The sequence below is a fragment of the Gossypium raimondii genome, chromosome 2, assembly GCF_025698545.1.
Source record: "Gossypium raimondii isolate GPD5lz chromosome 2, ASM2569854v1, whole genome shotgun sequence".
Lineage (NCBI taxonomy): Eukaryota > Viridiplantae > Streptophyta > Magnoliopsida > Malvales > Malvaceae > Gossypium > Gossypium raimondii.
In genome coordinates, this window is record NC_068566.1 from 4,071,252 (window position 1) to 4,133,195 (window position 61,944).

Sequence of the window (61,944 nt, forward strand, 5' to 3'; positions counted from 1 at the left end):
GTTCTAAGTTTGAGTATCAAATTTTAAATTTAGGTATAATAAAGGGACTCAAACAAGAATTAAACCAATTCATAATAAGGAATTGGATTATATAAAAAAGAAATCAGTTTTTTTTTAAACATTAAAAAAAAAGGAATTCCACGTTCGATGGAAATTTGAATTTGGAATAAATAAAAAAAACACCATATAAATAACTTGCGCCAAGCTAAAATCATGATTTCGATCATTTGTGAGGCTTTCTTCACCAGCATTCAATTCTCCCAGTTAAAAAACTTGAAAACTCGAGATGAATTTTGTTATGAATATCTGAAGGAAAAAAAATGGTGGAAATTTCAGTTACAGAGTAATGGAGAGAGGTTGCAAAGATTAATGGAGTTTCTAGTTTTGTTGTTTTGATGCGTTGCCGTTTAAGAACTTTCTGCCTCTGCTCAAGTATGCTAAAAAGCACTTTCTAGTTTGAATTTTTTTTAGACTTTCTCAATGGATTTCAGTGTTCTCAAGGTGCTAGAATTATTATATTGCTTGAGTTGCAAGGCGCAAATCACAATATGTATATATATGTATGTGTGATTGTGTATGTCTATCTAGTTTACCTTATAAAACATGCAGTTTTGTTTTGTTGTTCAATATGCATCATTCATTATGGTCCTATTATATATGATCTTTTATATGGTAGTTGTCACTGCTTTCTTTTCCCTTTAAGTTTATGCAAAATACTCCTTTTTAGTTTTTGATATGCTGACGTTGCTTAGTTGATTTATTAAACAGATGTGCCTGGTTAGTTGGTGAGCAGCAATATTACAAGGCATATTCACTGCTTAGAAGCTTTCACGCTAAGACAAATTGAAGTATGCGCTCTTGCCAACATATCTTGTCGATGGAGTGCGGTTAACACTATTGGCTTTTGAATTGGAATCGTGAGAGCTCGGTTTGGAGAATCTTCTTATGTTTCTTATAACGTGAATTTGTTACATTGGTCTTTCCTTCTACAGAGCAATGAGCATTAGTTTAGCTACTGATTGCATGTTATCTTTCCCTCGTTCTTTGTATCCTATTGGTCGTCATGTATAACAAATCATATCATAGGTGTTTAGATACCATCTTACTTAAAAATAGAGATTTTATTTGCATTTCTAGTGTAGAATTTTTTCTTAAGCATAGGAAGTAATTAGTGCTATGTTCCCCTCTTTCTTTAATCATTATAATCTGGCAATTGTTGTTAATGCATTCCAGATTCTTCCCTCCTAACTTGGTAGCTAATCTTTGATACTGTGCAGGGGTCCACCTTCAGCAATGCCATCTCTTCAACTGTTGCAGTTAACCGAGCATGGCCAAAATCTTCTGGCCTCTAGGAGGTATTGATGTATTTTATTGGTGATAATAAATTCGTATACCAATAATAGTGGTTAATATATTAACTGTTGCAGTTAATAGAGGTTTCTATTGATAAATCAAGTAGAGCCATTTTGTAAGCCTCCCTTCACTTGAATAATGAGCAGCACAACTGAAGGGAGTGGCCCTATGGATAAACAGCTCTATGCTTTGCACAGATTAGAATCTTTAAAATGTTTAAAGAATGATGCAACACATGATCCTTTCATGAAAGCTTTCTTGCATTGTAGGTTTAGTTCATGAATACCCTGGCATGTTTTCTACACTCGCTCTGCATGCATCAACTGCAATTTTGGGAGCAATATTATCAAGACATCCACTCTAAAAGAGTTTTTCCCTAATGCACAAGGCTCCCAACTTATGAAGATTTATCATGCGCAGCATCCCCCCTCTGGTTACACGGGCAACGTTACTGTTGCTACTGAGGCTCTCCCTCGAACGGCATCCATTCTATCTATCAGGAAAACCTTGAAAGTTGCTCCTTTGATTATTATAAAAGTATTTTAAAATTTCATAAGGAGAGCAATGTAGAGAAAGAAAATCATGATGTTTTTTTAATTTACTTCAGACAAGCAGAGAGGACATTGAGACACTCATTGTTCTGTGGAGTGAGTGAATCCATATAAAACTGGTTTTGAGTAATGCCTTTGTGATCAGGTTGTTCATAACTAACCTTGGGGCTTTTCCACCCTTGGTTAAGCCAGTCCTGTTTTGTCTTCCTATAGTTGTACTAAATGACAGTATAAAAGATTGGACCTTTTAGATAAAATACCATCTTATCAATCATCTTTCTTCTAAGTTTTGGTACTCTTCAACATAATTGCAGTTTTTTATCTCTGTTACCACACTATCAAGGTAAATATGTTATATGACAAGATACCATTCTTCACCCCACTGATCCAGTGGGCCTCCGTTGGATGTCCATGCTATGACTTATAATACTCTTATTGTATTACAATTCTTCATTCCACTGTCCAGTGTTTTATTACTTTTATGGTTTTACAGGAAGACACTACTGCTTGGTTCTGGTATTGTGGCTGCTGGTGGAGCTGTTGCTTATTTACAATCACGGTTTAGTAGTAAAAAGCCTGATTCACCTGGTCATTACAATGGGACCCGAGATAAAAGAGAAAATTCAGATAAGGTCCTTAAAAAGAATAATAATGTAAATAGAACTAGAAAAAAGAAAGGTGGATTAAATTCCCTTCAGGTTTTAGTAGCATTTCTTTTATCCAAGATGGGCAAAGTTGGTGCAAGAGATCTTTTGGCTTTGGTGGGCACTGTGGTAAGCCTTTCTATTTGTGTTGCAACATACTGTGGTTTAATACTGTGTTTGATTCCCGAGTTTTTGTTATCTTTTATCTTTTATTAGTTTCACATCAAACTTTTTAACTGCAATTGCAAACATTATTAAGAAAATAGACCAGATTAAAAAAAGGTTGGAGATTATTTGAGGTTTACCCTTCAAAAACGGGGCTGTATAGTTTTTCCCTGATGTTGAATCTTTGGGGTAGAGGTGCTGCTTGACCTGGTGCTAAGTGGCATATAACAGAAGGCTTTGGTTCAAATCCACTTTTATGCTAGACAATGATAATTTGTTACGACAATAAAACATCAGCCAACGGCTTTACTGATATTGTAATGATTTTTTAGGATCTTTTGATCTAGAATAGGAAAAATACAAGAAACTAAGGTCAGTTACCATGGTCTAGTTGCTTGATTTCTTCCTTCAGTTCTTTTTGTATTTAGTTAGTGTATTTGGTGATATAAGAAACATGAGAAGGAACTGGGTATCTATCTGCTTTTGTTATACATGCACCTGTGCAGAGAGGTATATAAACACCTGTGATTTTAGCTTGCACTTCTCATGTCAAATACATCAAATATAACAACTAGGATAGAGAAAACTTAAAAATGGTGAATGGAAATGTAATTCCCTTCCAAGGGGATGTGTCATAGGAGACTTTTGTAGCTTGAACTATAGGGGATTTTCTGTTCTTGTTAAGAAAAGCATCTATCTTATACTTTTTGCAGGTGCTGAGAACGGCTTTGAGCAATAGATTAGCAAAAGTTCAGGGATTTCTATTCCGTACTGTTTTTCTCCAGAATGTACCATCATTCTTCCGGCTAATCTCTGAAAATATTCTTTTGAGCTTTCTTCTGTCAACCATTCATTCTACTTCAAAGTACATAACTGGTATCCTAAGTCTGAGGTTCAGGAAAATACTGACGAAACTCATCCATGCACATTACTTTGAGGTAGTTGTCTGCTTTTGCTATTGGAGTAATCTATATATACTATATTTTTCTAATTTCTGTCCTATGTTATGCTCATTTTTAATCTGGTTAGATCAGGTATCCTTTCATAATTCATGAACCATACTCTGTTATTCAAATTTTCTCCTGCATGTGAACTTATCTTCTTTGCACATCTTTATCAGTGGCAGGAGGAATACATGTTTGTTGTTTTGTATTTAGTTGTCTAATATTCTTCATATCTGAGTTGGTTTTTTCTAATGTGCATGGTACCTTTAACCAAAGCATTGTGGGACTAATGTCAAAATCTAGCCTAGGTTTCTGATAATTAACTTCAGAATCATATAAAATTCTTTTTTACTGGAAAAGTTCCTACTCAAGTTGTTGTAACATGGCTGACATCTGAAGGGGTAATGCCACTGAGTAAATTTCCTATGGGTGGCGAAAGTTCTACAACTTCTATTCTACAATCTAGAGATCAGATGCCTTTTTCCCATCTTTGAGGATGATGTTACTTTACTATTGTTTGTTCCCTTGTGCAGGAAGCACATATCTATTGGATTATATGCATGATAAGTTTCTTTTTTGTTTTCTTGTTCTAGTATGTTTTCTCTATTGTTTTAACATATATAATTTCAGAACATGGCATATTACAAAATATCACACGTTGATGGACGGGTACGGAATCCTGAGCAACAGATTGCTAGTGACATACCAAGATTCTGTTCGGAGTTAAGTGAGCTTTTACTGGATGATTTGACAGCAGTTACTGACTGTCTTGTTTATACTTGGTCTCTTTGTTCTTATGCTGGCCCAAAATACTTTTTCTGGATATTGGTAATTCTTTATCTATACTCTTACATGATTTTCTGGCAAGGCTCTGCCACTTTGTCAGATTAACAAATTGGGTTGCTTTATAGGGATTTATTCTGGGAGCAGGAGCTGGCATAAAAAACTTCTCTCCTGCTTTTGGGAAACTAACGTCAAAAGAACAACAGTTGGAAGGAGAATACAGACAGCTTCATTCAAGGTTAAGGGTCCATGCAGAAAGTATAGCATTTTATGGTGGAGAAAGTAGAGAAGAGTCTTATATTCAACAGAAGTTTAAGACTCTTGTTAGGCACTTGAGGGTTGTACTTCATGACCATTGGTGGTTTGGCATGATTCAAGATTTCTTGTTGAAGTATCTTGCTGCTACTTTTGTTGTTGTCTTGATTATTGAGCCTTTCTTTGCTGGCCATCTTAGACCTGACTCTTCAATATTGGGACGGGCAGAGATGTTTAGCAATTTAAGATATCACATCGGTGTTGTAATTCCACTATTTTTGGCCCTGGGTACCCTTTCTATAAGTTCAAGACGGGTAAATCGTCTCAGGTATTTCTTTGTTGATTTCTGGCTCTGAGAGTTGTTAGTGATATAACTTTTGGAAGAAAAACATGTGGAGTAAAATTAGGCACTTTCTGAGAGATCTCCATTGAATTTTACCATGCACATCCATAATATTCATGATGAATATATTTCTCATTCTGTAATAGTTACTGATTAGTACAAGGAACGTGAGAGACAGATTTCTGGTTCATATAATAACTTCAGTTTAATTCTTATTGTTATTTCTTTTAATATCTTCCAGTGGTTATGCTGACCGTATTCATGAGCTAATGCTTATATCAAGAGAGCTAAGTGCTGATGATAAAAAAGCATCCCTGCAAAAAGCTGGAAGTATAAATTACTTAACTGAAGCTAACTTTGTTGAGTTTTCCCGTGTCAAGGTATTTGAGATGATATTTAACCATTTATGATTCTTAATATGCTTTTAGCATTTTTTTTTTCTAATAGCTATAATGCTATCAGGTTGTCACTCCAACCGGGAATGTTTTGGTGAAGGATCTCTCTCTGAGGGTTGAATCAGGATCTAATCTTTTAATTACAGGTTTTTTCCTCGAAAATATTGTAATTTACATTATTACCTTTAAGATGCCTTTTGCAATCATCGCCTCATCTTTTTTACTTGCTTCTATTTTACTTCATTCATTTATATTATTGTAGAGGAAGTGTAATGACTAATGTGCTTTTTATTGGAAACAAGAGTTATACACGTATGTGTGTGTTTTATACATGCACTCTTGGTTTATCAGTGTATATATGCTATCCTTCTTTATATTCATGTTCCCCAAATTTAAGTGACTGTTGTTTGAAAGGGTTTAAAGGATGTATTGTGACTTTTAGGCCAATAAAAATCTTTTGCTTTTTCTGTTCTGAAGGTCCAAATGGCAGTGGGAAGAGTTCCCTTTTTCGGGTTTTAGGTGGCCTTTGGCCACTGGTATCTGGCCATATTGTGAAACCTGGAGTTGGTTCTGATCTTAATAAAGAAATATTCTATGTGCCACAAAGACCATATACAGCTGTTGGAACCCTTCGCGACCAGTTAATCTATCCTCTTACAGCAGATCAGGAGGTTGAGCCTCTTACACATAGTGGAATGGTGGAGCTATTGAAAAATGTATTGGTTTCATCTCATAATATATATATATATATATATATATATTTTTTTTTCTATTTCTTAAAATTGTATTGGTGCTTTTTATTTCATTTTGAGTTTTATTGGCTACTTTCAGAATAATTCTTCACTTTGTTGTCCATTCAGGTTGACCTTGAGTACCTATTGGATCGTTACCCACCTGAGAAAGAGGTTAACTGGGGAGATGAACTCTCTCTTGGGGAGCAACAGAAATTGGGAATGGCTAGACTGTTCTACCATAAGCCTAAATTTGCAATTCTTGATGAGTGCACAAGTGCTGTGACAACTGATATGGAGGAAAGGTTTTGTGCTAAAATTAGAGCCATGGGTACATCATGCATAACCATATCACATCGTCCAGCACTAGTGGCATTCCATGATGTGGTTTTGTCCTTGGATGGGGAAGGAGGATGGAAAGTTCATTACAAAAGGTACAGAACATAATTTTGTGGTGATCACATATCTTACCGATTTTTTGGGCGCGTAACTGAACTTCTATAGCACTTGCAGAGAGGACTCCTTGTTAGAAAGTGAAGGTGGGATGGATTTGACTAAACTTTCTGTGACAGACCGCCAAAATGATGCAATCACTGTTCAACGGGCATTCACTGCAGCTAAAAAGGTCTTAAAACTTAAGAAACTTTGTTTTCATGTGCTTTTGGTTTTGTTTGATTGGACCTGTTTTTCTCTCACTGCAAAATTTTGAGTGAATTTGTTTAGGAATTTGCATTCTCAAATCCAAAGACTCAACCATATGTATCAGAGCTCATAGCAGCATCACCCTCTTTGAGTCATGATGTTAAGTTACCTGTGGTTCCTCAACTCCAGAGGACTCCAAGAGTACTGTCTTCAAGGGTAGCTGCCATGTTTAAAGTACTGGTATGAACGGAACTGCCTTTTTTTTTTTTAATTATTTGCAGAAATTAATCTAGTGCACTTAAAGGATGATTTGCCCATCATGGATTAGTAATGATGGATTTGATCACCTTTTACTAAATGTTCTCAAATATGACTCTGTAACTGTAACATAGCTTATGCAAGTACTATTATATTTTAGTTATCTTCAATATTTGAATTCTAGTAAACCTGGTGCAAGAAATCCTTAATGTTAGGAATGAGCACATGTTGTTCTCATCCACTAACACAAGTTTATAAATTCCATCTACAACCTTAAATTCTTGTGTTTCAGGTACCTACCGTATTTGACAAACAAGGGGCTCAACTACTTGCCGTTGCTTTTCTTGTTGCCACAAGAACATGGTTATCAGATCAGATTGCGACATTAAATGGTATTAGAAATATATTATTCTATTTCTTATCCATTTTAAAATCTGAGAGATTGTTTTTACTTTTACTTAAATGCATCTATTCTCAGGAACTACTGTGAAGTATGTTTTGGAGCAGGATAAGGCAGGATTTATACGATTAATGAGTATAAGTGTCCTTCAAAGTGCCGCATCTGCTGTCATTGCTCCTTCCTTGAGGTAATTTTTTATATTCATTATGACCTATATGTGAAATACTTAAACAAAAAGAGGGATATACAGATAGAGAAAGATCTATAAGTTAAACTGTCTATTGAGTCAGTGCTAATATTAACAGTGTTATTTTTTTATTATTTGTAACAGTTAAATTATTTACTTTTTGCCATAAACACTGTTCTGGTTTGTTAGTCTTTGTAAATAGCCTATTTCTTGGTTTACAGGCACTTGACAGCTACCCTGGCCCTTGGATGGAGGATTAGATTGACTCAACATTTGCTGAAGAACTACTTAAGAAATAATGCATTTTACCAGGTTTGATCAGCTCAGAAACAGTGATGCCTGAATACTTGACAGGCATTGCACTGAGTTAACAGTTTTCACCACTATTACCTAGACTTCAGCAGTGCTAAATTCACATCAAATGCATCTTCTTGTAGGTCTTTCAAATGTCGAGCAAAAATATTGATGCAGATCAAAGAATTACTGATGATCTTGAAAAGTTAACAACTGATTTATCGGGGTTGGTTACCGGAATGGTAAAGCCATCTGTTGACATTTTGTGGTGAGTAAATTATCTTCATGTATTATAGTACCACTATTGTTTTGGTCAAATATTTTAATTCTAGAATTATATGTTCCTTTATTCCTCCCTTATCTTTCTAAGAATTATTCTTAACAATGCTGAAAATTTTAAGGTTCACATGGAGAATGAAGCTATTAACAGGAAGAAGGGGCGTTAGCATTTTGTATGCATACATGTTGCTTGGTCTGGGTTTGCTAAGGACTGCTACTCCTGATTTTGGTGATTTGACAAGTCGAGAACAACAACTTGAGGGAACCTTTAGGTAATTCAATCTCGGTTTAGAATCCATGCTGGTAATACTAACTGCTAAGTAATAACAATGCTACTGCACATGGAAATACTTGCACCGAATATCTATAATACAAAACTGATGATAGAAACTGGTGTTTTAAATCGAGACTGCTCTGGTGGCCTGAACAGGAAGCTCAGGAACTGAGCTGGGTGGTACAACCCAAAAGTATAATCAGAAGTCAGAAGAACCATAAAACTTGGTTACTAGCTTGAAAGTATTTATTTTCACCCACTTTTCATAAATATTACAGCCATACAATCAGGTTTTAGAACAAGTAATGACCCATGGAACGTCCTCTCTCTGAAAAAGAGGAGGAGAAAAAGTCAAAGGCTTTAAAAAGACATTGTTTTTGACAGAAATGACCAAAAAAAAGAAACTCTCTGCTACTGTCTCCTCAACGGTTTGGAGATATGTAATACAAAAAGACATGTTCCCATGGGTGCATGCGAGTACTTTTATGAATATCTTAATGTTGCTGCATACATCATTTTAATAACTTATACTATATGTTAATTAGGTTCATGCACGAAAGACTGCGGACTCATGCTGAGTCTATTGCTTTCTTTGGAGGCGGTGCTCGAGAAAAAGCTGTAAGATACTTGAATTTGTTGTTGTGTCCAACGTATTTAAATACAAAAATGTTGTTTCTATCATTGTTGACGCATACAAAAATTTCCTTGAGGAAAAATAGACAGAAATAGGGAGTATATGTAACCTTTCTATGGGTTAGCAATTGGAAATTTAAATACATCCTTATATTTATATTGCACAACTATGGTTTAAGGTTTACATGCCTGGGCTGAACTGTAATGAACTCCTTTTTGTTATTTCCTATAAATTGCTGGTTTCGGATAAGCTTGAATTTTGCATCAAGATCTGTTTAAAATATCAATTCTTGATTAAACTATCTACAAGTTGCAGGTTCCATCTGTAATTAGAATAAGTTTAGTACTAATGTTTTTCCAGTGGCAGATATTGTTTGATTATTGTGGACCTTCTCTATCGTTTTTCTATCATATAAAAGGAATGTTTTGCAGTGAAATGACAGCACTTCAGGCTTTTTCTCGTTTTGTAGTGGGGGACATGACTAAACGATTTGTTTTATGCATAGAATCCATCTATAGCTATTTTTGCATGGATCATGGTGCACTATTTTTTCCCTTTTTGCATGGTTTGCTGCTGTGCATGCAGATATTACTAGAACTGTTTTCCCCATAATTTCCATGCCCTCTCCCCTAATTCTGTGCTTCTTGTACTAACAGATGGTCGAGTCAAGATTTAGGGATCTTCTTGATCACTCTTCATTACTTTTAAAGAAGAAATGGCAGTTCGGTATACTTGACGATTTTGTCACAAAACAATTTCCACATATAGTTACCTGGGGTTTGAGCTTATTATATACCTTAGATCACAAGGGGGACCGATCCTTAGTTTCTACTCAAAGTGAGATTCCGACTCGATTTTGTACTACTTTTGGTTTCTCTCCCTCCTCTCTCTGAAATTTCTTCAATTTTGTTTAGTTGAGCTTGGACATGGAATACGATTCCTGGCATCTGTTGTGTCTCAAAGCTTTTTAGCCTTTGGTGACATCATGGAGTTGAATAGAAAGTTCCTGGAGCTATCCGGAAGCATCAACCGAGTTTTTGAGCTTGAAGAGCTTGTTGATGCTGTTCAGTCTGGTATATCTCCTTTTTTTCTGATATAGAAATTAGGGTCCTTGTTTGGTAATGGAATTTTTGCATTGATAAGTTGATGTGTCATCCAACCAGGGGACTTGAGGACTGATAAGGTGTTACAGTCTCATGGGAATGATCTCTATGCTGGAGATGTTATTTCTTTTTGCGATGTCGATATAGTTACTCCATCAGAGAAGCTGTTGGCTAGGCAGTTGACATGTGATGTAGTACCTGGAAAAAATCTGCTTGTTACTGGTCCGAACGGGAGCGGGAAAAGTTCCGTCTTCAGAGTACTTCGAGGTCTATGGCCCGTTATGAGTGGAAGGCTTTATAAACCATCACACCATTTGGACAAAGAGGATATTTCCGGTTGTGGCGTCTTCTATGTTCCTCAGAAACCATATACATGCTTGGGAACTTTAAGGGATCAAATCATATATCCGCTCTCTCATGAAGAAGCAGAGCTGAAGGAATTAAAGTTGTATGGAAAAGGTAAACTTACTTTGCACAAGTTGCATTGCTTTCCTTACCTTTTTTCTGTCATCTACCGACACAATTTTGGACTTAGTATGGGCATATAACCCTTCAAGTACCCTCAAAATACATGGAAAAAGTTGAAAAAAGAGCGAGCGTATTACCCGTGTTGGACATTAACTCGTATCTAAAAATCATACCAGAATCTGAAGAACATAGATGTACCTGAACTCTTCATTAAGAGTGACATACCAGTTTAGAAAGCATGGTAGAATTACTTATTAGATTTATGTATGTTGTTGGGAATTATGAACATACAAAATTTCAGGTAAAAGCTCAGCTGACACCACAAACATTCTCGATGCACGTCTGCAAAACATTCTCGAAAATGTTCGATTGAATTATCTTTTGGAAAGGGATGAAAGTGGTTGGGATGCTAATCTCAGTTGGGAAGACATCCTTTCACTTGGAGAACAGCAAAGATTAGGCATGGTAAGTTAAAACTGAACTTGTTGCACATTCAACAACATTTTTCACTATTTATACCAGACAGGAAATCTATTGTTTGATATCGAACTTTCTGTTTTATCAGGCACGGTTATTCTTCCACAAGCCTAAATTCGGTATCCTAGATGAGTGCACAAAGTACGTAAAAAATCCCTTTGTTTTCTGTTGAAAAGACACTAATCAGTTATCCAATTTACCTTTTCCTTTCGTTCATTGCAGTGCCACGAGCGTCGACGTTGAGGAACAACTTTATAGACTGGCCAAACATTTGGGCATAACTGTTATTACCTCATCACAGGCAAGTACTTTCATGCAACGGGCTAACGTCGAACATCGTTAACTCAGTGGATATTAAAGTACTTTGGGATGCTTGTCATGATTAACTGATACAACACTTTCAAATACAGACATGACAACAAAGTTAGCAACAAACTGTTGCATGTTTCAATTGTCATTTTCCCTATGCAGTAATATTATCTTGTTTTGCTATTGTATATTTTTTTCAGCGGCCTGCTCTAATACCATTCCATGCTTTGGAGTTGCGATTTGTCGATGGTGAGGGTAACTGGGAGCTTCGCTCGATCGAGCAGTGATTAACGTTCTGTTTGTGTGCTGTACGATGTTTTGAACAAGAACTGGGGGAAACTCGAACCCGAATTTGCAGTTTCATTGAATCGGTTAAGCGACTGGATAAATCTCTTTATCATGGTCAGAAGGAGGAGCAAGCCAAAGCCGGTGCCGGGTTCTGGTAATATCATAATTTTCCCCTGAAAATTATTTACTTTGTATTGTATACCACAGGCTGTCGTGTTGCTCAACGCATGAGGTTGAGACAAAAGGAGAAGCAAATTAGATCAAAGATTATTGAAAAAGCATAAAGAAAATTTTCATTTAAAGGTTTTTCATTTTTCTACCCCTATCTTTTTTTAACTTTTTTTTCCCATTTGTGGGGGTAAAATCCGTGGTCCTTCATGTTGAAATAATTTCTCCATTATTGTCATTATTTCTATAAAAAAAATTTCATGTGGTTTAGTTGTTGCAGTGATCATCATCTTGATAGGAGATATTGATGAAATTGAAAAATGAAGATACTGAGTGAGAATTGATGAAACAGGATTAAAATAGTGGTCGAAATCCTTTTTTCGAAATTGACTTTTTATTTTAAAATGAAAATAGATTCTCCACCAATTTTTTTTAATTAGTTATGATTGGATCACTTCAGAACTTAGTCATTTTAATAAAATGTTAGTTTGTTAAAACGATGATTTTCGGTCTACAAAATTCAAGAAATGAGTTCGGGAGTTGGTTACGGATGAGGAAGGATTAGCACCCTCATAACACCCAAAATTAGTACCTAGTCGATTACTTAATATTTTGGCGTCGAATATTGAGAATCTAAAGAAAATTTAAAATGCGATTCATTTTTACATGATGTTATTTAATTAAAATATCGCTAACTGAATTAAAACTTATGTAAAAGGCCTTTTTATCTCGAGGTAACCAAAACAAAAAGATCATGTCTCGCAAGTTAGGAAACAACATCTCGAATAATTATTTAATTATTAATTAAACCTTATGTGTTTTTATTTTAAAAGGATGTTCGATTATCTCGGTTCAATAAGAAACTCGTACCCCGTAAGTTAGGGCAGGATTTCTCGAATTCCCTAATTAAAGAACATCATCTTGGTTCTAATTATTTCTTATGCGTAGAGTCAAAACGAATATAATATTTAATGTGATGTGCAATTAATTTATTTGGACATTGTATGATTATGTGCAAGCGTAATAAAATACTTAGCAAAAATGGAATTACTACATAAGTACAAATAAAATAATATTATAAATAAATAATAAAGGAATAAAATAATAGTAGCAATGATAATGATAGTACAATATTAATAATACAACTATAATGATAATAATAATAACATTGATCAATGGTAATAATAATAACAATAATAATCATAATACCATATTTAATAATAAAATAAACATAATAATTCAAAATAAAAATAAAAGCTGCATAAATGAAAAGGATAAATGTGAATGACATAAAAGTATCAAAAATAATAAAATAAATAATAAAATAACGATAAAAAATATAAAAAAGTAGGCAAAGGACTAAATTGAAACCTAAATGAAATTCAAAGTATAAATTAAAAAAAACAAATAAACAAATAAAGGGTTAAATCAAAACATGCGAAAGATTAAAGGGCTGAATGGGGAATTATCCCAACCCCATGTCATTCCCTTAAGTCAACAGTGGGTCAAAGGACCAGAATGTAAGAAAATAAAATAAAAGGGTAAAAATGAAATAAGTAAAAAGAAATATAGGATGAAATTAAAAAAGGAAAAAAAGCGGAAGGGTCTAGAAAGAAAATTTCCCAACCCTTCAAAAAATAGCGGATCCTGGGACTATTTGGGTCGGATCTTCGGGTTAGCATCAAAACGACGTCGTTTTGAGACTTCTGAAGCTAGGCCAAAACGACGTAGTTTCATTAAACTTATATATATAAGTTAAAAAAATATTTTAAAAAAGTTGTTTTAAAACTTGTTTAAAAAAAACATTCTTCCTTTCTTCTTCTCTTTTTTTTTCTCTCAAGACCCCTTTTCTTCGGTCACGGGGTCGGCGAGTCTACGCCATGGCCACCAGTCATCAGTGTCGGTGACCGTCGCTGCCAGTGGCCGAAAAATTGAAAAAATTCCCCCCAAACTCTTTTTCTTGCGTAGATCGTGGATCTGGTGATAGATCCTCTGAAAACCCAGTCAAAGTTCTATTAGAAGCTGAGAGACCTTTCGGTTTCTCTTCTCTGATGTGGCCGTCAACGAACCCTAATGGGTTCGAAGACCTTTTAGAGCGAAGGAAGGCCTCCCAGTGGCGATGAATGGGTAAGGTTTAAAATCTTATTTTATTTTCTTATATTTTTCGAAATAAAAAGCAAAAAAAAAAAAAAAGATGAACAACTTAAGTTTTTTTCTTAACTTAGTTTTTTTTTCTTTTTGTATTCGATTTTTTTTCTTCTTTTCCAATCCCATTACAAACATTTTTCTTTCGAATTTTATAACCGAAATATACTACATTATATTACTGATAACCGAAATATACTACATTATATTACTATTTTTTTGTTGTTCTGTTCTACTATTCTCTGCTTCTGTGTCTCTGTTTTTGTTTTTTTTTTCTCTTTTTTGCAGGTACCCATGGTGGTTAACGACGATTGGAAGCCACACTTTTCCATTTCAGTGAAATGGTGGCAGGGGAGGCGTGGGGACTTTGGGAGACATGCTTGCTGATGCGGCAAAGGCGGCGACTGGAAGGGCTAAAGGGAAATTAGGGTTCTTGATGTGTTTAGGATAGTGGACTTTGGGCTTAGGTTTTTTTAGATTTTAGGGTTTGAAAATGGATTTGGTCATTGGGCTTGTAAATTGGACTGTTAATGAACTTTTATTTTTTTGTTTTATTTGTTTGGGCCGGGCAAAATTGGGCTTATACAATACTGATGAAACAATTGTTTCATACATAATGATGAATACGAAGAAATTACCTATTTTTTCTTTTTGGGTTAAAAATTACCTAGAGCAAGGGTGAGTAAAATTCGATTCGATTCGAAAAATTTGATAAAAAAATTAAATTTTGAATTAAATAGTTTGAGTTAATTGAGTTATGCGGATCAACTCGAATAAAAAATCAAAATTTTTGGTTTAACTCAAATATGAATTATACAATTTGAGTTATTCGAAAATCCGGATAAGAAAAGGTAAAACTGAGTTATTTTGATAAATGTTTAGCCAAGTTAAAAGGCAAAACCATTATATTATTTATATAATTAAATAGTCTTGTACTTTGTCTACTAGTTAAATAATCGGTCAACATAAATGTAACGTTGAGTATAAATAATAGGATTTGTTAACTCGACTGAAATTTTTTTGACTCGAGTCGATTCAATTTGAGTTTGGTTGCTAAAATATAATTTGTCAACTCGACTAACTCGAAATTTTTTTATTCGACTTGATCGAATGCTCACCCTTATGTTAGAGTTTAAATATAATTATTTTAAAATTTAATCTTTACATATGTTTAAATAATTATTTTTTCTGGATTTTTATACATTGATTCTTTTATAATTTTTAAAATTATATATATTTTTACAAAAAGAAAAGAAAAGAAAGGAAAACCATATTAAATTCCTTGTGCTTTTATTTAATTTTTTATACGTAAGCATTCGAAATAGACTTTTCTAATGATGGAACTCTTTGTCTAAACGTTGGACATAAATTTTATAAATTTGGACAGCCTCAACTAAAACTTATATTTAAATAAATATTTTTAAAATTTTATATTATTCTAAAATAGGAAACAACCCTTTGGGTTCGGGCCAATCCACAGTTTTCTCTTCATAATCAACTTTTGAGAGGAAATAAAAAAATATAATGCTAAATTTAGCTACTATTTATCTCATTTATTATTTTAGTTTTAATTTTAATTTTTTTCAGTGAAATTTTAATGATACAAACATAGTAAAATTTCAAAACAAAGTTAAAAATTCAATAAATTTAAAAGAATTATATTTTAAAAAATTATCTATATTAACAATGAAGGACACATAAACTACTATGTTATAACAATTTAATCTATTTTCTGCCCAAAACAAAGTCATTTAAGTAAAATTTGAAGTTAAAAAATGATTCAAAAGAAGATTAGAGTTAAAATGTGGCAAGTTGGTGATTATCCCAATAGAAGAAACCTTAAATCAGGATCCAATTCATGACACTAGAGAAGGACGTGTCAACTGTTTAACAGCTGACAAAAAAATGTAACAGGATGAGCACTTAACTTTCTTTATTCCTTTAAACGTACTCTTTTTTCTTTCCCTATTCTTTTGGTAGGAAAGATTAAAAAAGAAAAACTGGGTTTGTAGTTTCTTCATAAAGATAGGTATTGTATTATTAAATCATGGTTTTGTAGTTGAATTTGGTGTATTGGGCAATTTGGTAGAACCCAACAGAAGAATGTCTTTTTCCCCTTTTTTTGAGAATTAAGGATGAAATATAGGATCATCAGACACCTCTGAAATCAACAAAAAAAAAAAAAAGGTTGGAACTTGTGTAAAAATCTCATCTTTGTGCAATATTGGATAGAAGAAAAGGGAGGAAAAATGGGAAAGAAAAGGTCTTTGAAGAGCAAAGCTGTGCACTTTGTAACTGATCTTACCACCGGACTTCTTAACCCCATCTCTGATAAATCATCTAAGCCTCCTGTAAGTGCCTCTCTCCCTTTGCTTTATCTCTATATATCTTGTACAGGCTTCCCCCTTTTTTTTTTGGTTGTTGTATGAATGTTTATGATGATGATGGTGTTGACATGCTCTATTGTTTGGTCAACACCCTGGATAAAGGGGCTTTTCTTATAGTTGTTTTGATTACTTTGAATGTTCATGCTGTAAGGTATTTGATTGAGTTTCTTAAGGTCTCATCTTTTTCTGGTATTAGAATTTATTAGATTGCTTGTTAAAATTCTTTGTCTGAACTTTAGATTGTAGGCTTGGTGTTGTGAATTTGTAATTTTGAACCTTTTCTGCAATGAAAAGAACATGGTTACCAATCCCAACCTATGTTGAAAGCCTGCAATCAGTGTTTCAAGTTTTTAATTCTATATGTTTTTCTATTTATGGTAGGAAACTTTGAGTGAGCCAAAAATAAGTCAAGTAGAGTCAATTAACAAAGAGGATGATAGGGGGGATCTTGTTGATGGCCCCGATACGTCTTCCTTTACCGCATTCCTCTATTCGTTATTGTCTTCTTCGGAATCAGGTCACAATGTGAACCTTGATGAGGAAGATGATAGAGAGGAAACTGGTGATGGATCCGACACAAAAACGAAAGAGAATGGTGTAAGGAAAAGCTTACTTTCTAAAGGTAAGCAATCACTTAGAGCTCTTTACCAAGCTACTAGGATAATTGGATACCGAAATCAAGACAACAAGGGCGATTCTGCCAAGAAAAGTGATGATGATGATGATGATGATGATAAGGGTGATACTAAATTCGACGGACTTGAGATGAGACATATGCAAAATGTCGAGGAACCTTTGGATTCTGAAGATCTTCCAGAAACTTCTGAACCATCATTGCTTCTTACGGAGAAAACAAGAAATGCCCTTTATGGATCACTTCCGGCCCTTGTTCAAGGGAGAAAGTGGTTATTGCTCTACAGGTGAAATTTCATTGCTTTTCAGTTCAGTGGACCGAATTTGGTCTTTCTTAGGATGTATAGTTTCATGTATTTCAAGAAACAGTTTATTGTCCGTTCCTTGATAAATCTCTGCCGGCCTTTGCAGTACATGGAGGCACGGTATATCACTGTCAACATTGTATAGAAGAAGCGTGCTCTGGCCCGGCCTCAGTTTACTGGTAATGTTTAACTTTATAGCATTATTGTTCTTGTTGATGATGCATGTTGTTCCGGTTAGATCAATGGGCTGATGCCATTTATTTTCTTGCAGGTTGTTGGAGACCGTAAAGGTGCAGTGTTTGGTGGCCTGGTTGAGGCGCCCCTAAAACCGACTAATAAGAAATATCAGGTGATGCTGAAAAGAAAACACTTATTGTCTCCAGCTAGTATTTCTTATAAGTAGTTTGTTGAAGTTGAATTTACATTTTGAACAGGGAACAAATAATACCTTCGTTTTCACAAATGGACCTGGTGGCCCGGTTATATACCGTCCAACAGGTATTCCCATCTTTGTATATCATTTTGAAATTGTTACTATCGCACGAAGATCATGTGTATGTGTGTGTCTGTGTTGGAATGTAGTATACTGACAGCTGAAAAATGACATGGAACTCGAGCATACTGACCTAATTGCTGGTATTTAGAACAGTTTCTCTCTGAGTAAACTTGGTAGATCTAATTGTGAACATCGAACAGGTGCGAATCGATATTTCACTCTCTGTTCCACAGAATTTCTAGCAATAGGTGGTGGCGGCCATTTTGCGCTTTATCTAGATGGTGAACTGTGAGTTATCTGTCCCCTTGGGTTCTTTTATATAAAATGTGATGCTGATAAACTAGTCAATGAAACACTGCGTTCTGATAGATTAAGATATTTTTTTTATGTAATTAGTTTGAATGGATCTAGCTCGTTCTCCGAAACCTACAGAAATCCCTGTCTTGCGTCCAGTAAAGACTTTGAAGTAAAGGAGGTCGAGGTATGCACGACGTACTTCCGTCTCTCTCTCTTGCTCTGTTCCGCACCAATGTCACTGTTCCATTTGCTACGTGTATTCGTATTTGACTTCTTTGTAATTCATTCATTTGTATCGTAGTTGTGGGGCTTCGTACACGGATCAAAATACGAGGAAATACTTGCTTCAAGCAGAATAGAGATGCCTGGAATTTGCCGCTGGTAAAAAACTTCACACCGGCTGCTGGTTCTCATGGCGGTTTTTGTTCGGTACGATCTTCTTTTGCTGTTTGCCGACTCAAGTAACGACCCGAATGCGAATATTTCTTTCAATTGTACATGTCATCATACATACTTGCCCAACCTTGTACATACAAGTGCTTATGCATATACTTCGTAATTTTTTCTTTTTTGTTCACAAGCTAAATGTTACTTGCAATATATGGACTATAGGCATTATATTTCGAGATATACGAGCCTTAGAATGTTTTAACTTCACAAGTGAGGTTAAAGAAACTTTTCGATGTCCCTTTTTTTATTTATTCCATTTATGAGTTGATTGTAGAACAAATTTTTAGTCGTTATATTTTCCGATTTAGAGAGTGATAATCACATGATAATGCACTTTGATTCCATAGGTTATATTAAAATTTAATTTTCATAATCATTTGCATACAAGCATTCTTCAATGAGTATGATTTATAAATTTATCCACTCAGTTTCCCACAACAAAGATAGATAGAAGAATCCATGGGTCAAGTCGGCTTTAGGCTAGCGCATAAATGATATTAATTAGCCTCTGTAGTTAAATAATATGTTTTAAATTTTGCTAAAGTTCATCGTATTTGTAAATGGTTAACATAAACTTATTTAAATCTGTTTATATGTTTTTTAGTTTTATTTTTTAAATTTTTTTATTCTAATGAACATATTTTAATATTTACCATATAACACTGTATATTGAACTTTTATACTATATAAAATAATAAAATACATAATGCATAAAAAATAAAATAATTATAAATTTGAAAAAGGGCAGAGGTTTGAATATTAAAAATCGAATCTAACTCGTATTTCAAACACGAGTTTAATTTTTTTTTGTCTAAACTTATTTTTTTCTAATATTTTTACTCAAATTTTATCAATAACGAACGTTCGGGCTTGTGTTTGTAACCAAGAAGAGCTCAAATACGTGTGTTAGCACCAATATAATGGCCAGTGCTTACCAATTCACAAGCTGAAGTTTTCTCAATGGCCCGTTAATATTTAACATAATTTCTAGATTAGCCCAAGATAAAGCTGCTAGATACAAATGAAGAATAGAACTTCTAGCCATAATTTACGGAGTTTTCTTAAATTTAAAATTTAACTTTTGTATTTTTATTTTTAGAAATTTAGTTTTTTACTTTTTTAGATTTCAAAATGATGTTGTAATGAAGGTGAATTTAACAAAATAATTTCTAGAAATTAAAATACAGAGATTAAATTCCAAATTTATGAAAACTAGAAGCACTAGTGACAGATTTCAACCAAAAATGAAAGTAGAGTAAGCACTGGCATTGGTTTCTTTCTGCAGAAACCTTACAAAAAAAAAACCCACTTCAGTTACCATTCTCTCTCTGAGCAAAAGAACCCAGGTTTGCCTGAAGAAGGGAAAGGTAGAAAATGGGTAGTAGATTAGGAAGACGAGTTGTAAACTTGGCGAGCCTTGCAATCAAGCTATTGATGCCAAACACTTTGGCCAACATCAAAGAAATAGCTCTCATAACCTTCCCATCGGCATCCAAGATAGAGATTAAACGCCTCCTCCAGTCCCTCTACGGTATCGATGTCGGCAAAGTCCCTACTCTCAACATGGTTGGTAGGTTCTTAATAAGAGTTTTAATGGGAGGTGTCCATGATTAAGTTTCTTTTTGTATTTCATTGAAGTATTATGGTTTTTCTTCTTTTTGATTGATAGAGCATAACCAGTATTGTGGTTTTTGCAAAAGGGTTAAGTGTTATTGAATTGATGAACTTGCTTTGGAGTTTGGCATGATTGTTGATCAAATTTCTATGAATGATCCGATGCCTTGTTGAGAAATCCAATGCCTTTATGTATGTTTGCTTTGGATTAATAAAAGTTGAACAATGCCTTTATGAATGTTTGCTTTGGTCTAATAACAGATTATCCATTAAGATTTACATGACTGAGATCACAGTTCCTTTTCCATTATGAACATGTTCCTTGCATCCTTCATTTAGAAGAAAGAGATGCAGTGATACTTTAAGATAAGGTATTTATGATGATAACATGCATTGTAACCTTGTGTAATAAGCTAGTCAAAGATGGAAAAATAAGCAAATAATGTTGTTGAGGCTATTGCTTGGTTTGAGCTGCTTGAGCATTTGCATCATAAGATGCTTACTGTGAATAAGCTTACGACACCGATCGCCTGCGTCTAAAGCTGAGTCTAAAACCAGGTTTATTTTGCCTTTGCTGTCCATCTCCATTGTCATCACTTTCTGCCACCACATGTAAAGAGTTCTTAATCTTCCTCCAGTTCAAAATCCAAGGTGATGCATTCTTGTGCTTGCTTGTTATCTTCTCATACTCTTGCTGAAGGTCAGAGTAGTCATTTTGTAGTTCTGCCATCTTTGTCTTCACATTCTCGAGTTCTGATTTGAGGTTCTTTATCTCTGTGTTTGTGGATGGTCGGGGTTCCTCTTGTTCAGAATTATCAGCTATTATTGATGATTCCTTACCTTGCATTGCCATCCTCATCTTTGCTTGCTCTGAAAATAAAACCTGCATGTATTAAATACATGGACCTTGTTAGCTTTCCCTGGTGAGCTTATCTACTATCAGAGAGTCAGAATATCAATAGCTTTCCCTTGACTGCACCTTCTCTTCATTCTGATGGCATTTTATTTCAATATTATGTTATTAGATGCATGTAATCAAGATAAGTTCTTTGGATTCACTAGGTAGTTTAAAGCTTGGAAACATCTAAACATTACCTTCTGGTGTCCATAATTGTCCTTTTGACCCTGTTTTTCCTTCTTCTCCAGTGAAATATTTTATTTTTCTGGTTTTAAGTGATCTGTGATTGATTTATCTATTAGTTTTTGCTCATATAGTTTACTTGAACTTTTCCTGCTATGAATGTGCACTGTATCGGATTGTCTCTAGGTGTTTTCACTAGATGATATGCTTATCAATGAAAAGTAGTTATATAGATGTTTGCCTAATGCTGACAACCGCTGTCTATGCTATACTTTTCTGCTTAATGCCACAATCTTGTTTTGCTTTAGAATCATGAATTGGTAGTTTTGTGTAATTAAGAATCGGCTCATTGAGCTTGACAGCTGATACAGTACAAACTGTCATGGGAAATACTGATGCAATTAAAGATTTTAAATATGAAGTTCTGAATTAAGTTACCTGGACAACAATTCTTAGGGGCAGCCGATCATTTTGTGCAGCATGCATGCATGCATCAAATGATAGTTTTTCACAGTTCATTATTTTGCACAATCTTCTGCGGTCATGCTCAGATAATGAAGGATGAGTCTGAAAAGGATATTGAGTTTAAATATTAAGATCAAATGTCAACAAGTGATATAAAAGGAATAAGAGGCTTAGCAAGTAACCTTTAGATAGATATCAATGGCTCTATAGAGACCGTCATCACATGATCGAGCATTTTCTGGCAAGGATTCAGCAAGAGCTTGAAATTTTGTGATGGAAAGGTTTGGATCCCTTGCTATTTCAGCCAAGTAATTGTCCAATAGCTTACTAACAGTTGTTTTCCCTATCTTTTGTTGCTGTTGTTGTTCATGCATCAGGAAATAGTCCAAAATCCTTTGCACCACATCTATGTTGTGCATCGTTCGCTGCTCAGGTGAACTGTTGAAGAAGGTATATATGAGTTGGAGTATAAAGCAGTCTTATTGCATGGTTATGAAAGGAATTCTCCTCTGGAGAGTTTCATTAGCTTGCTAAATTGTATAATCTATGAATGAGGTAGATGGTAGAATACTCACTTTAGCATTAGTCCTTGATCTTCATCCTTATAATTAGGAATCAGTAGATCGTTTGCATTGGCATCTTCCAGCATCAATCCGATTCTCTTTTCTAGATCTGTTATAAGAGCTGGAGATGCTGAATACACCATGGCTGTTTTTAACATCTGCAACAAGAACTTACATGAAACAGCTCCATTTTGAGAAGGAAGCATGCTTACTAGGCTTTCGATAATCGTTCTTTGTTCCTTGTTTTGTCCTGCACTCTCTTCTTCCTTCCTTCTCAAAACACTGAATTGCAACTCACTCTTTCCAAATCCATATCCTCTCAGTCCTTCCAGTCCCTCATCCATGTCTGGCAGCCACTTACCTGCATAATGCATTATGCATTTCCCTATGATCTCTGCTTTTGCTCCTTTTGCTTTAATTGCTGTCGTAATCCTCATGAAATGATCAATGCGAAGGGTAGCCACGTCGTCAAGCCACCAGCTTTCTTCACTAACTATTTCTCCAGTTGATGAATTCTCTCTTGAGGCCTTATAAGCTATTGAGTCGCAACATCTTCTGACAATCTGAAGGTTTTCTGCCCATGGAGACAGGGTTTCACAAGATTTGAGGACTGTAATAGTGTCTTTCCAGGAAGCCAGGACTACAAACGTTAGAAAAGCTTCTGCCTTGGTTATGAGATTTCCATCTTCAAATTCTTCTGTCATCTCTAGATATTCAGATGCACATCTAAGTGCTGCTATATTATTCGGGTTCAAGTCTGCTGGGAGACCGTAACAAAATTGTAGAATCATCTCGAATGTATCTGGTCCACCTGGAAATTTCTCAAGCTTGAGATCATGCCTGAATTTTGAGATTGAAGGCTGAAGTTCCAGCTGTCTGATGTAGCCACATTTTGATACCAAGGGATACTGTTTCAGGAGAAACACATGAGAGCTATTAGTTAGATACCATGGTTGGTTTTCTATCTTTTTATTCATTAATTTTCAAGTTGGTAAGATTTTTATGTTAATTGATATGAGTACATCGAAAGAGTAACTGGTTTCTTTCATCTTCCAACTTGGTCAGAGAATATTCAGAGTTTTGTTCTCTAGGAAAAAGTTTGAATCGTAGAAATCTGAAATTGTGATTAATCAGGGTTGAAAGACAAATTTTTTATTTTCCAATGTTCTATACTGTGTGTATACATATATCTATATCACATCATATCACAAGGGACTTGGAATGTCCTACAGTTGCCTTACTCTATGTTTTATCTATTTGTTCTTATTTAATGTTCTTGATTATTGCAGTTTAGTTTCGCTAAAGAAGGGTTCGAGTAAAGAAGGAAAACAATAAAAAGAAAGGGTCCTAACTCCTAATGATTATGCACGTCACTCGGATGCCACACAAGATCATTTTTATGTTTGCAGGTTACCTTGTGAACATTAAAGATGACATCCTGAACTTGGATTGCTAAATCTGCAGGGATTTGAGTTGTGGCAAACCTGCATTCGCTCAAAAAAGAAACGAACCGCGTGAGCTACGGAGATAATATACTCTGTATGCATCTAAACGTTTTTATTGATTACACAGCAATTATTAGTTGGAAATTATAGTGTTCTGGAATGAAGTTTTGAGAGCTTGAATAGCAAGGAATACATGTTTTTTTTTACCATGAGAGTTCTTTCCTTTCAAAGCTATCAGCTGCGAGGATGAGCTTATTTGGAACGACGATGCTTTGGTCATAGGGTTGATGATCGGTACCATCGGCGTCACTTCCAACAGGACTTTGAGGGTGAGGCATTTGAAGAGATTTCATGGTAATGTGCTCTTCCTGCAATAGTAATAACTGGCTTGTTGAGTAACTTGGTACTGTATAAATGGGTGAAGAACACATGAAACAAAAGTAGGGTGCAGTTTGAGTAAATGTGAGGAGCAAGTCTGTGGCTAGAAGGGACATATAAGGTCAATTTGGTTGGTGGTGGGCTCTGCTCATTTCACTGGTTTTTTTTAAAATAAGTATAGGAACTGTTGTAAGGAAAAAGATGGAGATGGATCAAGGTTTGATGTGTTATAATTGAAGGGAATGTTATGATTTGTCAATTTTTGAACCACATTTATGCTTTGGGTCGTATTATTAAACGGTGATTGTGTGGCTGACTGGACACAGACACTGTTGTCCCACATTTATTATACTAGTTTCAGTCCATATCCTCCATCATGCAATGATATCGGTGAATGTACTGTTTTAGGGTTGATATTAATATGTTGTCTTCAGTTTATTGATGTTTTTAAATGTTTTCATATATATATAAATGATTATTATATTTATTGTCTCATTTTTAGTTTCTTGATAAATTATATATATTTAAATATTTTTCAAATATATTTATAGTCTAATGTTTTAATTTTTATTTTTTATAAAATAAATTATATATCATATACACACGCAAGCATTCATATAAATAACAATTTAATTTAATAGTTTTAGTTTTAATATAATTATAGAAAAATTAAAATGACTAAGATAAAAAATTAAAAATTAGTTTAGAATATTAACATTTGGTGCTAATCGGTATAAATCGATATTGATTAAAATGGGTCGAAATACATTGAATAACTAGAAGGCACCAAATTTTGATTAAAATAAAACATAGATTACTTGATATTGATTTAGGACTGAAGCAATATGTACCGATCAATATAGTACAGATTATCATAGTCAAATCTGCTTCAAAATATGGTAAATCTTTCCAATGTTGTTAATTTCTGATGTTAAAATTTTATTTATGTATATGCTGATTTAAAAGAAAATCAAATATTCATTATTTATAGTAAGAGATTACATTATGGTTTTTGCTTGGTTTTTAGGCTGCTCATTTTTTTCTCATTTGGGTTTTTGTTGGAAAGCAAAGCCATTTATTTGATTTAAAAATTAGATAATATTTCTTATATACTCTGATCCTAGAAAAGGATATAATATTTTAATTTCACCATTTATTTAAATATTTAAATGGATACTAATATAAGAATGAATAATAATATTTTAATTTAGCCAATAACCTTTTAATTTAGTGGTAAAAATATTTATATGGTTAGATGAGCCCGTTTATCAAAAATAATAAAAATGGAACATTAAATAAATTCAATGATCCAGTATGATTACTATATTACTTAGATTTATAATTTTAACATTTGTGTATTTTCACAATTATGTTAATGTATGTTATGTATGGTATAAATATAATTAGATTTTTTTGAGAATAGTTTTTTTTTACCTTTTATATTATTAGAATCTTAAATTTTGTATTAACCCGTAAAAAAATGTATTAACCTATTTGGGGAACAATAATTTTTTCATATAAAATTGAGCTCGGGATGCAGCAAGATGAGCATAGTGTCACGGGCCGCAGTTCAAAGCCCGTGACCAGCGCACCAAATGCATCCAATGGAGGTCTGTTGCTCAGATGGGGATCATTTGGCCCACAAGAACTGGCCCGATTCAAAGAGGTATTGGAGAAGCCTGTCAGATTGAAGCCTGGTTGGCCCGATAGCGAAGAGATGGCAACTTAGGCTAATATGGTAACTAATCTTAGAAGATAGAGGGAATCATATCTTGTAAAGATTAGATTAGATTTGATAAGGCTTATCTTGTAAATCCCTAAAATTAAGGGATATGGTTAAATCTCATCCGTCGATGTAATTGTATCTTGACCGTCGGTTTTGGGGGAGCTCAACTATAAATAGAGAGCCTCCCCCTCATTTGTACTCACTCCTGAATTGTTTCATTATTCTTTGTGAATAAGAGAAGTAGAGAGCATTTACTCAAACACTTTGCGAGCGCTCTTTCTGTTGTTCTTTTGCTTAGCTTCTTTTGGCATAAAATCGCTTCCGCTGTTCAATTGGTGCCTTGGAGGAGTTCTTAAAGAATCCTCATCGAGTTAAGGCTGACTTGGGCGAGTTTGGAGCAAACGGATCGCCTAAGGCCGCACGGATTACGAGACGAAAGGTCTAGCCCCGTGACAAGTGGTATCAGAGCAAGGTTCGAACCAAGGAGATATTCGAGCCAGGTTCAAACCAAGTGGTATCCGAGCAAGGTTCGAACCAAGGAGATATTCGAGCCAGGTTCAAACCAAGTGGTATCCGAGCAAGGTTCGAACCAAGGAGATATTCGAGCCAGGTTCAAACCAAGTGGTATTCGAGCCAAGTTTTGAACCAAGTGATATCTGAGTTGTTGGTTCAAAGGCACCGTTGGGATGTCGAAAGAAGAGTTCGAACAAAGGTGGGCGAGGAAGTCTTTGAGGGAGACAATATCGGCAGTAGAGGAACGTGTGGAAAAACTCGAGGGTTCCATGGAGGATGTAAAGGAGGCACTCGATGGGCTCGAGGATCGCATAGCAAACTGGGAGGAGCAGTCCAGAGACTATGTAAAGATGTCTCTTGGTTCCACCATGGATAAGGTAAACGAGTTGTTTAATTCACACCGGGATAAACTGTCGGACAGGAATGATGCTCTCGAGGCCATGATGATGGCTTTGAAGGAGGAAACAGTGGCCACGACGAGGGCTTTGAGCACAAGAATAGAGGAGCTCGAGGGAGAGCTGGCCTTGTGTCAAGCAGCCGTGGGGAAAGGAGTGGCAAATGCAGCACTCAGTAATGAGGATGTCCCAAAGCCGAAAGAGTTTGTGGGGACAAGGTCTGCATGTGATGTGGACAATTTCTTGTGGAGGATGGAAAACTACTTCCGTGCCAAAGGCATCGTGGAAGATGCAGTTAAGGTAAACACTGCTTCAATGTTTCTTACTGACATTGCGCTTTTATGGTGGCGAGGTAGGACCACAGATAAAAGGCATGGTGAGATTGGGACGTGGCAAGAGTTCCAATGCGAATTAAAGGGACAGTTTTACCCAGAGTTTGCCGAGGAAGAAGCTTGGGCAAAGTTGCAAGGGATAACGCAACGAGGCACAGTGGGGGAGTATGTTCAAGAGTTCAAGGAACTCATGCTCCAAGTTTCAGATGTGACCGATGAAGAAGCATTGCTTGCTTTTCAAAAGGGATTGAAGCCGTGGGTCAGACAGGAGGTGGAACAAAGAGGTGTCCAAAAGCTGTCGGAAGCCATGACGGTAGTTGAGGCCGTGGTCAAGCTTGGTCTAGGGAAAGACAAGCTTGGGTCTTCCAAGTCCGAGGAAAGGGGCGTAAGTGAAATGGATCACAAGGAAGATAGAGTTAATGGCAATGGCAACCATGACAATGGTGGTAATGGGAAACCACGAGTTGGGAAGAAGAAACCCAAGAAGAAAAGGGACAAGCTGAAATGCTTTCTCTGCGACGGTCCACACATGTTGAAGAAATGTCCGAGGAAATCCGCGCTTAAGAAGAAGCCGGTGGAAAAGGCCTTGGTACTTGGTTCGAGCGCAAGGGGTGTCGAAGCCAAGGAGGCCGAAAGCGAGAAGAAGCCAGTGGAGTGCTTCTTGTGTCATGGTCCGCATAGGTTGCGGAAGTGTCCGAGGAAGTCTGTCATCGAGGGGAACGATGGAACAGACAAGGAGCCCAAGAAGCTTGGTTCGAGCAAGGGAAAAGCCGAAGCCAAGAGGGCAAAGAGGAGCAGAAGGAAGCAAGTAAAGTGCTTCTTGTGCCGTGGTCCGCATGAGTTGCGGAACTGTCCAAAGCAAGCCGGAGTCAAAAGAAAGGCAACGTCTGAGCTTGGTGAGTCATCGGAGGGGCTTCCACCCAGGGAAGAGGTGAGTTTGTCATCGGACTTAGAGGAAAGAGTTGCGATGAAAACAGTGAAGCTGGGACCAATGAGGCTCAAGTTGAGTGAAGCGTCAGAGTTGGCCGAGTCGTCGACAAGGCTTCCACCTATGGGAGAGGTGGGTGGTGCATCAGACTTCAAGAAAAAGGAAGCGATGCATGTGGGACAGTTGACCAGAGTAAATGCAGCGAGTAGGACGGCTCGAGTTAAGAAGCGACGTAAGCCGAGGCAAGGGTCCCGAAGGAAGGGAAAGGCTAAGGCGTCGAGACGAGACCGGGGCGAATCAAGTCAGTGCCATTCGGAAGTCGCAACGAGGACGTTGCGAGAATGGGTGGGGGAGAATGTCACGGGCCGCAGTTCAAAGCCCGTGACCAGCGCACCAAATGCATCCAATGGAGGTCTGTTGCTCAGATGGGGATCATTTGGCCCACAAGAACTGGCCCGATTCAAAGAGGTATTGGAGAAGCCTGTCAGATTGAAGCCTGGTTGGCCCGATAGCGAAGAGATGGCAACTTAGGCTAATATGGTAACTAATCTTAGAAGATAGAGGGAATCATATCTTGTAAAGATTAGATTAGATTTGATAAGGCTTATCTTGTAAATCCCTAAAATTAAGGGATATGGTTAAATCTCATCCGTCGATGTAATTGTATCTTGACCGTCGGTTTTGGGGGAGCTCAACTATAAATAGAGAGCCTCCCCCTCATTTGTACTCACTCCTGAATTGTTTCATTATTCTTTGTGAATAAGAGAAGTAGAGAGCATTTACTCAAACACTTTGCAAGCGCTCTTTCTGTTGTTCTTTTGCTTAGCTTCTTTTGGCAAAATCGCTTCCGCTGTTCAATTGGTGCCTTGGAGGAGTTCTTAAAGAATCCTCATCGAGTTAAGGCTGACTTGGGCGAGTTTGGAGCAAACGGATCGCCTAAGGCCGCACGGATTACGAGACGAAAGGTCTAGCCCCGTGACAATAGTACATAGGGGAACTGCACACATTTATTAATTTCAAGGTTGTTAATCACTAAAAGATACACCCAAAAAAAAATGGGGAAGGAGTTGAAAACTGGTTACAAAAATCAAACATGCATTTCTATTTGGATGACTAGAACTTACCGATCAACACTGAACGGGTGTACCTTGCATATCTGCAAAAGATTAAAAGGTACACCTGTTCAGTGTCGATCAGTAATAACATCTAGACTTGACAGAGGAATTCTTCAAGATGCATAAGTTCTCATTAATCATTATCACTATTATAAAGGAAGGGAAAAATGTAATCACATAGTTAACTAACCTTCCTCCCAAGCTATACTATTCAGTGCTCTCAAAAGCCATGGCTTAGATCTTTTAGCTTCTTTGTCCCAACATCTATGGAATCTGTAAAGGTAGAAATCGCTATTTTTGAGTGATTGTATGCATTATCATGTGGAAGCAAATGCAAGGGAAGTAGCATAATGCTAACTTATGAATCAGCATTTTGGCCTGATCCCATGTATCCAACTTCCAAACATCCTTTTCAGTGATAGGTCTTTTGTAACCTTGTTTCATTAGCGGAGTAATCCATCCGAAAAAAATTCTTGTCATAGCATATCGTAGAAAACTTTGAACTAGATATTTGTTAGATGGTGATAATGATCTAAGGCAAACATGTAAGGGTTAGTCAAGATAGTGATCGTAATCTAGAGGGAATTGAAAGTGAACCTGAAATTGAAGTTTTAAAGAATGTCATGGGACACAACTCAAAGTCTGTGATCAAAGCACAAAAAATGTTCCATATAGGTCAATATATTAAATGAGGCTCATTTGACTCACTTGAACTAGCTTGATTCGCCAAACATGTGGAAAAGTCTGTTTACTTGAAGCATTGGTGGCCCGATGAAAGCACTTATTGAAAATTAGGGCTACCTTGGTAAATATGAAAAATAATCTTAGAAGATTTGTAATATGATAAAATTTGGTTTTGTAATATTAGGGATTAAGTAAATCCCTTAATTGTTGATAGACTTCGATCTCGTCCGTCGATGTGAAGCTAGCTATATTGTTGGATTTGGGGGAACTCAACTATAAATAGAGGGTCTCCCCTTATTTATAATTATTCATTGTATCCTATTCTTTGAGTTAAAAAATATATTGAGAGCATTTACTCAAACAACTTGTGGGCGTTGCTTTTTTGTGGCTATTCTGTTCTTTCAAGCTTTCTTTTGTCTTTGAGTTGTTTTCACTTTATTTTTGGTTTAGGCTGATTTAAGCGCATTTGAAACGAAGAAATCACCTAAGGTCGCACGGATTGCAAGACTAAAGTTCTAGCCCCGTGATAGGAAATTCTTAAGCTCAGTTTGATTTTTGGAAATATTTTATGTTTTTATTTTTTTTCAAAAATAGTTTTTATTTTCTATCTTTTAGAAATTAAAAAACAAATTTAATAAATAAAAATTTGTTTCCAATAATGAAAATATGAAAAATGTGTTTGATGCACTATTCTTTTATAATAAAAACATGAGAAATAAAATAAAATTACTATATTTATGTGTACTCAAACTAGGATAAGAGATTTTGATATTTAAAAATTGTTGAAAGGATAATATTTTTTCTTTTGAATGGGTTTAAACTAGGGTTAATGCATTAATTCCATTTAAAGTTAAAAAGAAAATATTGTTTTCAACTTTTTCCTATTTTATAAAACATCTTTTAATGAAAACAATGTGTCACACCTTAAATCGAGGTATAATAAATGTCACTCACTCGTGAAATAGAATCACATATATAAGACTGACACTAAATAACAATATTGGATTAAGTCAAAACATTTAACATAAAAATTATAGTCACAATTTCATAAAAAAGTATAAATTTGTGTTGAAAATAAGCTTCTAGGTAGAAATTTAAGAAACTATAAAATACAACTTAAACATTAACAGAGGCCATGAATTTAACGAGTGAGAGTGAGTGATTTTAACTACATTTCTTTTAGTTGAGGTAAACAAAGTGCAAAAATATTTATTTTAAATATTTTATTGAAAATACGTAATCGAAAATTTTATAAGTATTTTGTGATAACATAATTCCTAAATATACTGATGGATAAAAATCAACTCTCTCTCTTTTTATCTCTATGGTCACCCTTAATCCTAGTGACAAAGATCAAAAATCACAATTAGCCCCAATGGCAATTGGTCGGAACAAAAACAACAATTAACCTAGTGACATTGTGTCAGAACAAAAATCACAAATCAACCCCAGTAACATTGAGTCAAAACAAAAATCACAAATCAACCTAGTGGCACTAAATTAAAATAGGTTTCAAAACAAAAAATACATGTTGATATGACCAATGTTTTACCCTCATTGATAGGGTTGGGTTGGAACATAGCATACCAAGAGTAAATTTAAAATCATAAAAACTTGATAGCTTTTTACAAAATATAAAACTTGATTACATACAACATGAATAGATGCATACTTTTTACACTATATGCCAAAATTATAATTGAATACCATATATATATATATATATATACAAAATTGAAATCTAGTAACATATTTTTCAAAATTTAAGTAGAGAAAATATAAAACTTAGATATTTCAAAATTATACATTCTATAAATTTAAAACTATGCCAGCATGTTTTACTCCATTTTCGTACAACATGGACAAAATCTCATATATTGCATAAATAACATAGCCGGTTTTTTGGAAATTAAACATGAAAAGAATGTTGTCTATTAAACTGACAGGTAAGCAACGATTTTCACAAATATCTTAGTAGCCTAAAATTTAAGAATAAAACTTGAAAGCTCAGAATTCGATCAAAAAATTAAAGACTTAAAAAGGTATGATCTTTCGTAATAATCCTAAGACATTCGGTTCTGTGGCAATTCCTCTAACAAATTAAGACATAATTTTACAATTTAATAAAACTATCTTTTATCTCAAATTAAATTAAGTAAATTAAATTTAATAAAATACATACAAATTATAAGAAAATATAATAAATTAATAAAAATCAGTTTAGTATAATTTCTAACCAAATAATATGTATTCATATTGAAAATATTTTTAAAACAATTAAAAATTGAAATTTTAGAAATTCGAACATAATGGTCGTTTGGCTTAGCCATTCAAACTCAACATTTACTTGGTATTCCAGAGATGTAAAACATGAGTTTAAAGAATAAATGTAATCCTAAAATTTAGAAATATGTTTCATCAAATCAGTTACCAAAACTTACAGTGCTACTAAGTGAGTTTTTTTTATTTTAAAATATCATACCCACAAATTTAACCAAAAAAGTTAACAATTTTAACAATTGAACTTGAATTTTAAAATCTAAAAAGTAAATAGATTAAATTCCTGAAAATAAAAATAAAAAAGACTAAATTCTAAAATTATGAAAAGGACAGGGACCTATGATATATATTAACCTTAAATATTTATATAAATAAAATAATATTGTGACAAAAAAATGTGCCAAAACTTCCATCAACAAGCTTTTTAACTCTATCTTCGTCTTTCCTTTAACTTTTGAACCCTAAACTCATTTGTCTCGATTTTTAATGAAACAAGTTGCAAATATTGTAGTATACATTCTCCCAAGAAAGGTAATTTAAACTTGAATAAAGAAGAAAAAATTAAAACTTTTTTATGATAATTCACCTTCATGCCTAGTTCACATTCATTTACATCAAAAATTTTCACTCAAACCATGATTTTTCGCCACTGTTGCATTCTTTTTTGAACGATAAACAATCATCCTACAATGAAATCTTAATCTAGGTATAATTTGATATTTGGTTGAGACATATCATGATATAAAAGCAAAAGAGTTAAAAGATAGGATAAAACAAATTCCTGTTATCTCCCACTTTCCTTCGTCTCCAAACAAAATCCTAAAAACCACCAACAATTGAATCCAATCAAAGACAATTTGTTTAAAACAAGCTCTTGCATTGGAGACAATCTTTCTTTCTGAAACCTTTTCTTTTTCCATGAGACATCAGGGAGTAGCTTGGCTAGAGAAAGAAATGAAGGTCATCTATTTTCGATAATAGAATGGCCCAGAATCTACTAATCTCCCATTTTTTTCCTACCTCTCACTCTTGTTTCATTCTTAGCTGTTTTTTTTTTGACAACGTGATTAGGTGAAGCTACTGTATGTTTTTCTCATACAATTTTGGTGGCTGCTTGTTATGATCGTTACTATTACCAACCCACACAAGTAGGCCTAAATGGGTCTGGACCGGATTCTATGTGGTTTGCATACCAAGCTCACAAATCGAGATCGTGTATCGAGCTCGCATGATGTTATGTGTTCACAGGAGGGGCACTTACACTCTCCTACGAGGTCACACATGAGATCGTTTATGTGATCGCATAAACACATGTTAAGCCCAGGATAGTGACCATATTATATAAATAGACAACCTTATCATCTAAAGAGAACGAAGAAAAACACTCAACACTGCTAATGGAGTGCATCAACACAAGATTTGGATTGAGAAGCTCGCTACTATATTATGATCATATTCTTTTTATTTTTCTTTCAACATCTAAGTTTTATTATAATTACCTAGATTTTTAAGTAATTTTTTTATTGTTTTACTTCTATTATTTTGTAATAAATGAAATATATAATATGTTTAGTGAAACATAAATAATTATCATATTTGAAGATTAGTTTACAACTTTTTATTGATTTTTTACATTTTATTTATCATCGTAGGTGATGATAATTATACCATTATTAATTTGATGGTTCTGCTTTTGCCACTACTAATTTCATTTGATTATTGGTGGTACAAAGTGATTTATAATTAAGTGATGAAATGATTGTCATGGAATATTAATTATAAGGAGATGTTATATTTTATTGTTATTATACTATTACGGCATGTTTGGTTGGCATGAATAGCCATCCCATTCTTTAACTATTCCGCGCGCTACAGTAATTACATGCTTATTCCACTGTTTGGTTCACCTTTTACTATTCCACCGTTTTGCTATTACTTGTTTATTCCCTCTGCAGCTGTAATAGGTATTCAGGGGTGGGGGCAACGAATTGGTATTCACTGTTTACTAATTTCTTCTCCCCAAAATTTCAGACCAAAATATCCTGCTTTCTTCTCCCCAAAAAGTTTGCTCCAGATTTCATATCCCCAAATCAAGTATCGATTCGCCTTCATCTTCATCTCCCCAAAGGTAGGTTTTCACAATTTCTTGCAGTTCTCGGGTAAGACTAGTTTAGTTCTGTTTAGGGTTTTCACAATTTCTTCATCTTCCCCTTCTTGCAGCGACTGACAAACAATAGAGGGAAGGGAGGTAATCTTTTTTTATAGTCATCAAGCTTCATCCTCTCCGACGTTTCCCTTCCATTGATTGCAGAGGTAATCTTTTTACTTCATTGTGGTTTGGTTTTGTGCATCCTTGATCCCAACCCACCGCATGAAAAAGTGTTTAGGATCTCTGGGGTTTTCACAATTGTTACTTGGTTCTTGAAATTCAATGTTCAAGTTGGTTCATACTAAGGCACTTATAGAGATTAGTAGAACACCCGGGGGGGACTGCGCTTAAGGTTGAGAGGCTTCGCGCCTAGGTTTATGGTTGCTTTATAGATTCTTCTGGAAGGCACATTTGCTGCTGGAATTCTAACAAACAAGTTCTTTAGGCTTCAATTAATTTTTGCTTTTGTATAACTTTGTCTGCCTAGTTAATAGTGGGGATATTTGATGTTCTTATACTACACGCTTTTATTGTAGTTTGCTTCTATTGGCTCTAAGCCTTATGTATTTACACTCTAATGTTCATTTTCTACCATGAGCTTTATCTTTTGGTAACCCCTCTAGGTCTATGGCTACTCTCAACTGCCTGTTTAGATGAATTACATTTCAGAGAAGTTAGGCTATCTAAATTTTAGTTCTGACAAAATTCTTTTATTTTTTCTATTAAATACTTCTTTCAGCTCATGGTGACAATTTTGCTGTGAAAAGAATGAGAAAGCTGACCCAAAGGAGAGCTGTTGATTATACTAGTACTGTTGTGCGATATATGCAGGTATTTTTTTCATGTTTAGTTGTTTTCATAAGCGTTTTTTTTCTATATCTTTCTATAAGTTGTTGCATGGTCAGATTGGTGAATTTGATTAACATGGATGCTTATGTTTGTTCTTAGATGGCTTAAATGTCTCTTCATTATTGTGGTTGTTGGCCTTCTCTTTATCAATATGGGCATTGATTTCTCTATCATAGAAATCAGTTTGCTTTTTAATTCTGTAGCCTTTTGCTCAAGTTTATTATTCAATGTACTTGGCAGCTATATTTTAAAGTTTATAAAGCTCTGTAGCACTATTATAGCCATAATTGTATCTTTATGATAGCTTAACTTATGGAGTTGTTTTTCAGATTGCTGCTGGAAAATCCATTAATATAGAGGCAAAATGACTTGGTCTTGCTTGCCATTGATGTATGGTGTTAAGATGTTCTTTTTTTGCTTCATGGGAAAAATATTAATAAGTTGATGTCTTTTTATGTCATATTTTTCCTAGTTGCTAAGAGTAGCTCCTCTTTATCATAGTTTGGACCAATGCCAATTGACTTTGTGTTCATCACTATTCAGTTCATGATTCATGAGTAGAACCGATCATTACACCCATAATCCTTGTTCGTGCTTAGGGGTGTAATGGTTTATATCCTTAGGATGAAGGTGAGAAGGTCTTTATTTTGTTTGAATACATTTTCTCCTCTATTGATATTAAATGCAATTTTTTCCCTTTTGAATCTCAAATGATGTTGACGTCTTTATATCTAATAGCAGTGGTTTTGCAAATTCGAATGTCACAGCAAGATTCACGGGACAGGACAACATTGTAGATTCGAATGTTCTAACTTTTTGATGTTGTAAAACTGTATAACATATGGATTATGACATAGAATTTCATGAAATTCATGTAACATTTTGTTAATATATGAATATTATGTTTATGCAAAATATAATTCTCAAGTTATTTATTACTGCTAATATTTTTTATTGTAGAATAATTAAATTATTTGTTTCACTAATGATATTTTAGCACATTAAATATGTATTGCGTTTAAAAACAATAAAGTACATTATATATTATTTTATAGTATTATATATTATAATTTTAGTAAATTCATATAAGAATAATTATATTAAGAATTTTATTAAATTATATATTTTATTAAATTATATTTAATAATAATTATTTTAAATTATATTTTATAGTATTATATATTATGATTTTAGTAAATTCATATAAGAATATTTAATATTAAGAATTTTATTAAATTATATTTAATAATAACTATGTTAAAATATGATTAAATTATTTATTATTTATATTAATAATCTTATTAAAATTTAATAACAATAACAATAATCATCTATGTAAAAAAAATTCTGCTAAAGGTATTCTAGTCATTTTAATTTTTTTCTTATACTATTACAACATCATTCCATTCAACCAAACACAAGAATACTATTACAGTTCTATTCCATTCCATTCAACCAAACAATTGAATTACTATTACGCCTCTATTCTATTACAACGAACCAAATGTGCCCTTAATAATACTTTGTTTCGTCACTATAAGTTGAATTTTATTTCATTAGTGGCAGGGGCAGATATATGATTTTATTTTAAGGGAACGAAACTTTTAAATTCAAACGACTTTTTTAATATAAAAAGTGTCAATTTTATTGGGATATTTTTTTCTTATCAAACAAATCAATTTAATGTTTTTTAAAAAGTATGAATGATTTAACTGTAAAAAAAATTGAAAGAAAAAAAGCACACCATATAAAATTAAATATATTTTTTTCCAATATGCAAAAAAGAATAACTAACACTATACTAAAAATTTCATAAATATCATTATAATTCCAAAAATTAAATTAAAAAAACTTGGCCTTAGTCCTATTTCTCAATATTAAGCATCCTAAATTGCACCCCCCGCTTTTTTATAAGATCGAACTCATAAATGATAGAACATGTTGAAAATTCTCGAGTTATCTCTTTTTCGATGTATGCCACCAAATAAATTGGAAAAAAATCATCATCTATTATGTTGCGAAGCCTTACCAGAGGAAGATAATTCCTTAGCAAGACTTACAAATCAAAATACAAAAAAATCACTAACCTAATATGTATGGGTATAGGCCAAATCAATTAAATTTGGAATTTGGCTTTAAAGTTCATATTGGGCCTCTAAGTTTAATCTTTCAAGGTCTATCATATATTAATATTTAATTATTATTAAAGTTATATAATTAAAAATAGAAAAATACTTTGTTAATATAAAGTATAACCTTATGGCTTAAAGGGTCCAATTATATAAAATACAATTTGGCCAAGGGGAGTGAATCTTATACAATGTGGATATCAAATCTAAAATACATGATAATTTTTATATAAAATTCAAAAATCTGAAAATTCTAAGGGCACGACCCCCTCTCGCCCCCTAGATCCATCCTTGATTAGTGGTGACAATTTTTATAATCAATGACAAATATGATTATTATTTCATGATGAAATTAATTGTCACCAACTATTGATTATAAGGTGACATTATTTATTATCATCATTCTCACTATTGCTTAATCATATCAAGTGATAATATAGTGTCACTAATAATATGATGGCATCACTTTCGTCATCTATATATTATTGGTGACGATTTGAATAATAAATGAGGATTTCGTATATAATTTTGTGACGAAACTAAAAAGTGGCACTTTATATTATCGCCATTAATGTCATTAATTTATTATATTAGATGACGATATGGTGCATCATTACTAATGTGGAAACGTTGCTTTTGTCACCTATACATTGAAAGTTTTTCATTATCAGTGACGATATGAATTATCAATGATGAAATCTTATATAATTTGATGACGTAATTAGTTGTCACTGAATACTACTTCTAAGGTGACTTATATATTATTGTCACTATATTCTCAACAATATGTGACGAATAGTAATAAATCGTCACTATTAACCTTTAGTGACACACTTAACGTGACGAACGCCATTATGACAATTTTGCGTCAGCAAATACAAATAATGATGTGAATGAAATTTTCAATGACATAATTTTAGACGCCATTTATAAGTAAATTTGTTGTAGTGAATCATCACAATCTGCCCAGATTTTTCGGGAGTTAGATAGCATTTTATCTTTTTTTACTTAAAAAATGATGAATTAGTCCATCTACATTAAAAAGAGCAAATTGATTTTTTTGTTAAAATTTCATCAATTTTAATATTAAAAATTGGTGTAGGCGATAAAATGACTAAACAATTACTCATGGCGTACTACGTTTACCTTATGCTAACATATCAAATTTTAACCTTAGAAATTAAAAAATTTAACAAATGAACTCGTTTGATCTTTAATTTAACATATAGGAATTAATTTGTTTATCTTTTAAATAAAAAGAAAAAATATAATTTAACTCTTAATATAAGACATCTATGATTCTTTTATCTAGCATTTTAATATTTAATATGAAATTAAAATAAAAAATAATAACAATTTAAGACAAAACCTTAGCCTCGATAACTAAATCCCAAACTAAATTAGCAAAAAAAATCCAACAAATAAAAAGGAAGGAGATTTGGATATGCTGAGTCCAGTGAAAAGGAAACAAGTTCTAGGGTTCAACATTTGATCTAGTCAAGTTGAATTAAGTCAAAAAATTTTGAGTTAGTCGAGTTGGCGAATCTTATTTTAACAATCGAACTCAATTTGAAATTTTTGTGAATTAAATCAAATCGAGTAAAAAAATTTCGAATTAACTTAAGTCGAGTTAACGAATCTTATTATTTATACTCAATGCTACATTTACATGGACCGGTTATTTAACTGCATAAACAATATAATGATTTTGCTGGGTAAATATTTATCAAAACGACGTAGTTTTGCCTTTTCTTATTCAGATTTTCAAATAACTCGAATTGTGTAATTCATATTCGAGTTAAACTGAAAATTTCGATTTTTTATTCGAGTTGATCCGGATAACTTGATTAACTCAAATAACTCGAACTATTTAATTCAAAATTTGAATTTTTATCGAATTTTTCAAATTAAATTAGATTTTGCTTAAATTAACAAAATATTGAATAATTAATTAAATTAATATTGAAAAATTAGAATAACTAATTAACTGAGTATTCAAAGTTAAAAACAAACATTTTGATTCGAAATCGTAGAAAGCAAATTTGTTTAAAAAATGATCAAATGAATTTAATGTGTAAATTTAAGGGTATTTTTTTTATAATTATTAGAGATATCAATTTCTAGTCTATTTTTGTTTTTGCCCAGCCATGATGTTAACCTCTGGATTGTCTTGCCTTTTTTTCCTCCCATTAACCATTTCTTTCTTTTTTTTTTTTTCTCATTCATTCTACATGTCTTCTCTTTTTTTAATTTACAGATTTATTTTATAGGTATCTTTGTTGTCTTCACAGGTTGTGATGGACAGATGACTATATCTGCTATTCACTAAAACTTTATCGGCCACTAGTAGTTTTTCTAGAAAAGTGGGAGGGTCTTCATTAGAGGTGCTCATGGGCGGGCCCGCCCGAAAAAAAATTCGGCCGGCCCAGCCGAAATATGGGCCTAGAATTTTGCCCAGCCCGCCCGAAAAATTCATAAGCCGGCCCGCCCGCCCAGCCCGCTTTTTAAATAAATACCAAAATTTATTTTAAAAATTAAAACAAAATTAAAAAAGTATTTTAAAATTAAAAAATTAAAAAGTATTTTAAAAAATTTTAAAATTTAAAATTAAAAAAAGTATTTTAAAAGTATTTTAAAATTAAAAAATAAAAATAATAAAATATTTATTATATTCGGTAAGGCCGGGCAGTGCCCGAAGCCAAAAAGTTGTGCTTGAGACCCGCCCGCTTTTTAATCGGGCCTCGTTTTTGCCCAAGCCCATATTTTGGGCCTATATTTTACCCAAACCCTCCCATATTTGGGAGGGTCCGTCAGGCCGGTAAGCCGCCTACCATGAGCACCTCTAGTCTTCATCGACTTCTTAATTTGTTTCTGTTTTTAGAGTATTTCAGAATAATAAATGATTTCACGAGTCGATTTTGACTCATATTGTCTTAAGTTTTATATGTCTTTGTTTGTTTTTCGATTGTTTAATAAGTTTCAATTTTAAAAGTTTTTATCTGCCCTTGTAATACGTTTTTTAGTTTTGCTTATGCATGTAATCTTTCTTTTACAAGTGATTTTAGGAATAATTTTGTTATTGTCCTATCTAGTTTAGTGAATGCTCGATTCTTTTGTCGATTTTTGCTCGTCGCTTTGGACCATTCGGGACTGATTTTCTTATCATATTAAGTGCTTGCAAATTGCAATCACTTCAGAAATGTCATACTTGAATTGTGACAAAGTCAATTGCAACGTGTCATAATGTTCTATTGATGCTAAGGTTAAAGCTTTTGTTGTGTTGATGAAACTTTTGCTTCACTATTTACGATAAGTGTTATTATTATTATTTATTAATTTGATGATTTTATTTATTAAATAAATTAATAAATTTACTCTTAAAAAGATTATTTTGAATTCAGCATTAATGCAATTGCGATTAATTCTAAAAAATAATAATTACTGTCATATTTTCTTTTAGAAAAGAAAATTTCTAAAAAAGAATGTGAAAAAACACGTGGAACCACCATGCAAATGCCAAGTTCCAAATTTTCACCAAAAAAATGAAAGGAACATTAGACCTCGTTCAGTGTCCTAAAACACCAACAAAGACAACAAGAAGTAGTCAAAATCTCGATGAAAGCTAAGTCCCAGCCTCGGTTATGGAACTCAAATGCCACCATTTTTATTCGTCTTTCCATTTATTCATATTCCATTCCTTCTTCTTCTTCTTCTTCTTCACGCTTCTGTACTCTTCCTTTAAAAGCAACTTCCATGTTTTCCCTTCCTTGATTTGATTTCTCCCCTACACTTCCCAATTTTCTTTTTTATTTTTTCTATAATTATTGGAAATTTTTTTGTATTTCCCTTTTTTCCTTTTTTGGTTGCAATGTACAGTGCGGATCGTTGCTTGTTCGTTGATTCGATCAGGGTCTCACGACAAGATGGCTTGTTTCTCAGCGACAAAACAGTTCCTTCCTCGTTCGTTTCATCCATTTCACTAAAGACCCAGAAATGTTTTGTCGATAAAAACGAAAATGTGTGTTTGGTTTCGTGTTCTTGGGGTGGTCAAACCCTGGGTCCTGTGAAGTCGAGGAGAAGTGGTGGCAAAGGGGGATGGGTTTTATCGGTGAGTTTGTCGAGGGAGGAAGGGTATGTTGGGGACTCAGGAGAAGATTGGGGGCAAAACGGGGATAACAATTTGGAAACGGTGGAAGAGGTGAAAGAGAAGAAGGGATCAGGTGCTTTGAATACCACCAAACATCTCTGGGCCGGTGCTGTTGCTGCTATGGTTTCAAGGTTTTACCTTTCTTTTTCTCCCTTTTTTTTAAAAAAATTGTTGGAAAAAAGTAGGGATGAAGACAATGATAGGAGATTCGTTTGTGTTTGGTTTATCTTTTGTTTGAGATGGAACATTAAATGACAAAACTTTGATGGTAAATATTCACTGTTTCAAGACTTTTCTGCTTTGATGTGTTTTATTTGGCTAAGTCTAAAAAAAAGGTAAGAACTGTTTAATCAGAACTGTAAATGCTGAAATTATAGGATAGATTGATAAGTATGAGAGCTGGATTTGGAAGGTAATACAAATTATTACAAAGCATACCTGTTACAACATGTTGCAGAAATGGATGGATGGTTTTGCTTTTTGGTTGTACTTTTGGATCTAATGTTTCAATTGTAGTACCTTAACTGCTTGCTGTTTGGTTCTGATCGTTTGATTGAATCGCGGTTTGCATCTCAAAAGGTTTGTTTGTTTTTACCACAGGACATTCATTGCTCCATTGGAGAGATTGAAGTTGGAATACATAGTTCGTGGTGAAAAGAGAAGCCTTATCGAATTAATTAAATGGATTGCAGCTTCGGAAGGGTTGAAAGGTTTTTGGAAAGGGAATTTTCTCAATATTCTTCGTACGGCTCCTTTTAAGGCTATCAATTTCTATGCTTACGATATTTATAGAAGTCAACTATTGAAATTGTCCGGGAATGAGGAAGCCACGAATTCGGAGAGGTTCCTTGCCGGTGCTGCAGCTGGGATTACTGCAACTTTGCTTTGCTTACCAATGGACACTGTATGTAACTATTTAGGACTTTGTTATTTGGTTACATGTTATCCTGTTGTGTTTCTGGTCTTGGTTCGGGTGTGGGGAACTTTCTAGAATTTGATTTCTTTGTGTTTTGAAGTACTCTTAGTATATGATTTTAGATTTGGCTGCTTGATCTGATAAGAAGCAAGGATGGAACTTGAAATGCTCTTATATGTAGTGTTCATACAAGGGATACCCTCCTCTTGATAGGTCCCACCTTTTCGATCTTTTTGGCTTAAGTGCCCTTTTCAAGGTTTCGCATTATGCCATGCTCAAGCCATCTCTTCTATTCATCAAAACTAGGATTAAAATGCAATAATCATGTTTTTGTTGCTGCAAGAGTGTTATGCTTAAAGTTTATCTTATTTTGATTGGGGTGTGGGAATGTTTCGAGGTCTAATGTAAATTACGGGTTGGGACATTTCCTTTCTGTATATGTGCCCTTTCATGTACAGTTTCTAAGAAGTCCGTATGCTTTGTTATTGCATGGTAATTCTCACTTGTTCTAGGCACATGTTTTCCACATGTTGCAGAAAAGTACAAGTTCTATGTGTACCCTTTTGTACCCCCACCCCCTTTCCGGTACAATTGGTTATGACTATGATGCTATTTGATTATCGACTCTGCTGGAGTAATTTTATTTGTGTTGATTATGATGTTTGAACTTGCTGTTCGGTTAAAATCATTACTAAATCACCCTATATATCTACTTGCAGATAAGGACAGTAATGGTAGCTCCGGGTGGGGAAGCTTTGGGAGGATTGATTGGTGCTTTTTGTCATATGATTCAGACTGAAGGGTTCTTTTCTCTTTATAAGGGACTAGTCCCCTCGATTATAAGCATGGCACCTTCAGGTGCTGTCTTCTACGGTGTCTATGATATATTGAAGTCGGCCTATCTTCATTCTCCCGAAGGGAGAAAAAGAATTCAAGACTTGAAACAAGGTGGTCAAGAACTGAATGCATTTGAACAATTGGAATTAGGTCCCGTTAGAACATTACTGTACGGGGCGATTGCAGGTGCGTGTTCCGAAGCTGCTACTTATCCATTTGAAGTCGTGAGGAGGCATCTTCAAATGCAAGTCCGTGCGACAAAGTTAGGTGCATTGGCAACCTGTGTCAAGATAGTTCAGCAAGGTGGAATTTCCGCTCTTTATGCAGGATTAATCCCCAGCTTATTGCAGGTACTAAATAAATTTGTCTAGTAAATTAACTATAGCTCAATAAACTGCTTTTCAACTTTCATAGACGTCAAGCTTCAACTGCATCATATTTGATCGATCTGAATTTCTGTTCAGAGATAGATATTGTTATAGGGAATCCAGAAAAACTATAAAGGAATTTGCATGTTGAAGCATATTAACAGATCGTTCTCTATCAGTTTTGTGTGCATCAGTTGTCAAGACGCATATAACTCACCTAAGATTGCATCAATTTGTTGTTTTAGGTTTCTCAGGTTTTTTTCACTTCGTTTAACTTTAATTCATTTCAGGTATTACCATCAGCTGCCATAAGTTACTTGGTTTATGAGTTCATGAAGATAGTTCTAAAGGTGGAGCCGGCATAGACGAATTTTATCTACTTGACTAAAAACATTGGATCAGAGGTAACTTCGGTGTCGATTGAGGCTGCGGATGTTGTTTTATTTCATGAGAGGGAAAAAAGAAAGGCCTAAGTCGAGTTCGAAATTTACCTATACCATTTTACAAGAACAATAGACGGATGGTAAACATTATTGTTTCTAAAATTCAGTTTGACATGATGTTTGTTTAAACTTACCATATTTCATAGTTCAACCTCATTGGCTTGTATGTTTATGCTAAACATGAATTGCAGCTATGTGCTTCTTGTTTCATAGAATGCTTCAATGATTATAAATTTATGATTGAATAAACCAGTTTCGAGCAGTACCAATCCGATCAGTCGGTCCACTTTCAACAACATTGGAAATAGGGCTCAAGTTGACTGATTTTGAGGGAAAAAAGAGAAAACACTGAACCTTTTTTTCAGATGTATATTGTTGATGTGGCAAGGTAATGTAAACCACAAATTGACAAGGTTTTCCGAAGAGCAATCAGCTCTGCTACCATGACAAAATATGTGAAAATCTGTATTTGTAACCAATGAATGTACCAAATATATAGGTCAAAAAGCTACGCTATTAAAGTCAACTCTCCTAACGCCTACATTCTAATTACAGGACATACAAAGCTGTAAAAACAACAGCTTCTCTATCTCCTCATTTGCAAATAGCCCTTTCTTATTTCACATTTACTGATTCTAGCATATCTGCACAGTTTGTCTATTTGATTTTCTTTCCCTTTTTTACTGAGTCTAGAACAGCAACTCATGGTAAAAGCCAAACCCTCTTCCTCAGCTATTCTTGTTTGCACCAAGACTTTCATAAAATAAGATATACCCATGATCTGTATTACTTGAATACTCCTGGGCTGACCCAAAAAATGTCTGAACTGCGGACTCGTCGATTATCTCCACGTTTTCATCGTCAAAAAATAACCAGTGGTTATGGCTTTTCACCAGGCTAACATAGTGCCCATGGTTAGGCCCGCTTCCCACGTGAACGACTACAGCAAACAGAGAATACTCCGAATCTGCATCTTCCACAGTATTGCTCAGCTTCAGCTCAAGTGGAAACACAACACGGTATGAGAGCTTCTTGTACCGGCCAAGCTGCTCAATGTACTTGAATCGTTTTAAATGGATGACCAGGATGTGAGGAGGCTTCTTTATCTTCATTCTCTTCTGGGCTTCTTGCAAACTGCAAGCAAACAAATATTATCAATAATTATTGAGCCTTAACTCAGTAGGCAACGTTGCTATTGTAGCAATCAAGAAGATATGAGTTCGAGTGCATTTAAGTGCATTTTTCTTCTATTTAACGGTTGGCGAGGAGTTTATATATATATTAAAGAAAAAAAGACAATATGGTTAACTGCTCCATGCAAGTTTCATGTTTGAACCACTAAGAAGAAAGAAAAACTATGACCATAGTTGACACCATCTTCGAAGAAAACCTCAGTTTTACATTGTTGGTCTTTGGCCGGCTATTCCGAAAATCTCAAAAAGGATAATAATAGTCAAGTAAAATATTTGTTGTGAATATAAATTACTCTATAAGACGAATCCTAATCATGTGAGCAACTAGAACACAACAAATAATGAAAAAAATAGAGTATAAAAGAAAATCACCTGCAGCACTTGTCACAGAAAAATTTGTCCTCAGCGTTCAATGTCTCAGTAGAACTAAAATTTTTCAAACAGCTAGTAATTGAGCTGTTCTGTTCAATGTCAAGGCTCAAGTCAAAGAAAGTTTCATCTCTAGCTGTCACTGTCTCACATCGCAAGCATCTGGTCTCATTGGTAAGTATTCCCTGTTTCAAATTGCTCCATGAGATAATGAGGTTTTTCCTAAAATACATGACACACACAGACGTACCCAGAGAGAAGGGCAAAATATTGTCAATAAATGAACTGACAATTATATAGCATTCCTTGATAAGCATTGTCAACAAATAATAATTAGTTAAGTGAAAAAGATAGTAGCAGCCACCTTTTCCTTGCTATTCACAAATGTGAGATCATAATTGAAAGAAAAGAAAAGCAGTAGTGAAAGTACCAATATTAATCGAAGATGGAGTGTAGATGCAAGGATGCACATAAGAGGTTTACCGATGATGTGATATCCTGCAACATTTCTAGATGGTAATGCTTGTATTCAGTTTTCTATGTCTATCAGTGGACAGATTAGATTAATTTTCGACAGTGCAGAGATGATTTCTAGACCTAATAGCTTCTTACAATTCTAAACATGTCGCTGAGGTTTCCAGTTACATGGTATCTTAATTTAAATATAACCCGAGCAAAGACATAACTCGATTTCATCTATATTTTGTATCAAGCGAAGTAAATAAAGCACAAGACAAGAATGATTTAGAATATAAGAACACAGTAAACAACAAGAAAACTTACCTGAAAATTCTTGTGTACCCATGTAACCAGAGGCTCTTTTTGAACACCATTTGCTTGAGGATTCTTTGGACCATTTGCAACCTTTTCAGGTGGTGAAGTTTCAGCCTCATTTTTCGCTGTTGGAGCCTCTTTCTCCAATATGTCGACAAGTTCATTTAGCAAAAAATTCAAGAACTCGTGAGCATCCTACCAAGAGAGAGGGAGAGAGAGAGAGTTATTCTCTTCCAAACTTTCCATTAAAGATGATAACGAAAGTCAGTATGGTGGACACGAAAGGAAAAGGCTACTACATCAGAATTATTGAAGCCTTGAGTAAGCAAAAGAGATGATGAATTTAGAGGAAGAAATAAGGTACTTGATTTCTATTACCTGGTGCATATAGCTTCGGAAAAGCTCATTTTGTTTCTTCAATCTCTGTACAAAGCGCTTTGGAGCAATGACACCTGTTTTCTTCTTCTGTGAACTTATCTGAACATAAAGAACAACCAATACTTAGTCCAGGTAGCGATCAAGTAAAAACCACATATGTGGTACCTATGAGAGAAGGGGAGGAAAGATTTACCAGAACATCTATAACATTTGCTAGAAACAGAAAAGCATCATCTTCCCTACAAAATTTGAACTCCAAAAAATTCAAGCAAAACATTTTTTAGGATCTAAGCAATTTCCTAACGGATAATACATAGAAGTACCAAATGAAATCCTTCGAGAAAAGGAAAGGAAATATATAGAAAAGAAACAGTTACGAGGTGGGAACTCTTGGACAGGAAATAAACAGATCATACGCACAGCAAATTATAGGATTTACAGATAAAATTGACTTATTTTAAAAAATTGCACACACGTTCTTTCTTGTATGAAGCCAGGACCTCATGCAAATTAAGACGGGAGATTACAGAAATAAGCCAGTTAACAACAATATTAATCTTAATTTCTGATTAGATCCTGTCATATTCATCATGAAGATGGTATATTGAGCTTTCATACTTCTATCCATTGCACATGGGCTCCTAAGTGTGTCTAATAAGAACAGAAAAAAAAATTAAGGCTTGACAACGCAACCTATGTGCATTGTTTTGGTAAAAAGAAACTAAGCTGATGTTGACTTTTCGAAAAAACACATGGCAACACCTTTGGCTCACAATAAGACAAATACCACCTTGGAAGGAAAAAGCACCCAACTCTAAAGAACTATTGCTCCACAACACTGCACTTTTAGCAGAGCTTTTACCTGTGTAAACAGATCGGCCAAGCATATCAATAGATTCTCTTCAGCATCAGCACCATTTTTATAATTTGAATAATATTCTAGCAGCTGTTCACGGAATGGAACACAAAAATAAAGTGCCTGAAAAAAATTGAGAATATGAAATGAGACATTGGTTGAAGATGAGAGAGCACTGTCGCCCAACAAATTTAAATACAAACATCCAACACTCAACACAATACATAAAACTATTAGGATTACCATATCCTTCCCAAATAATCATACATGTGCTAATCAAGTAAAACTAATTAGAAAGCAAGGAATAGAATAAAGTATCACGAAAGATCTCAGAGTAAGTACCATAGCACAAATGAAAAAGAAAAAAGTCATAGGGACTAAAGAGTCTGGTAATGAGTATATAGCACTTAAAATTTTAAGTTGCATTCATTCAGAAATGATTGTTCAGACAATTCAAATGAACAATGAACGAAGGAACAAAAGCAATATTAAAAATATTAAATATAAGCATGAACAATGAAATCTGAATTGCATAAATAGTAATAATGTATTAGATCATCATTTAGTTTAGCATCAATACCAAAATTCTAACTCTAGACAGCTTTCCGTTTCTAATATTAATTGATAGCTATTGTGGTCAATATTTGGTCTAGAAAGTATATCTAAAATCTAAACTTTCTAATTTCAATCTAACTTGTGATATACCACCTGAATGCATACACGAAATGCAATTACCCGAGAAATTAACTGCTAAACATGAAAATGATAGAGTCGAATCCAACCAATTCACTTCAGGATTCACAAATTTACTTGCTTCCTACAGCTATCATTGAGTCAAATGAACACATTATAAAATCATTAACAAGGATAACCAGATAAATGCTGCTGCGATCAAAAAATAAAAACCTTCAAACTTAGAGATAAAATAATAAGAAACATGTACCAACAATAAATTTGCACAAATGTAGGAATATTAAAAAATTGTTCAAAGCTTAAAATTTAAAATCAATCAAATTCAAAGCATTGAAACTAACATAAACGATTAAATTCAACATAATTTTCTGGAAAAAGAAATCGAATTAGATTCAAAATTGAATTGTGAATGAAAAAAAGAAACCTGCAACACGCTGTTACAATAGCAAGTGTTGCCAAAGTTTTCAAGGCCAAAATATCTTTCGCCTTCAGGAAACTGGTCGCCCAAAGCTTTCTCGAGTTTTGAACCCGCCGCCCCCATTTAATACAAAAAAATTAAGTTTAATTACAACCTCGAACTCAGATCTTGTTCTGACCGATTCAACTCAAACGATTCTATCTCTCCATTAACGAGTGGCTCTATCTCCGCTCTGTTTGATTTGAATAAATTGAATCGATTTAGGGTTTGGTTGGTTGAAGGAAAGCTTTTCTTTTCTCCTGTTTCCCGTTTGAGGTTGTAAAAATGAGCCAAAGAAAATTTTTATATGTATATTTTTTATGGTTTTCTGAGAGAGAATTTAATAGAGGCGATAGATGAAGAAAATAAAGGAGGAAAAAAGTGATGGCGCACTACGACTGGCACTAAATATAAATAAAATTAAGATAGGGATGAGAAAAGTAAATATATAAAAAGAGAAATTAATGAGTAAAAGGCTAAAATATACCAGCAGTCCCTGTAATTTCTAGGAATTTCGTCCTTTTACTTTTCCGATTTCAAAACCCAGCCCCAATTGTTAGACTATTAAAATTATTTTATTAATTTCAGTTTCATTACAATGTTTCATTTTAGTTGCATGACTATCGAGTATGTTTTCTATTTTAAAATGCCACACCAATAAATTTTTAAGTATCAATAATTGGACCTAAATTTTAAACTATGAAAAGTAAAAAATTAAATTATTAAAATAAAAATATAGAGACTAAATGTTAAATATGTGAAGAGTACAGGGACTGATGATATATTTTGACCTTAGTAAAAATAAATTACTATTGATGCTTTCTTGCACTCAACGTCACATGATGATGCCATTGCCAAGCTGTAAAACCAATTTATATGGAGATTTTTTTATGAATTTTGTAGGATTTTTTATCCAAATAATATATATAAAAAAAATTAAAATGGTATGTTGCAACAATTATGTACCAAAATGGCATATTTAGATGGGTGGAGGGTGGTGCATAGGCGGCACCACCCTGATATTCTGACACAATACAATTTAAAAATAATAATATTAATAAAATAATGGTGGAGTCATGTAGATAAGTGGCACACATGTAAAAATACGGATCAAATACGGGTTGTATACAGTAAAAATTGGACCCAAAAACCGACCCACTGACATGATGGGACAGGACACTAGGTCACGCCTAGGGAAGAGGCGGAACCCAGTGGTGGAGGAGACAGCACAGGCAGCACCACGGTGGCAGGCGATGGGACGGCTGCATGTAGCAGTTCGTTTGTTTTTTGCCTGTATAAGGTCCCCAAGGTTCATTTTTGGTCGGTGAGTGAAGGAGAAGAAATAGAAGGAGAAGAAAAGAAGAGAAGAAGGAGAAGGAGAAGGAGAGGGCGGGAAGGGAAGGTAAAAAAGAAAGAAAAAAAGAGAAGAGAAAAAGAGCGAGGGAAGGAGAAAGAGAAGGAAAAAAAAATAGAAAAGAAAATGTATTTTTTTTGTTATAAATTAATTGATTAATGTCAATTTAATTCGTTTTTGTTGTTATTATTGTTGATTTAATTCGGATTTAATTTTTAAATTTATTTTTATAAGGTATTATTTGGTTAAAAAGAGCTATTAAGGTGTGTTTGTATTTATTTTATATTTTCATTCATTCATATTTTATTTTTAATGTTTATTGAAGTAAAAAAACCTATTTATATTATGTACAAAGAATGTTTTATTATTTTATGAAATTTATTTGACATATTATTTTGATTATTTTAATTTTAATTTTTTTTATTTTTATGTAGGTAAAAGATGAGACCATTGATATGGAATTTGGAATTTATGAGATAAATTAGGAATTAGTTTATATGTTCTAATTTTTAAGAATTTATAATTGAGAATAAGAGTTTATATTTTTAAATTTTATTTTATGTTTTTATAAATATTTAAAATGAAATTTCTTTTGAACTTCTATGAAAAAAAATTATAGTTTTTGACAATAATTAAGTTGGCATGTTATTATATATATTATATTTTAAACCAAAATATTTTACTTATTATCATTTTAAAATAACAATAAAAATATTCGTATTTATTATGTATCGTTTATGTTATATTTTTGTTATATATATTTTATTGGCATGTTATTTTTAGTATTTTAATATAAACTTTTTGTTTTTTTTTGGTAGGTAAAAGATTAAACTATTGAGATGAAATTTGTAAATGGGACCATTGAGTTGGAGTTTGAGTTGGAACTTATAAGATATATTTATCTTGTTAATGTAGTATAGCAAAAATATGATGTGGAAAAAATTGTTTGGTATTTTTGTTTAATTAAAAGCAATATATAAAATTTAGGTATTTTGATAAATATTTAAAATCCATCAAACATTGAAATTAATAACCAAATTTGTTTTGAAATTGCAAGTATCGCAATGGCTCCATTGATTAAGAACGATGGTCACATATCAAACACAGTTAATAATATGGTAGTATATTGTTATTTGTTAATCACAGGTTCCCTTAAAAAAAGATCTACGTAATTTACGGAAATAAATTATGTTATTATAACTATTTTTTGTAATTTAACATTGTCAGGGCCCGTACCGCACATTAAGGGGTCAGGTGAATGGTTTAGGGTATTCCCCGGATGAAAGACTAATGCCATACTTGGAGTTAGCTAGATTCGGGTCAGCAGCATTGATCTGAACGTTTGATTTGCGGTACAATTTAATATCCGCATTGGTCGAGCGTTGGCGCTCGAAGACCCACACTTTGCATTTGTCGTGTGGGGAGTGCACTGTCACTCTGGAGGATGTTGCATTGCAACTTGGGCTCCCAATCGATGGGAGTGTCGTAACGGGCGTAAGTGCGATAGCTGAGCCGGCTACCCTTTGTTATAGCCTACTAGGAGTCCTGCCCGCCAATGCTGAGTCCAATTTTACGGGTTTGAAATTTTCATGGCTGAAAGCCAATTTTGAACATTTATCAATTAATGCCACTGAGCATGAGGTGATGTGCACAGCTCGAGCGTACATTATGCATATTATAGGGGGTATACTGATGCCCGATGCGAACAACAACAGGGTTCATTTGATGTATTTACCCCTATTAGCTGATTTGCATAATGTTTGCTCGTATAGTTGGGGTTCCGCAATTCTGGCTATGTTGTATCGTAAGCTTTTTCGGACGACAAAGCCTAATACCGTAGACATAGGCAGATGCCTTGTATTGCTGCAGTCATGGGCTCTTTATCGAATGCCATTCTTGGCATCAGTTAGGTACCAACCATACGTATTTTCACTAGTGAACAAGTGATAAAATTTAACTTGTTATTAATTTATATATTTTTTATAATGATACTATTCTAACGATACTATATTTACTTGTAATTTGTTTTCGTAGATGAAATTTTTATCTGAGTATCGGGAGGTCGTATACTGTCCTGATATATCGTCGGATAATTGAACAACATGCTGGGGAAGGGGTAAGCTATTCCAATATTCGTGACATGTAATTACTTTGTATATCTTGAACCGTGTTAAATTTTAACCATGTTATTAATCGTACAGTTTATCTGGATGCCGTATCAGAGACTAGAAATTGCGGCTGTTATATCCTCGTCTGCCCACATTCATTCTCACCTGTGGTGCATTAACGCGTCAATTATCAATTTCTAGACAGTCGAGCGGTATAACGGGGATCGAGTACTCCAACAGCTTGGTTGCATCCAGTATATCCCGGATCTGCCAATGCAGTTGGGGAAGATTCACTTGATCAACAAGAGAGGAAAACATGGAAATAATTGGGGGGTTGTGCATTGAAAATATATTACAGTGTGGGATAATCGGATGGCGCGGAGACCTTAGATGGCTATTTCTTTTGATTTGTAATCATCATTAAAGTACATACTGGATACAACCAAAATCATCAACACGGGAAAACCATATTTACTTGGTGGGCAGTCGACTGTAGTTCCTCCACACATGCACCGATCTGGGGCATACGAGCTATCCATCCCTATAGCTCATTATACGACGCATCAAAATCCCCGTACAATTTCTCTATTGTCATCTGTTTAGCTAACCATGCCTTTCGATATAATACTCGATACTAGAATCATACCTGCATTTCGGCAATCAGTACCGAAACTTTAATGTCGACATGTCCTTCACCATTAGCATGATACACGTACAGAAAGTTTTGGAATCAAGTTTTCGATGATCTTCTGTCATACGTGTTGATGTGCATTGTAAGGCCCAACAAATTTTCGTATCTCCCACATCTGTAAATTTTGAATAAATGCAGCTCGTACCTGGCAATTGCAGCCTTCCGCCGACTTCCAACACTCCCCAATATATAATGTCGGTTTAGACACTGCGACTGTATAGTCCACTGGTATATTCATGCTATACCACTTAATAGCAAATACGCACTCTTCTTTACTTTTGAATATCTGGCCTACGAATAACTCCTCAGGATCGGAATTTACGGTCAGTCAGTGAGCAGATAGTATTTCAAGGTACTCCGGAAACTCAGCTACGTGCGTCGTGTCGATGTATATGAGCGACATGTGTGGCCCAGGAGTATTGTGTATCACAATACGTCGAATCTGGTTCCCGGCTGAAGACGCGTTAATGTTTCCATCGTCATTCACGTCTTCGTCGTCAATATTATCGGGGACCTCGTCCACATCAGGATGACTATCACTATCGACGTCTTGATCACAAGGATCACTACTATCATATCTATCATCACCAACCACATCAATATCGGGTGCAACATTAAGATTTATATCGATCCCGTGTATGGTCGATTCACTATCAACGTACAATATTGGAGCCACCATGCACGGTTCTTGAGCTCCATGTTCTTCACCATATATGCAGTGAGATCTTCATTTTGCTCCACACCGACTAACTCAGTAAATAAGTGAATCAGTGCATTTTGGTCACTCCGATTCCCACAATAAAGAGCAATCATTGTCTCCACGTCTTCCTTGTTTACAAGTTCCATTTTGGTGAATTTGATGGGATTTGTCGAAACTGGAAACTTGTAGAAAAGTTTCGAGATCTTTTTCCCACAACGTCTAACAATTTTTACGCTAATAATTTCCTTCATATCATTGAACGAGACATTTCTATTAAATCTCATTGCTATTTGTTGCTGACATTCAAATATACATCCAACAGTTGTTGTCAAGATGATTCCCTCAAAATAAACGCATATGAAAAACTGATTATCCATCTTCAATACTCAATCTATTAAAAATAAACTAAAATTCTTAAAACAATTTCGAACAAAGATAAAAATACTTACATAAAAAATTAATGAATGGAAAGAGTCCATTTCTAACAATATTTATGACAAAAGTATTTTCAGTATTTATCTATTTTTTCTTATTGTTATCACTAACTAACAATTACTTTATAATAGTTAAACTTTCAAATATATTAAAAATTTTACAACATAACATTCCCAATAATCTAAATACAAAACTTACTAACAAGTCACAATAAACAAAATAACTTTAAAACAAAACATAAAAATAACACTAAACAAACTATATAAATCTAACAAAATAATTTTTTCTTATCATAATCTATTATATTTGAAAATAACAATAAAAATAATACATTTTTTTTCTTTTTTTTTCTTTCTTCTCTTCTCCCTCTCTTGTTCTGCTAATTTTTTGCAGGATGGGGAAGTGAGAGGGGAATATACTAGGTATACCGCCTATCAGATAGGGGTCACTGGTGTTGCCTACCAGATAGGGGTCACTGGTGCCGCCTATCAGATAGGCACCACACCCCCTTCGTATTTTTGTACCCGTATATACCAGAAAGGAAAACTGGTGTCGCCTATCCTTTTGGCAGCACTACTAAAATATTATTATTATTTTAATTGTATTGTGTCAAAACGAGGGTGATGCCACCTATGCACCACCCTCCATCCATCTAAATGTACCATTTTGGTTTTTATTTTATTTTATTTGAGTAAAAACCTAGTTTTGTAATATTAAAATTTATAATAAACAATGTTCCAAGTTTGCTAGATTTTAAATAAGATTTGAATTTAAATTTTATAGAAGTAAAAATATTATTAATAAAATTTGTGGTTTATTAGTAAAAATAACTATAAGCAAAAAAAAAATTAATTAACCTGACTTATTAACTTTAACCACTATGAACTGTAATTATTTTGTTGATGGAATTAATATTTCAATTAAGTAGTGGCACTGATTAAATGCTAAAATTACATATTTTATGTAATTAAATTGGTTAATTTATGAGAGTGCACCACTGATTTTTTTCCATGTTTATATTGAATTTCGTGCAGGGATGCAATTTGGGGCTAAATAGAAGAAAAAAGAAACAATTGGGATAGATTGAAGAAATGAGCAAAGAAGGCAGGCCAAAGCAGAATTTTTCCAAGATGTAATTAGCTGAAATTTTATGTTGACTTAGTGGGAGATTATGTAGGGATTTTTATAGAATATTTTATTTCCTTGATTTTTTATGGCTAGTGGCTCTTAATTTAGCAAAACCACTAGTATAAATAGGGGATTACTTTGTTCATTTAATCATCAAGTCATAAATCAAGCTTTCATCTTTGAATACAATCACTTCTTCATTCTCACGAAGCTATTTGTTGTTTTTGGTTTCTTTTTCTTTCAATTTATTAATTTCTAGTTTGTCACCAACTTAAACCATTTACAATTTCCTTTTCAAACTTCCTTTTCATTTCCAGTAGCTAAACCATCCCACTCTAATACACTACCAAAATTCCAACCCCCATACTTAATCATGCCACCCATTCTTTTTACCCATTTTAACCTTATTTAATTTATCCAACTCCAATATGCCCCAAACCTTAGTTAACTAAATCTATTTTCAGCTTTAGGTCGGAGTTAGCCTCGTCAAGACCTGTGAGTTACGAATCCGAGCAATTTAACTCATAAATTCCAGTACTTATTATTTCTCCGGATTAAGAGTATGATTTTGTCAACTCAAAAAGTCAAATCAACATTAAGTCAAAAAAGACGTCGTTTGAGTTAGTGTGGTTAGACGTACAGTTGGAATTCCGAAAGGATCGATTGTCTAATCGATTTTCCGTGAACACATTGACGTGCCAAGTGGGGATTGCTGTTTGGTTCCGTCAAGGGAAGTAGTAACTAGATTTAAATGTCCCACGCAGTTGAGGGCATTGGTTCGAGCTAGGCTCTTCTAGAACACAAAGCTGCCGGAGTTCTAAATCATGAACGTTTCGTTGGTTGTTCGATCGGTAAGGGTTAGTTATAGAACATTCCATAACTAATTTACATAATGAAGAATTGGTGTCCGAGGCGTCCTTGGTAGCTATAACTAGCTTAATGGAAAAGAGGAGTTCATCTAATTTCGAGGATCGGTTCAAAGACGAGGAAAAACCCGTGCCTGAAGCTGAGCTAAGTTTAATTAATTTTTCTTCAAATTTATTTAACTGTTTTTATTATTTGTTTTCAGCTTTTACGTTTTACGCATATTTTTCTGTTTATTTCAGGTTTTCAATTTTTATCCTCCCCAAATTTCTTGGGCACGACAACTGCCCAGACACGAATCTGGTCGAGAAAGAGCAACAATTTTACGTGAGCCCAGTCTCTGAGGGATCGACCCTACTCCCTATACTGCTTAAATTGTAATTAGGTGTAGGTTTATATTGATGGACTCGACACCCATCAGGCCCGTGACATTTTGTTATATTATCAAATATTTTTTTAAAATCACCAACACCCACTATCTTCACCTTCAAGTGCTACCACTCTTGCACCACCCCTGCACTGTCGAGCCACCATCTGTCCATTGACTAGCCCGCCTCCTAGCCACCCAATGAGATTGCCCAGCTCACCGCTGCTCTCCGCCATCCTTTCCATGCTTTGCATAAAGCCTTTGCTACACCCTCCCCTCATTCCAACTTCATTGCACTATTGCAGGCACCAGGCAACTTGGAATGGGATACCAGCATTTCTAGGATAACCAAGACATGGTGACCAAATTATCAATGTTTGAGGTGATAAGAGCAGGTGGATGGGGGCTTTGTATGAAGAGTAGGGATGGGGCTTAAACCATTTGGTGAAAGGCGTGGAGATTGAGGACAAAATCAAGGAGATGATGGAGAACCAAATGATGAAAATGGAATCTGCAATAATCACTGAAATGGCAAAGCAAAGGTCAGATGTTGGTGTGTAAGAATATGAAGACATTTTCCTAGAGCTTGAAAAGGAACCGATGACGTTTTTATATATTTTTATAGTCTAATAATTTTTTTAATAGTTTTTTATGTTTTACCATTTTTATAATTCTTAATAAATTTTAAATAATTTTCTATAATTTATTTATAATGTTTATATTTTTAATAATAATCTAAAATTAATGGTTGTATTTATTAGGATTTTTATTTTTAAAATATTTGTTTACACATGATTGTCACGTGTCGTCATTTGATTGAGCTATCAATTACATTAATAAAATTTAATGGTCAAACTTTATCAACATTAATAGAGGGACTTAATTGATTATTTTTCATCTTTAAGGACTCATTTGGGTTTTTTATTAGTAAGCCAAAATTTTATTTTATTTAAAATCCTAATTAACTCAATTAAATTTAATTAAATATAATCAATTATTAGACATTGAAAAATATGAAAACGTTGTGTCACGAAAAATATGAAAAACGTTGTGTCATTGTGATTTCAATTATTATTTTTAGTTTTATTATATACTTTGTCTAAGTGATACAATTATGAATCGTCTAAAAATAGAGATATATAATTATCAATAAGTTTTCCTGTCATCAAGATTTAGCTATTGGTTGATACAGGGATCAAACAAGGCGGAGATGACAATGATGTTGGGCGGTTTAACTTATTTAAGGGAAGGCAGAGAGCCGCTATGCACGGTGGTCAAGTTATGGCGATAATAGGGTCGGTGGAAGAGGAAGGAGGAGAGGGAAAAGAGAGGAAGATGATCCATTTTTTCTGATAGGACTAAGGGTCTATATACTCTTATGTATGATCTTGAAGTGTCACATGTCGTCTTCCCATGGGTGAGCCTAAGTCAAGTTAGCCAGTAGTCTATCAATAAAAGTTTAGGTAGAGTGGAGATTGGACTTGACCCTTCATAATTTGTACCACCACTTGTGGAGCATTCTCAACTCTCTTAGCCTCAAGTTCCCCTATTCTAGCAATTCCACCCATGCCCCCCAATTGCCCTGCGTCTTACCAAAGGCTCCACAAACTCCTCGACTTCTTCAGAAGACATCTTCTCAGTAGGTCTTTGGCTGCTCGCACCTCCAATTTCCCTATGCCTCACTAAATGCACTTCTAACCCTTCGCCGTCTTCAAAGGGCACCATTGTAGTCTGTTTGTTGGTACACCACTTATGATTTGAGCATAACCTATACCATACAAGGAAAAACCAAGGCTTAGGTGGTTATATGCTAGCAACCTTATTGGTACTGCCCTGAGGCTAGGCTTCCAAATGATGTGGAACCTTTCGCCCTCTATTCTAAAAGTCATTTTGAAAATCACTATCTTTATACCTATTGGGGTTTACACCCATCAAGCAGTGCTTGTACAGCTTTCTAACAGTAATGGTCCTCGAAACATCTAGAGGACTACCTTTCCAAAGAGCCTTGAATTGCGCCTTCCTAAACTCATCCAACAATTTTGGTTTGGCCAAGCACAACTTGCTCGAAGGTAATGCCAAGTGGTAGGAAAGGTAAAGTTTGCAGCAAACCTATGTTCTACCAAAATGTATTTCTATCTATCCAGCCAGAGCTTGGTCCCTTCAACATCAAGTGCTCGATCTCTGCACCCTCCCTTTTGTTGAAAGTAAGCAATCCAAACAACCTGTTTTGGTCCATGGTAGTAAGGGAAAAAAGGTTTCTACAACACCTTGTCTGACTACAGAGTACTAAGGAAATCAATAAGAATCCACCGCGAGGCCTTAGATAGCTACCTTGACACCACTCCATAATAGTTTACCACTCACAAACAAAATCGTGAGGTGGCAAATGGAAGCCAACCTCCAAAGCATACAAAGGCAAATAAAACCCTGGTTTTCCACTACTGTGTTTTGGCCCACTCATGGTGCTCAACTCGTTTTCTCCCTGGGAATGTTGAACTCAAACTCATAATTACTAATATTGCAACCCCTTACGCTGAAACAACCTCCGCATTTTGTTAACCCCAATAGTACATCAGGCCGCATCGCCGACATAAGGAACCCTCACCGGCCAAGTACCGTTACCTTTCTTCCAATCCTCACCACCGTCACTATTACTGGTATTCCCACCACAAAACCCTCTAACCATTTTTAGTCAAACACAAACCTTAAAAACTATTGTAAAGCTGAAGAACTTACCAAGCAACTGTCCTAGCGCCAATCCGAACAACTTCAATGAGACATAAACTTGAATCGAAGGAAAAAGAAAGAAGAAGAAAAGAAGATTCCAGACTTAGAGAAATTTCGAAGGATTGAAAATCATGAAGACTGAAAAAAATTTCATTCCAATGGAAGACAGGAAAAAGCACTCCGAGAACTTTATAGCTCATACCAAACCCAGGCAGCTTCCAAAAGACATTTTAGCAACAAGCAATGAGAACTAAACACTTGGCAACCCTGAAACGCCAAGTAATGATTAACAACATTTCCGCATAATTGTAAATGCTAGTACACACATGTGCGATCCTCTAGGCAACACAAACCACGCGTGTTCTCACAGTAGCTTGATGATTTAAATTTCATAGCCTAAACTCAAATACAATTCACTCAACACCTTGGATCACAGCACACATGGCAACGCCACTGTATAACTTTCCTCTCCAGTAGGCACTAGGGAGTAATTGTTATACTTTCACCCCTTGGACAAACTCTTCGAGCATTCATCCTCAAACACTTTAGATAGGACATAAAAATTAACATCAAAAGTGACAATTAATGTGTAGGATTCACATGCATGCATAATCGAGAAGTGGATACAAAGAGTCTGATTGGTAAGTGGCCCTCAAAAGGTTATTCGAAAAATGTTTATGAGTGGTGAATGCTGAAGAATATATTTGAGGAATAAATGTATAACATTATTAAAAATCAAAACATCTACCACCTTAAATATTAAAAGAACAATAAGAAGTATTAATCAATACTTGATTATTACTTTCGAAAAGATAATTTTACTGATATATAAATATTACAATTACAGGTAATGAAGATTAATATATTGGAAGCAAATCCTAAAGAAATATGTATAAAAGAAAACAATATAAAACTTAAACTAAAAGTTATATTAAGTATTAAATTCTAAAAATTAACACCAGAAAGCATGTGAGATCATGAATACAAGTCACGTCATTTGGTGTCAATTATCAAAATAGATCCCTCAAAGTAAAGTTAGATCGGAAAACTATGATACAATTTTATAAAATGTTAAATCTCTAAATCAGACGTACAAAAAATGAATCAATTTAAATTTAAAAACACAAGTCACCATGAATTCGAAAAAATTGAATCATTGTAGACTCGGAAAAATTGTTCACTTAATTAACATGAAATTTATAGAAAAAGGTAATTAACACATGAATTAACTAATATAATAATAAGTTTTTAAAATTATTATATCTTTATTAAATAAAACGTGAAATCCTTCAAATTAGATATGAGTGAAATCAGAAAAAATGTTTCGAAAACTCAAATCATCATAAATTCGAGAAAATCAAGTCACTATAAACCAAGAAAATCAAGTCTCGAAGCTTTTCAATAGCATCACAGTCCACCATTTACGTTCCCAAAGAGAGAAGAAGAAATGAGTACGGAGATCGATAACGAAGTGATAGCTATATCTTGTTTAATCGATAATAATTGTGATGAAATCACAGAACCTGTTGAATTTTGTAGATAGTGGTGTTGTTGCAATGCATTTTGCAAGTAGAAAGATGGGATACTTGTTTTGTTAGTAGCATATCCATGATCAAGTTACCCTTTTTAGATGCGAATATGTGTGTGTATTCGTTCAGCATTTACTTTTGTTTCTTAATTTTGATTGGTTTTAAGCTTCTTCTTTTTTTCTTTTCATTTCAAATTTTGGGTGGCTTTCTTTTGCTTAAGTTGTATATGAAACCGATGTAGGTATGACCAAATGGATGATCTTCTCATGAAATTATGAAAAGAGGCTAGGGTACAGGCTCGGGGTCTTAAAACCTTTTATTCAAGAGGAAATGTTCTACTATTCATGTGAAACTATGCCTCGTTCGAAAGTGAGTGGGCAGACTGTACAAATGGAGGCTTTGGTAGCCTGTTCTTGATAAATTTGTCATCTCTAGCTGGTTTCCACTTTTTGAAGTGTTGCTTAGTGCATTATATTATGTATAAAAGAAAACAAGTAATCTTGAGATTTACAAAATGTAAAACTGACTTGAGATAGGGAAAATTCTCAATCCTTAAAAAGAGCTAATCAACTATGTATTTAGACTCAAAGCTGCTTTTGTACACTTAGACTAACGTATTTATAGAAGCTTGGAATTAACTGCTCTATAACAAACTTGCTAACAGTCTCAGCTGACCCTAACTACTTGAATCACTAATATTTATATCCTTAACATTCATCCATCTTCCCCACGGGTAAGACCCGAAGAAAATTTCGAAACCAAGTAAACAACGAGACCGAAAGCGGCTTGGTAAGAATATCAGCAACCTGATCACACGCAGGAACTTCACCAATTATAACTGAGCCATCAGCAACCTTTTTGCGAACAAAAAACAGATCTAGCTTGACATGTTTGAATTTTGAGTGTAACACAGGATTAGCCGCGACAGCAACTGCACTTGAACTGTCACACCAAATATTAGGAGTATCAGCAAACATAACGTGAAGTTCTTTAAGTAACGATAGTAACCAAGTGACATCACTAGTAGCCGCAGCAAAACTCCTATACTCAACTTCAGCCGTGGACGGGGAAACCACTTGTTGTTTCTTGGAACACCAAGACATGGGAGTGTGACCAAGATAAACACAATATCCTGACGTGGATCGCCGATCGTCAAAGTCCAACCCCCAGTTGGCATCATCATACCCAACTAAGGACAACCTGACAGATGGGAAAAAGAGAAGAACAAAATCAAGTGTGCCACATAAGTATCGTAAGATCCTCTTTAAGGCAACTATATGAACAGTGGTAGGATTATGCATGAACT

At 34.3% G+C, this 61,944-nt stretch overlaps 6 protein-coding genes and 1 long non-coding RNA gene across 14 annotated transcripts; 5 read left to right on the forward strand and 2 right to left on the reverse strand.

The window, feature by feature from the left end:
• The first annotated feature begins 768 nt into the window (after positions 1 to 768).
• On the forward strand, positions 769 to 12,215 carry LOC105787765 (ABC transporter D family member 1). The gene is made up of 25 exons (XM_052627769.1): positions 769 to 785; positions 1,278 to 1,355; positions 2,398 to 2,677; positions 3,427 to 3,651; positions 4,288 to 4,485; positions 4,569 to 5,023; positions 5,280 to 5,418; positions 5,501 to 5,579; positions 5,911 to 6,149; positions 6,294 to 6,598; positions 6,678 to 6,789; positions 6,888 to 7,046; positions 7,357 to 7,456; positions 7,543 to 7,651; positions 7,873 to 7,963; positions 8,089 to 8,213; positions 8,347 to 8,496; positions 9,044 to 9,116; positions 9,789 to 9,969; positions 10,047 to 10,205; positions 10,296 to 10,694; positions 11,005 to 11,168; positions 11,269 to 11,321; positions 11,403 to 11,481; positions 11,690 to 12,215. The coding sequence occupies exons 1-25, from the start codon at positions 769 to 771 to the stop codon at positions 11,774 to 11,776; spliced, it is 4,056 nt and encodes a 1,351-aa protein (XP_052483729.1). The 3' UTR covers positions 11,777 to 12,215.
• Positions 12,216 to 15,976: 3,761 nt separating this feature from the next.
• On the forward strand, positions 15,977 to 24,624 carry LOC105787767 (uncharacterized). 2 transcript variants are annotated; one of them, XM_012614326.2, is made up of 9 exons: positions 15,977 to 16,441; positions 16,859 to 17,397; positions 17,522 to 17,594; positions 17,687 to 17,764; positions 17,850 to 17,913; positions 18,112 to 18,199; positions 18,308 to 18,392; positions 18,510 to 18,637; positions 23,671 to 24,624. In XM_012614326.2, exons 1-8 carry the CDS (start codon positions 16,340 to 16,342, stop codon positions 18,591 to 18,593), a joined length of 1,113 nt encoding a protein of 370 aa, XP_012469780.1. In that variant the 5' UTR covers positions 15,977 to 16,339; the 3' UTR covers positions 18,594 to 18,637; positions 23,671 to 24,624. The 2 variants fall into 2 exon arrangements, with proteins under 2 accessions (XP_012469780.1, XP_012469779.1); XM_012614325.2 differs by lacking the exon at positions 23,671 to 24,624 and having other exon boundaries at positions 15,978 to 16,441; positions 18,510 to 18,868.
• On the reverse strand, positions 20,491 to 24,320 carry LOC105787766 (BTB/POZ domain-containing protein DOT3). The gene is made up of 6 exons (XM_012614324.2): positions 24,034 to 24,320; positions 23,796 to 23,865; positions 22,394 to 23,289; positions 22,001 to 22,256; positions 21,792 to 21,920; positions 20,491 to 21,155 (listed from the first exon to the last, which is right to left on the reverse strand). Exons 1-6 carry the CDS (start codon positions 24,318 to 24,320, stop codon positions 20,787 to 20,789), a joined length of 2,007 nt encoding a protein of 668 aa, XP_012469778.1. The 3' UTR covers positions 20,491 to 20,786.
• Positions 24,625 to 25,764: 1,140 nt separating the features above from the next.
• LOC128039297 (uncharacterized) lies at positions 25,765 to 28,980 on the forward strand. The gene is made up of 3 exons (XM_052627770.1): positions 25,765 to 26,402; positions 26,513 to 28,399; positions 28,925 to 28,980. The coding sequence occupies exons 2-3, from the start codon at positions 26,617 to 26,619 to the stop codon at positions 28,978 to 28,980; spliced, it is 1,839 nt and encodes a 612-aa protein (XP_052483730.1). The 5' UTR covers positions 25,765 to 26,402; positions 26,513 to 26,616.
• Positions 28,981 to 34,094: 5,114 nt separating this feature from the next.
• Positions 34,095 to 36,120, forward strand: LOC105787768 (uncharacterized). 6 transcript variants are annotated; one of them, XR_001131661.2, is made up of 4 exons: positions 34,095 to 34,305; positions 34,398 to 34,490; positions 35,066 to 35,805; positions 35,914 to 36,120. It is a non-coding gene; the product is annotated as an uncharacterized LOC105787768 (long non-coding RNA). The 6 variants fall into 6 exon arrangements; XR_008191877.1 differs by having other exon boundaries at positions 35,943 to 36,120; XR_001131658.2 differs by having other exon boundaries at positions 34,096 to 34,305; positions 35,917 to 36,120.
• Positions 36,121 to 40,863: 4,743 nt separating this feature from the next.
• On the forward strand, positions 40,864 to 44,264 carry LOC105787769 (probable mitochondrial adenine nucleotide transporter BTL3). The gene is made up of 4 exons (XM_012614327.2): positions 40,864 to 41,582; positions 42,052 to 42,355; positions 43,087 to 43,554; positions 43,863 to 44,264. The coding sequence occupies exons 1-4, from the start codon at positions 41,173 to 41,175 to the stop codon at positions 43,935 to 43,937; spliced, it is 1,257 nt and encodes a 418-aa protein (XP_012469781.1). The 5' UTR covers positions 40,864 to 41,172; the 3' UTR covers positions 43,938 to 44,264.
• Positions 44,265 to 44,459: 195 nt separating this feature from the next.
• On the reverse strand, positions 44,460 to 49,115 carry LOC105787770 (ubiquitin carboxyl-terminal hydrolase 3). Of its 2 annotated transcripts, XM_012614328.2 has the most exons (7): positions 48,703 to 49,115; positions 47,592 to 47,708; positions 46,923 to 46,982; positions 46,730 to 46,828; positions 46,361 to 46,546; positions 45,581 to 45,762; positions 44,460 to 45,149 (listed from the first exon to the last, which is right to left on the reverse strand). In XM_012614328.2, the coding sequence occupies exons 1-7, from the start codon at positions 48,817 to 48,819 to the stop codon at positions 44,744 to 44,746; spliced, it is 1,167 nt and encodes a 388-aa protein (XP_012469782.1). In that variant the 5' UTR covers positions 48,820 to 49,115; the 3' UTR covers positions 44,460 to 44,743. The 2 variants fall into 2 exon arrangements, with proteins under 2 accessions (XP_012469782.1, XP_012469783.1); XM_012614329.2 differs by lacking the exon at positions 46,923 to 46,982 and having other exon boundaries at positions 48,703 to 49,113.
• Between the last annotated feature and the right edge of the window lie 12,829 nt (positions 49,116 to 61,944).

Excerpts from the sequence above, each read along its gene's own strand:
- LOC105787765 (XM_052627769.1), top strand. Across the intron at positions 6,599-6,677 it reads TGGAAAGTTCATTACAAAAG|AGAGGACTCCTTGTTAGAAA; the intron begins GTACAGAACATA and ends TAGCACTTGCAG. Across the intron at positions 7,047-7,356 it reads CTGCCATGTTTAAAGTACTG|GTACCTACCGTATTTGACAA; the intron begins GTATGAACGGAA and ends CTTGTGTTTCAG.
- LOC105787767 (XM_012614326.2), top strand. The coding sequence starts at position 16,340 with ATGGGAAAGAAAAGGTCTTTGAAGAGCAAAGCTGTGCACTTTGTAACT. Across the intron at positions 17,914-18,111 it reads GGTTATATACCGTCCAACAG|GTGCGAATCGATATTTCACT; the intron begins GTATTCCCATCT and ends AACATCGAACAG. Across the intron at positions 18,200-18,307 it reads CTTTATCTAGATGGTGAACT|TTTGAATGGATCTAGCTCGT; the intron begins GTGAGTTATCTG and ends TTATGTAATTAG.
- LOC105787766 (XM_012614324.2), bottom strand. The coding sequence starts at position 24,320 with ATGTCCCTTCTAGCCACAGACTTGCTCCTCACATTTACTCAAACTGCA. Across the intron at positions 23,866-24,033 it reads GAAAGGAAAGAACTCTCATG|GTTTGCCACAACTCAAATCC; the intron begins GTAAAAAAAAAC and ends GAGCGAATGCAG. Across the intron at positions 21,921-22,000 it reads CCATTGATATCTATCTAAAG|ACTCATCCTTCATTATCTGA; the intron begins GTTACTTGCTAA and ends TATCCTTTTCAG.
- LOC128039297 (XM_052627770.1), top strand. The coding sequence starts at position 26,617 with ATGTCGAAAGAAGAGTTCGAACAAAGGTGGGCGAGGAAGTCTTTGAGG. Across the intron at positions 28,400-28,924 it reads ACGAGACCGGGGCGAATCAA|CTTCTTTTGGCAAAATCGCT; the intron begins GTCAGTGCCATT and ends TCTTTTGCTTAG.
- LOC105787769 (XM_012614327.2), top strand. The coding sequence starts at position 41,173 with ATGTACAGTGCGGATCGTTGCTTGTTCGTTGATTCGATCAGGGTCTCA. Across the intron at positions 42,356-43,086 it reads TTTGCTTACCAATGGACACT|ATAAGGACAGTAATGGTAGC; the intron begins GTATGTAACTAT and ends ATCTACTTGCAG. Across the intron at positions 43,555-43,862 it reads TAATCCCCAGCTTATTGCAG|GTATTACCATCAGCTGCCAT; the intron begins GTACTAAATAAA and ends AATTCATTTCAG.
- LOC105787770 (XM_012614328.2), bottom strand. The coding sequence starts at position 48,819 with ATGGGGGCGGCGGGTTCAAAACTCGAGAAAGCTTTGGGCGACCAGTTT. Across the intron at positions 45,763-46,360 it reads GGGTACACAAGAATTTTCAG|GGAATACTTACCAATGAGAC; the intron begins GTAAGTTTTCTT and ends AATTTGAAACAG. Across the intron at positions 45,150-45,580 it reads TTCTGTGACAAGTGCTGCAG|TTTGCAAGAAGCCCAGAAGA; the intron begins GTGATTTTCTTT and ends GTTTGCTTGCAG.